Source organism: Petromyzon marinus, unplaced genomic scaffold (assembly GCF_048934315.1).
Source record: "Petromyzon marinus isolate PM22_M1 ecotype Great Lakes invasive population unplaced genomic scaffold, UKy_Petmar_22M1.pri1.0 PM_G_Scaffold_145, whole genome shotgun sequence".
Lineage (NCBI taxonomy): Eukaryota > Metazoa > Chordata > Hyperoartia > Petromyzontiformes > Petromyzontidae > Petromyzon > Petromyzon marinus.
The window spans coordinates 251,356-317,009 of record NW_027422701.1 but is presented as its reverse complement, the minus strand read 5'-3'; the positions used below and the strand labels follow the sequence as shown (position 1 = coordinate 317,009).

The window sequence follows — 65,654 nt, the reverse complement described above, 5'->3', positions numbered from 1 at the left end:
CAAGCAACTTCCCACGGGGTTCCAAGCAACTTCCCACGGGGTTCCAAGCAACTTCCCACGGGGTCCCAAGCAAGTTCCCACGGGGTTCCAAGCAACTTCCCAGGGGGTTCTAAGCAAGTTCCCACGGGGTTCCAAGCAACTTCCCACGGGGTTCCAAGCAACTTCCCACGGGGTTCCAAGCAACTTCCCACGGGGCCCCAAGCAAGTTCCCACGGGGTCCCAAGCAACTTCCCGCGGGGCTCCCTCCACAGCCGACTGCTGCCCCGTGCTGCCTCCTCGTGGCCGGCCGTGGGATCAGCCAATCACGGCCGGCCACGAGGAGCCCCGCAGCCACCCCCAGCCCCGGCGCTGTTCCCCGACTCCTCCTGTGACCCCCTGACCCCGTGACCCCTCCGCTCCACCCTGCGGCGACCCCTCGACTCCGGCTACGACCCCGCTTACGTCACGGGCTCTCTCTCCCCCTGATGTATCCCTGTGGGACGTGACGTCATCCCGCCCCCCCGGGCGCGTATGACGGCACCAGACGTGACGTCATACGCGCCCCGGAGGCGAGCGTGACGTCATGTCCGCGACCACTCCTCTATATTGTGTACACGACTGCACGGTGTGTGTACAACTTCGTGTCCACAACAGCGCTCTTATTACTTTGTCTTTCTCTATTAATATTTATATATAACTTATCTTTATTTTGTTCCTCTCTCCTCACGCGCTGATGGCAGCGCTACTGCTACTGCTGCTACTGCTGCTAGAGCCGCAATGGTGCAAGGGGCAATCTGCAGCTATGAGGAGGAGGCCCGGGGAGAGGATGATGATGAGGAGGCGTTCGCGATGAGTGAAGTTTTGCAGACGCAGAGTCTCGGAGGGAGGAATGAGGGAAAGGAAAATGAGAAACGGCGTCGCCAAACCTGAGCACCGCCAGCAGTAGCAGCCACCACCACCACCATCAGCAGTAGCCACCACCACCACCACCACCCGCTATCAGCAGTAGCAGCCCTCACCACCACCACCACCCACTAGCAGCAGTAGTGTTGTATATATAGGTGTTATGAAAATTGATGAAAATAATGAAAATTAAATGAAATTTGAGATTTGCATAATTTATCTGAAATTATGTTAATCAGTGTAATTATGCGCATAAATTATGCTGATTCGAGAGATAATCGTATTAATTTATGCAAGTAGGCGTGGATATGATAATGCAGGTCGTTATGGATTATCAGGTCGAGCCTCGGTGACGAGGATTGTTATGAATTGGAATAACGCAATTAATCATATGCAGTGACGCAGGCGTTGTGAGCGTGAATGAGAGAGAGTCGATTCGACTCTGCTCTTTAATTCCGTATTATCGATAAGGATACGATTACTCTCGATTTAACATGAATTATGTGTGTTATGGATTATGTGTGGTGATAGTGTGCTTATGATAGGTCCCCAGGATTCAGATCTCATACGCAGAACAATATTATGCAGAATTTCAGGAAGAATCACACACAAACCTTCTGCTTTGATCAATTTTATTTTCTAGCTAACTTTAATTTTTGGATAATATGAAAACTCAATCTCGGGATGTTGGAATTTCAACACAGCGTTAACATGATACCATCACGATTGCGTTGTTTCACCTCAATAGCGGCACCTGTGGTTAATTCCCGACGCGTAATGCAATCGATCGGTTGTTGAGAGAGAGATTAAAAACATGCGAACTATTCTATCAAAACCTTAACCTTATAATATGCAAACTCGTATTCTTGAATGATTACACAACACGGCACTCGGTCTTTGATTCGTATCCAATCCTTAACACATTCTGATATGCGAAATTATTATGCTTGAAATCGTCAGCACAGTACCACGGCGATGTTCGTTCATTGATTCATCAATGATTATGCAATTAAAGCGTTCGACTGAAATAATTCTGATTGCCTCATCAACGTAACTCAATGGGTGGCGATGTTTTTCGTTATCAGCTAATAGTTGACGCAGTTATCATGAGTCTTGTATGTTTAATGGGAGGGTTGTTGATTTCTTGCGTTGAGCAAACGCCTAGGTTGATTTCCTTGTCAAAAAAAAAATGTTTGTTCGTTGTGTAGCGGTGGGGGAGTGAGGAGGGAGTGTGGGGGAGGGGCATACGAACGACTGCCAGTTTCTGTCCACCGCTGGCTGGATGAGCCAGCACGACGCTCGCCGTCGTCGCGCCGATGGGTGTTGAGTGCGGGGCCGCTTCCCTCTCAGCCCTGGTGACGCGAAGTTGCGCGCTGTAGCACGCTGGTGGCACGCTGTTGGCACGCGCTGGTGCTGGTGGCACGCTGGTGGCGCGCTGTTGGCACGCGCTGGTGCTGATGCTGGTGCTGATGGCACGCTGGTGGCGCGCGCTCCCTCTCCTTGAAGATGCGCGAACGCGCTTGGTCACTGGTTTGCTGAAGTTGTTGGCGGCTGCTCGTGCTTTTCCGCTGCTGGTTGAGCCACGTTGCACGTGCTTTCTTTGTGGAGATGCTCGAGCGCTCTCAGCGCTGATTCGCTGATACTTTGTTGGCGGCTGGCCAAGCTTTTTCTTCAGTTGAGTGAGTGGCCGTGCTGGTTCGCTGACAGCAGGTTTCCTCCACTGCTGTATGACTCACTTTTGTTGATACATCGCGACTCAGCGATCCTCGTTACTCAGCGAGGCTCAGAGCCAGCCGCTCCATGCGACTGCTCGTCCTGTGGACGTCTTGACTCGCTGATCTGTCTTGACTCTTGACTTAACGTCACTGACTTTTGAAAATGCGGCTGACCGTTATATTCAAAGACAATTCTCTCTGCGCAGTGGAAAAGGGGGGGGGGGCGGGGTCTGTGTGTGTGAGTTCGTGTGTGTGTACAGATGGTTCCTGCGATAATGATCTGTTTGCCCTGGCGTGAAATTCCTCTCTCGCGCTCTTCGGGAGAGACAAAGGTGGTCGGGAGTACCTATCTCTTTATACTTTCGACTTTATATTTCTCAAATACCATTTGGTCCCATGTTCGCCAAGACTCGTGTTTGTAACTACGTCCTCGCGACACCCCTCTCGGGTTACAGAGGTTCACATTGATATGATGGAGTTATTAGAAAGAAAAATAATTTTCATCCTGAGTTTAAGAGGTCCGTTTCCAGATTGTTGGAATCCATATCCCTTGGTTCTGTAAGGTTCTATAATGGAATATCGTTTAAGGTTAACACGTTATTATTGTTATATTGCAATTTTCTTTAAAACTTTGTTTGCCTGGTTGCCGTGTGTGGGGTGGGGTGTGTCTCCTCATCAAACCCGGCTGGCTTTTCCAGATGGCCCCTTGTGATAAGGTGTTATTCCTGCTTCTCCGCGCTGTGAGAGAGACAAAGGTGGTCGGGGTTGCTTGGGATATTGTTTAAACTCTTTCGTAAGTTTGCCCGTTCGCCTCATTCCTTCTCGATAACCTTTGATGTGACTCGGTATTTTGTCTCCAAGCTTTGTTTTAACAGTAAAAGTATTAAAGGTAAAAATCATTTGATAGCGAATTATTGGATAATAATTCACTGATGTATCTGGCGGCCTGGTCTTGATTGGAGTGAGCGCGAGGACCGCTAACTTTAGCTTATTCTTGTTATTGCATTTTAAATTTGAACCGTTGTTTTAATGACAAAGGAAAAAATATATATATGGTTTAACCCGTGGGCATCCTCGTTTCTGGCTTGCAGAGGGCTTCCCTCTGCGTGACCTCCCTTAGGGCACATCAAACTCTTGTTCATCTGGAGATCTTCGCAGATAGCTGCTAACATCCTCGCCTCGAGAGTTTTATTATTTCTTTATTTTTTAATGGTCTGTTTATGATCGCCATCTGGTTTTTCGTGTGCCTGGCTTACGGGTTTTATTTTTTTGTTTGTTAAAAAAAATATTATATATGACACAAATATTATTAATATCAATTTTGGAAAAGGCTCATATACAACAGTAGCAGCCACCACCACCCGCTATCAGCAGCAGCCACCACCATCAGCAGTAGCAGCCACCACCACCACCACCCACTATCAGCAGCAGCCACCACCACCACCCACTAGCAGCAGCCCTCACCACCACCTCCACCCACTAGCAGCAGCAGCCACCACCACCCACTATCAGCAGTAGCAGCCCTCACCACCACCACCACCACCCACTATCAGCAGTAGCCACCACCACCACCCGCTATCAGCAGCCCTCACCACCACCACCACCACCACCCACTAGTAGCAGCCCTCACCACCACCACCACCCACTATCAGCAGTAGCCACCACCACCCGCTATCAGCAGCCCTCACCACCACCACCACCCGCTATCAGCAGCCTTCACCACAACCACCATCACCCGCTATCAGCAGCCCTCACCACCACCACCACCCGCTATCAGCAGCCCTCACCACCACCACCCGCTATCAGCAGCCTTCACCACCACCACCACCCGCTAGCAGCAGCCCTCACCACCACCATCACCCGCTATCAGCAGCCTTCACCACCACCACCCGCTAGCAGCAGCCCTCACCACCACCACCCGCTAGCAGCAGCAGCCACCACCACCACCACCCACTATCAGTAGTAGCAGCCCTCACCACCACCACCACCACCTATTATCAGCAGTAGCAGCCCTCACCACCACCACCACCACCTCTTATCAGCAGCAGCCACCACCACCCGCTAGCAGCAGCAGCCACCTCCACCACCCGCTATCAGCAGTAGCAGCAGCCACCACCACCACCACCACCACCCACTATCAGCAGCCACCACCACCCGCTATCAGCAGTAGCAGCAGCCCCAGGTTAATGTCGCTCTATGTAGCTTGAGTCGCCCACACCCCTTGTCAGCATGCGAGCTCGCATGCTGACACGGGGTGTGTATGCGTCTGCGGGTTATATGCGGGAAAATACGGTGCTCATATTACGGGAATACACACGCTTCTCTTTTACGCATATAGACCTGAGGGCTAAGGTAGTTTACCTCAGTTAATTTTTTTTATTAAATATCATGAGTTTAATAAAAAAAAATAAACGTATTTACTGTCCGGATCTGCGCACCTTCTTCATACGTAAATGGAATTGTAAATCACGAGGCGGGTAGAACTCGTAACAGCCTTTATTATAAATCACTGTGGAACGTCAATCTCAGTGGAGTGCTAATACAACTCACATGATAACCACCACCATCATAACCACCACCACCATCATGACCACCACCATCATAACCACCACCACCACCACCATCATAACCACCACCACCACCATCATAACCACCACCACCATCATCATAACCACCATAACCACCACCATCATAACCACCACCATCATAACCACCACCACCATCATAACCACCACCACCATCATGACCACCACCACCATCATAACCACCACCACCATCATAATCACCACCACCATAACCACCACCATCATAACCACCACCACCATCATGACCACCACCACCATAACCACCACCACCATCATAACCACCACCACCATAACCACCACCATCATAACCACCACCACCATCATAACCACCACCATAACTCTCACCACCATGATAACCACCACCACCATCATAACCACCACCATCATAACCACCACCATCATAACCACCACCACCATAACCACCACCATAACCACCACCACCATCATAACCACCATCACCATCATAACCACCACCACCATCATGACCACCACCACAATCATAATCACCACCACCATCATAACCACCACCACCATCATGACCACCACCACCATCATAACCACCACCACCATAACCACCACCATCATAACCACCACCATCATAACCACCACCACCATAACCACCACCATAACCACCATCATGACCACCACCACCATCATAACCACCACCACCATCATAACCACCACCACCATCATAACCACCACCATCATAACCACCACCACCATAACCACCACCATCACCATAACCAACACCACCATCATAACCACCACCACCATCATGACCACCACCACCATCATAACCACCACCACCATAACCACCACCACCATCATAACCACCACCATAACCACCACCATCATAACTACCATCACTATAACCACCAACATCACCATAACCACCATCATAACCACCACCACCATCATGACCACCACCACCATCATAACCACCACCACCATAACCACCACCATAACCACCACCACCATCATAACCACCACCATAACCACCACCATCATAACCACCACCATAACCACCACCATCATAACCACCACCACCATAACCACCATCATAACCACCACCACCACCATAACCACCACCACCATCATAACCACCACCACCATAACCACCACCACCATCATAACCACCACCACCATAACCACCACCATCATAACCACCACCATAACCACCACCATCATAACCACCATCATAACCACCACCATAACCACCACCACAATCACCACCACCATAACCACCACCATCATAACCACCACCATAACCACCACCACCATAACCACCACCATCACCACCACCACCACCATAACCACTACCACCATAACAACCACCACCACCGAGCTGTGCCGAGCGGTTCACTTGTGCGGCGATGTTGAAGGAGCGGTCGAGTGCGGCGACGTCGTTACAGACGAGGGCCTATTTCAGGACGGCTCGTAGAAGCAGCAGCAGCGGCGGCGGCGGCCGTGGTCGTCCCCGTCGCCACAATCACCAACACCGTCGTCACCGTCGCCACAATCACCAACACCGTCGTCACCGTCGCCGCCGCCACCGCCACCAGGGATGCGTGGGCACCGACGGTGCGAGCGGCGGCGCTTGAGAGCTCCGCAACCGGCGGGATGCCGGCGGGGGGTGGCCGGGCGGCGGGGCCAACCGGCGGGGAACCACCAGGAGCTCCCCCCCCCGCTCGTTTGAGGCCGGGTCGACCTAGGGGAGGCCCGGGTGCCGTTCAGATAATCCCCGTCACTGTTACAGCGACGGATGAACTTCGACCTTTGAATTGATGCCGTGGTGCAGGAACGGTGCAGGAGGGGGGAGGAGAATGGGGAAGGAGGAGGGTGGGGGTGGTGGTGCAGGTGATGGGGGTTGGACGAGGTGGAGTAGATGGAGGTGCAGGAGGTGGGGTGGATGGAGGTGGAGTAGATGGAGGTAGAGTGGATGGAGGTGCAGGAGGTGGAGTGGATGGAGGTGGAGTGGATGGAGGTGGAGTAGATGCAGGTGGAGTGGATGGAGGTGGAGTCGATAGAGGTGCAGGAGGTGGAGTAGATGCAGGTGGAGTAGATGGAGGTGGAGTAGATGGAGTAGATGCAGGTGGAGTAGATTCAGGTGGAGTAGATGGAGGTGGAGTAGATGGAGGTGGAGTAGATGGAGGTGCAGTAGATGGAGGTGGAGTAGATGGAGGTGGAGTGGATGGAGGTGGAGTGGATGGAGGTGGAGTAGATGGAGGTGGAGTAGATGGAGGTGCAGGAGGTGGAGTAGATCGAGGTGGAGTAGATGGAGGTGCAGGAGGTGGAGTAGATGGAGGTGGAGTAGATGGAGGTGGAGTAGATGGAGGTGGAGTGGATGGAGGTGGAGTAGATGGAGGTGGAGTAGATGGAGGTGGAGTAGATGCAGGTGGAGTAGATGGAGGTGGAGTGGATGCAGGTGGAGTAGATGGAGGTGGAGTAGATGCAGGTGGAGTAGATGGAGGTGGAGTGGATGGAGGTGGAGTAGATGGAGGTGGAGTAGATGCAGGTGGAGTAGATGGAGGTGGAGTGGATGGAGGTGGAGTAGATGGAAGTGGAGTAGATGCAGGTGGAGCGGATGGAGGTGGAGTAGATGGAGGTGGAGTTAATGGAGGTGGAGTAGATGGAGGTGGAGTGGATGGAGGTGGAGTAGATGGAGGTGGAGTAGATGCAGGTGGAGTAGATGGAGGTGGAGTGGATGGAGGTGGAGTAGATGGAGGTGGAGTAGATGCAGGTGGAGTAGATGCAGGTGGAGTGGATGGAGGTGGAGTAGATGGAGGTGCAGGAGGTGGAGTAGATGCAGGTGGAGTAGATGGAGGTGGAGTAGGTGCAGGTGGAGTTGATGCAGGTGGAGTAGATGGAGGTGGAGTAGATGCAAGTGGAGTAGATGGACGTGGAGCGGATGGAGGTGGAGCGGATGGAGGTTCTGGTGTCTGTACGCCGGTCACCTTGGCGGTGCTGGCTCCCACGTGGGGGTTGGCAGAGCGCGTGTGGATCTCGCGCTTCTCCTGCTGCTGCTGCTGCCGCTGCCTGTAAATGTGGAGGCGGAGGTTTGGCCGCTGCTCTAACGACGGCACTACACGCACCTCTATGAGTCTCCATGAGTCTCTATGCGTCTCTATGTATCTCTATGAGTCTCTATGTATCTCTATGAGTCTCTCTGTATCTCTGAGTCTCTATGTATCTCTGAGTCTCTATGTATCTCTGAGTCTCTATGTATCTTTACGAGTACGTATCTCTATGAGTCTCTCTGTATCTCTATGCATCTCTATGTGTCTCTTATGTATCTCTATGAGTCTCTATGTATCTCTATGCGTCTCGATGTATCTCTACGAGTCTCTATGTATCTCTACGAGTCTCTATGCGTCTCTATGTATCTCTATGTATCTCTATGAGTCTCTCTGTATCTCTGAGTCTCTCTGTATCTCTGAGTCTCTATGTATCTCTACGAGTCTCTATGTAACTCTATTAGTCTCTCTATCTCTGAGTCTCTATGTATCTCTATGAGTCTCTATGTATCTCTATGAGTATGTATCTCTATGCGTCTCTATGTATCTCCATGAGTCTGTAAGTATATCTATGAGTCTATGTGTCTCTATGTATCTCCATGAGTCTATGTGTCTCTATGAGTCTCTATGCATCTCTATGTACCATAGAGACTCAGCGATACCTAGAGACTCATGGAGATACATAGAGACTCATGGAGATACATAGAGACTCATGGAGATACAGAGACTCCACACGACCACGGGGATTATCTATGCAACCTCCTGTAGACCAAGTGAGGTAGTCAACATCTCATAGCCACCGTGATGAGACACGTAGACTCCAAATATGCAGCAGCAGACATCGTCAGGATTGGTATCAAACCCACGACCTCCTGTACACCAGGCGAGGTAGTCAACATCTCATAGCCACCGTGATGATGATGACAGACGTAGACTCTAAATATACAGCAGCAGGCATCATCAGGATTGGTATCAAACCCACGACCTCCTGTACACCAGGCGAGGTAGTCAACATCTCATAGCCACCGTGGGTCCCATGAGTGTGAGGCGAGTCAAGAGCTGCAAGGCTGAACTTGTCCGTTCATCGACGTGGGATGGATGACGCCTCGCTTGGACGCTCTGTGGACGCTCACCATTCACCGCTCGACGCTCACCGCTCTCCGCAGACTCGCAGAGCGAGTCGATGCCAATTACCGGTTCATTGCGGCCGTGGCGGTGGTGACGGTGGTGGCCGTGGCGACGGTGACGCCGGTGGCCGTGGCAGGGGTGATGGCGTCCGTGGCGACGGCGTTCCTGGCTTCGGTGACGTGCGTCGTCCACGCCGCTTCCTGCTCCAGCCGTCGCCACTTGGCTCGTCGATTTTGGAACCAACCCTTGACGAGGACCGCAATAACAAAATCATCCAGCGGTGTGCGTGGTGTCTGTGTGTGTCTACGTGTGTCTGTCTACGTGTGTGTGTGTGTCTACGTGTGTCTGTGTGTGTCTACGTGTGTCTGTGTGTGTCTGCGTGTGTCTGTCTGTGTCTGTGTGTCTACGTGTGTCCGGCAAAACAACCCCTTACCTCCTCGCGGTGCCGGACGGGCAACTCTGTCGTGGACAGTGCTGTGGGGGGAGGTCCAATTTTGATTGGCTCGTCCCCTCATGGCATATGTGTCCACCACAGGGGCTAAACGGGGGCTCTGGATGGGTGCGAGGGGCTGGTAACCCCTCCACCTTCAATTAATTACCACTAAACCACGAGTTAAACTGAAATATGTAACTAATAAGCTTGTGCCGGAGGCCCCGGGGGGCCAGGCGTCTATGACGTCTCCTGACCAAACCCCAATTGGCGGAGCCAGGAGATTGAATATCTACCCTCGGGGCTCCTCCAGAAACAACGAAAAGCCACTACGGGTGGCCACGTGGAATGTTCGAATGCTCACTGCGGAGGAGAGGCTGCCACTCCTCTGTCGGGAGCTGGACCGGTACCGCCTGGATCTATGTGGCATTCAGGAGGTCCGGTGGACCGGCTCTGGCTCCTGCCACCATGAGGGGTGGACAGTCCTCTACTCGGGGCAGGAGACTGCCAAACAACAGGGAGTGGCTCTTCTTTTGAACAAAAGAATGAAGGGGGCGTGGGAGCGTGGCGGTGAGGTGTGGGAAGCTGTAAGCCCCAGGCTACTTTGGGCTCGCCTTCCCATCAACCGGAGGTGAGGAATGGTGGTCGTGGTTACTTATGCCCCCACCGAAGATGAACATCCGTGGAGGGATGCAGGCAAAGCCGATGAGTCAGATGCCTTAAATGACCTGTCACAGGTGCTGGCTAAAGTGGCCCCTCGGGATAGAGTCATCATGCTGGGTGACTTCAATGCCCGAGTTGGTCATGATACTGGCACCTGGTCTGGAGTGATTGGAAGGCATGGGCCAGATCAGCTCAATAACAACGGTAGGAGGCTGCTAGATTTTTGTGCAGCCCATGGACTTGTAATTACCAACACGCTGTTCCGGCATCGGCGCATCCACACAACATCATGGATGCATGCCGGGTCCAAGCAAGAACATCTGCTGGACTACATAGTGACGGACCAGCGGATGCGAGCCCATGTCCTTGACACCAGGACCTACCGTGGAGCTGATCTGCCCTCTGACCATCGACTAGTCATCTGTAAGATGCGCCTGCCATTCTTCCACTCCGGTGGTGGGTGTACACCCAGGACCGCATTCCAACCTAATGTGGCCTGGTCTCAGTTATCTGATGAAAGTTGCAAGCGAGAATTTCATCATCGCTTGCGGCTGGGATTGACATCGTCCCCGACTCCTCCTGATGTCGAGGGTAAATGGGCGAGGTTTAGGAGTGTGACTCATGCAGCTGCAATGGCTGCTTTGGGTACGCGGTCCAGACCTCCCCAGAGACCCTGGCTGACAGAGGAGGTGTTCAGGATGGTTGAGAAAAAGCGACAGGCCCACTGTCATCGGCTACAGAATCCCACGTCAGAGAATGAGGAGGCTTACCGCAGCCTTCGCTCGGAGGTTCGGAGAGCCGTGAGGCGCTGCAAGGATGGGTGGTGGTTGCGGGTTGCTGAGGAGATGGAGTCTGCCTCAGTGGCCCGTGATCACAAATCTCTATTTAACTCCATCAAAAAAGTAACCTGCAGCGCCACACCTATTACCATCATTAGGGGAAAAAACGGTGATCCAATCTCCGACCCCCAGGAACAGGTTTGCAGATTTGCTGAGCATTTCTGTGAGGTCCTGGGGGACGGAAAATCCCTCAGCCAGGAAAACATCGTGGCACAAAGTGAGGATGACCCTGCTGAGGCTGCGGTGCCTCAAATATTGGAAGAAGTCACCCCCTGTAAGTGGCTGGCTGAGGTGCCATCTGTTGAGGAAGTACTGAAGGCAATCCGGAGTCTGAGACCAGGAAAGGCAGTGGGCAGAGATGATCTCCCAAGCGAAATGCTGAGGGAGGGTGGCGTTTGTGCACAGACTGCCCTATATGACATCATAACAACGGTCTGGACCACTGGATGGGTTCCACAGGATTGGAAGGATGCCCTGGTGGTCCCCCTTTTTAAGAAGGGGGGACCGCACAGACTGTAACTACAGGGGCATCTCACTCCTCAGTGTGCCGGGAAAGGTCCTGGCAAGGATTATTCAGCATCGCCTTGCCAGTTACGCTGAGGAGAGGCTTGCGGAGCCCCAATGCGGTTTCAGGAAAGGGTGGTCCTGCACAGATGCCATATTTTCTGTCCGTCTGCTACAGCAGAGGTGTAGGGAATTCCAACAAGACCTACATCTCTGTTTTATTGACCTGGTCAAGGCCTATGATACCATCAGTAGGCCTGGGCTCTGGGTTGTTCTTCGTGCTTTTGGAGTACCTGACCCTCTGCTCACGATCATTAAGGACCTTCATGATGGTGAGCGGGCCCGGGTAAAACTACGTGGCCGGGAGTCAGAGCCATTCCCTGTACACCTTGGGGTGCGACAGGGATGTCCTCTGGCTCCCACATTGTTTAACATCTATTTTGACCACGTAGTTCGTGAAGCCTTCAATAGCTGTACCGGGAGAATCTCCATATGGTACAGATATAATGGGAGGCTGATCGATGCCCGGGTGCGGTCAAGGGATGGCTCCCTATTGCTCAACCACGTTATGTATGCTGATGATTTGGTAATAGCTGCTCATTCAGAGGAGGAGTTGGAGACGCTGCTGCTGAGACTGGAGCGTGCCACTAAGAGGTGGGGCCTTACCATCAGCCCCACCAAAACTAAGCACCTGCCTGGGTATTTTGTACCATCGGACACTCCACCCCCACAACTCCCAATCGGTGATGGGGCAGTTGTGGAGAGAGTGGAGAGTTTCCCATACCTGGGCAGTGTGCTTATGACTGGCTCAAGGTTAACAGCAGAGGTCTCACTCCGAATCAGTCGAGCGGCAATATCTTTTCATCGGTTGCGTAACGCTGTGTGGAAGCTACCTGGTCTGTCGCTCCGCACTAAGCTTCAGGTCTTCTCGGCCACGGTCATTCCCTCCCTTCTCTACGCTTGCGAAACATGGACCCCCCTAATGGAACATCTTCGCCGGTTAAAAACATTTAGGCTGGCCTGCCTACGATCCATCCTGGGTTTAACCAGACTGGATTGTGTGAGGAGCTCACAAATCCTTGAAAGATCTGGGCAAGGTCCCATCGGTGAGCTCCTCCGGCGGGCAAGGCTGCAATGGCTGGGTCATGTAGCCCGCATGCCCAGCCACCGCATGCCGAAACAGCTTTTGTTCGGCCGGATTGAGGGGGCTAAGCGGGTGCGGCACGGGCTAGAGAAGAGATGGAGTGATGTGATACAGGAGGACGTGGAACTGAGTGGACTTGCCGATGACTGGTACCAGCGGTGTCAAGATCGGCCTCTGTGGAGGAGGCGCGTGAAGGACGCTACTGGGCAGTTGGAGGTAGTCGCCCTCCAACAACAACGGAGGGCGGAGGAGCGACGCTCACAACAACGAGCGGAGTGCCGGGTGGCTAAAGCACAGCAGGTTGGCACAGTAGGGGGCACAGGTGGTGCATCAGCCAGTCATCTCAGTCAGTCGACCCGTGGCACCTGGGTCTGCCCCGTGACCTCCTGCCAGCGGGCGTTCGACACTTCACGTGGCCTCAGGGTGCACAAGCATCGTGGTGACGTCACCGGCACTTAGTGGCGAATGGCGGTTGTTGTTGTCTACGTGTGTCTACGTGTCTGTGTGTGTCTGTGTGTCTACATGTCTGTGTGTGTCTACGTGTGTCTGTGTGTCTGTGTGTGTCTGTGTGTGTCTACGTGTCTGTGTGTCTGTGTTTGTATGTGTCTACGTGTGTCTCCGTGTGTCTGTGTGTCTACGTGTAGATGGAGGTGGAGTAGATGGAGGTGGAGTGGATGGAGGTGGAGTGGATGGAGGTGGAGCAGATGGAGGTGGAGTAGATGGAGGTGCAGGAGGTGGAGTAGATGGAGGTGGAGTAGATGGAGGTGGAGTAGATGGAGTAGATGCAGGTGGAGTAGATGCAGGTGGAGTAGATGGAGGTGGAGCGGATGGAGGTGGAGCGGATGGAGGTGGAGTAGATGGAGTAGATGGAGGTAGAGCGGATGGAGGTGGAGTAGATGCAGGTGGAGTAGATGCAGGTGGAGCGGATGGAGGTGGAGTAGATGGAGGTGGAGTAGATGGAGGTGCAGGAGGTGGAGTAGATGCAGTAGATGCAGGTGGAGTGGATGCAGGTGGAGTAGATAGAGGTGGAGTAGATGCAGGTGGAGTAGATGGAGGTGGAGCGGATGGAGGTTCTGGTGTCTGTACGCCGGTCACCTTGGCGGTGCTGGCTCCCACGTGGGGGTTGGAGGAGCGCGTGTGGATCTCGCGCTTCACCTGCTGCTGCTGCTGCCGCTGCCTGTAAATGTGGAGGCGGAGGTTTGGCCGCTGCTCTAACGACGGCACTACACGCACCTCTATGAGTCTCCGTGAGTCTCTATGCGTCTCTATGTATCTCTATGAGTCTCTATGTATCTCTATGAGTCTCTTTGTATCTCTATGAGTCTCTCTGTATCTCTATGTATCTCTATGAGTCTCTCTGTATCTCTATGAGTCTCTATGTATCTCTATGAGTCTCTCTGTATCTGAGTCTCTATGTATCTTTACGAGTCTCTCTGCATCTCTATGTATCTCTATGCGTCTCGATGTATCTCTATGAGTCTCTATCTATCTCTATGCGTCTCGATGTATCTCTACGAGTCTCTATGTATCTCTATGAGTCTCTATGCATCTCTATGTATCTCTATGAGTCTCTCTGTATCTCTGAGTCTCTCTGTATCTCTGAGTCTCTATGTATCTCTACGAGTCTCTATGTATCTCTATGAGTCTCTCTGTATCTCTATGTATCTCTACGAGTCTCTATGTATCGCTATGAGTATGTATCTCTATGTGTCTCTATGTATCTCCATGAGTCTGTAAGTATATCTATGAGTCTATGTGTCTCTATGCGTCTCTATGTATCTCCATGAGTCTATGTGTCTCTATGAGTCTCTATGCATCTCTATGTACTATAGAGACTCATAGAGATACCTAGAGACTCATGGAGATACATAGAGACTCATAGAGATACATAGAGACTCATAGAGATACATAGAGACTCATGGAGATACAGAGACTCCACGCGACCATGGGGATTATCTATGCAACCTCCTGTAGACCAAGTGAGGTAGTCAATATCTCATAACCACCGTGATGAGACACGCAGACTCCAAATATGCAGCAGCAGACATCGTCAGGGTTGGTATCAAACCCACGACCTCCTGTACACCAGGCGAGGTAGTCAACATCTCATAGCCACCGTGATGATGATGACAGACGCAGACTCTAAATATACAGCAGCAGACATCGTCAGGATTGGTATCAAACCCACGACCTCCTGTACACCAGGCGAGGTAGTCAACATCTCATAGCCACCGTGGTGATGACAGACGCAGACTCTAAATATACAGCAGCAGGCATCGTCAGGGTTGGTATCAAACCCACGACCTCCTGTAGACCAAGCGAGGTAGTCAACATATCATAGCCACCGTGATGATGATGATGACAGACGCAGACTCTAAATATACAGCAGCAGGCATCGTCAGGATTGGTATCAAACCCACGACCTCCTGTACACCAGGCGAGGTAGTCAACATCTCATAGCCACCGTGATGATGATGATGACAGACGCAGACTCTAAATATACAGCAGCAGGCATCGTCAGGATTGGTATCAAACCCACGACCTCCTGTACACCAGGCGAGGTAGTCAACATCTCATAGCCACCGTGATGATGATGACAGACGCCGACTCCAAATATACAGCAGCAGACATCGTCAGGATTGGTATTAAACCCACGACATCCTGTACACCAGGCGAGGTAGTCAACATCTCATAGCCACCGTGATGATGACAGACGCAGACTCTAAATATACAGCAGCAGGCATCATCAGGGTTGGTATCAAACCCACGACCTCCTGTACACCAGGCGAGGTAGTCAACATCTCATAGCCACCGTGATGATGACAGACGCAGACTCTAAATATACAGCAGCAGGCATCATCAGGGTTGGTATCAAACCCACGACCTCCTGTACACCAGGCGAGGTAGTCAACATCTCATAGCCACCGTGGGTCCCATGAGTGTGAGGCGAGTCAAGAGCTGCAAGGCTGAACTTGTCCGTTCATCGACGTGGGATGGATGACGCCTCGCTTGGACGCTCTGTGGACGCTCACCATTCACCGCTCGACGCTCACCGCTCTCCGCAGACCCGCAGAGCGAGCCGATGCCAATTACCGGTTCATTGCGGCCGTGGCGGTGGTGACGGTGGTGGTGGTGGCCGTGGCGACGGTGACGCTGGTGGCCGTGGCGGGGGTGATGGCGTCCGTGGCGACGGCGTTCCTGGCTTCGGTGACGTGCGTCGTCCACGCCGCTTCCTGCTCCAGCCGTCGCCACTTGGCTCGTCGGTTTTGGAACCAATTCTTGACGAGAACCGCAATAACAAAATCATCCAGCGGTGTGCGTGGTGTCTGTGTGTGTCTACGTGTGTCTGTGTGTGTCTGCGTGTGTCTGTGTGTCTACGTGTGTCTCCGTGTGTCTACGTGTCTGTGTGTGTCTACGTGTCTCCGTGTCTACGTGTGTCTGTCTACGTGTGTCTGTGTGTTTGTGTGTCTACGTGTCTCCGTGTGTCTGTGTCTACGTGTGTCTGTGTGTGTCTACGTGTGTCTGTGTGTGTCTGCGTGTGTCTGTCTGTGTCTGTGTGTCTACGTGTGTCTACGTGTGTCTGTGTGTCTGTGTGTCTACATATGTCTGTGTGTCTACGTGTGTCTGTGTGTGTCTGTATGTGTCTGTGTGTGTGTGTCTACGTGTGTCTGTGTCTGTAGTGTAGCGGTTAGCGCGCTGCGCTATGAAGCTGGCGACCCGGGTTCGATTCCCAACACCAGTGACGATTATCTGAACCGGTCCCGGGCCTCCCCTAGGTCGACTCAGCCTCAAATGAGTACCTGGAACGGTGTGTAAACATCGCCACTAGGGAGACAAAGGCGGTCAGGCGTGGTGCTGGCCACCCACCCCCTCGTGTACTGTTCCGGCCTTCATAGGTGCTCGCTAACAGCACTTGCCCCTACAGTCTGTTAAGGCTATATGGGGGATCTTTGTGTGTGTCTACGTGTGTCTTCGTGTGTCTGTGTCTACGTGTCTGTGTCTACGTGTTTGTCTACGTGTGTCTGTGTGTGTCTACGTGTGTCTGTGTGTGCGATGGTCTAGCAACCAGACATGACCACCGTCTCCAGTAAGATCGGTCACTAAAGCCAACGACTACTTCTGCTCCTCCCACCCTAGCGTTGAGGTTACCACCACGTGGTTGGTGGGGGGGGGGACTTACCTTGACCTTCCACACCGAGATGTTGGTGGCAAGAGCGAGCATGAGCTGTCGATGTGGGTCCGGGTAGGGCTCGTCCACGAATGCCTCCTCCAGCCGGGCAAGCTGAGCTGCGCTCCGTCAGGGGTTTAGACCGTTAAAATCTCTTCCCGTCCGGGACATCGTAAAAAAAAAAATTACGCGGGAGATTTGGTTTAGAGCGCAGGGGCGAGAGTCTCGGTCGCCCGTCGAGTTTGTCAGTGGCCGACGACGAGCAAGATGGGGGGGGACGGGGGGTGCGGAGGTTGGGAAGGGGTGGTGGGGGAGGGTGGTGATAGGGAGAGGGGTGAGGCGAGGTGGATGGTGGGGGAGGGTGGTGAGGGTGGGTGGTGGAATCAATTGAATACATTGTGAATTGTCCTCGCCAATTCAGCATCAGAATATCCATACTTCAGCAACGGGAGGGGGAATCCGAAGAGCTGTGAAGCTCTTAGTGCATCACAGATGTCCAGTAGTAGGGGCCATGGGGTAAGAACGTTACAACAGAGACAAATATCCCCCGCCGTGTCGCCTGTGGCAGACTTAGGGGCGAGTGCTGGTAGTGGCGAGCAGCGGCACCCATGAAGGGCGGCACGACACAGCAGAGGGTGGATTGCTCACACCACCACGCCTTAGTCTCCCCGGCGGCAACGTTCGCTACATACCGCCACACCAGGTACGCATTTGAGGCTGAATCGACCTAGGGGACGCCCGTTGACCGGTTCAGACAATCGTCACGCCGCACCAGGTACGCATTTGAGGCTGAATCGACCTAGGGGACGCCCGTTGACCGGTTCAGACGATCATCACCCGGTGGCATTGGTGGCCGTGAGCGGGAATCAAAACCCCGGCTCGCCGTGTCGCTAGTGCAGCGAAGCGCCGAACCGTTACCATGCCACAACAACTACGGCGACGAGGCAGCGACACGCAAACAGGACGGGAGGGCAGCGTGTGTGGCACGGGTGGCCACGTCGCTCAGCGGTAGCAACGTCACGCCAACGACGGGGTCGGGGAATCGGAATCTTTAAGCCGCGGCGGGAGGAATCCAAAGGGCCGCAAAGTGCTTCGCGCGTCACGGATGTCCAGCTTTTTAAGTGATGAAATTAAATATTTTTTTTGCATTTATATATATACCGGGGACTACCTCTACTTACGAATGAGTCAGGTTCCAGAGATCTGTGTTCGTAAGTCGATTTATCCAACTTTACTCCTCTAGATTTGTACGGCATGTACATCTACATCTGCGGAACGTGAAGAACCAGTGGCATCTACATCTGCAGAACGTGAAGAACCAACATATTTAATTTCATCACAGTACTACTATACATGACACTACTATACACACTACGCTACTATATACTACATTACTATATACACTACACTACGATACACACTACACTACTATATACAACACTACTATACATATTACAATACTATATACACTACTATACACACTACACTACCATAGACACTATACTACTATACACACGACGCTACTATATACTACATTACTATTTACACTACACTAATATATACACATTACTATACATATTACAATACTATAAACACTACTATTCACACTACACGACTATACACACTACACTATACAGGGACTTACCTCTACTTACGAACGAGTTAGGTTCCAGAGGGTCTGTATTCGTAGATGTAGATGCCACTGGTTGTTCACGTTATGCAGCTGTAGATGTCACTGGTTCTTCACGTTCTGCAGATGTAGATGCCACTGGTTGTAGGAAACATGATGCCTTGAATAAAGGTGTCAGTTTTTGTGCCAGTTAAAAGGGTAAAACCTATTCCTATATCTTGCTACTGGCAAAGGAGGTCTCATAATGTAAATGCTCACCCCGAGCCCTCAATACTCTGATAGTGCGCTGTTTCTGAGTTGTACGCCTTTTGGCGTCTTCTGGTCCAACACCAATAGAGACTAGGCTCTAAGAAAAGCTGTCTCGGGTGTGGACCAATCAAATTCAAGGACAGTGCATATTATTATCAGAGTTGTCTTTTTTGTTTGCATTTTGACTGCTTGTGTTGTGGTTATTGCAAACATGATGCCTTGAATAAAGGTGTCAGTTTTTGTGCCAGTTAAAAGGGTAAAACCTATTTCTATATCTTGTTACTGGCAAAGGAGGTCTCATGCCACTGGTTGTTCACATTCTGCAGATGTAGATGTCACTGGTTCTTCACGTTCTGCAGATGTAGATGCCATTGGTTCTTCACGTTCTGCAGATGTAGATACCACTGGTTCTTAACGTTCTGCAGATGTAGATGCCACTGGTTCTTTGTGTTCTGCAGATGTAGATGCGAATGGTTCTTCATATTCTACATATGTAGATGCCAATGGTTCTTCATATTCTATAGATGTAGATGCAACTGGTTCTTCACGTTCTGCAGATGTAGATGCCACTGTTTCTTCACGTTCTGCAGATGTAGATGCCACTGATTCTTCACGTTCTGCAGATGTAGATGCCACTGGTTCTTCATGTTCTACAGATGTAGATGCCACTGGTTCTTCATGTTCTGCAGATGTAGATGCCATTGGTTCTTCACGTTCTGCAGATGTAGATGCCACTGGTTCTTCACGTTCTGCAGATGTAGATGCTACTGGTTTTTCACGTTCTAGAGATGTAGATGCCACTGTTTCTTCACGTTCTGCAGATGTAGATGCCACTGGTTCTTCACGTTCTGCAGATGTAGATGCCAATGGTTCTTCACGTTCTGCAGATGTAGATGCCACTGGTTCTTCACGTTCTGCAGATGTACATGCCACTGGTTCTTCATGTTCTGTAGATGTAGATGCCACTGGTTCTTCACGTTCTGCAGGTGTAGATGCCACTGGTTGTTCACGTTCTGCAGATGTAGATGTCACTGGTTCTTCACGTTCTGCAGATGTAGATGTCACTGGTTATTCACGTTCTGCAGATGTAGATGCCACTGGTTCGTCACGTTCTGCAGATGTAGATGCCACTGGTTCTTCACGTTCTGAGATGTAGATGTCACTGGTTCTTCACGTTCTGCAGATGTAGCTGCCACTGGTTATTCACGTTCTGCAGATGTAGATGCCACTGGTTCTTCACGTTCTGCAGATGCAACTGGTTCTTCAAGTTCTGCAGATGTAGATGCCACTGGTTCTTCACGTTCTGCAGATGTAGATGTCACTGGTTCTTTACGTTCTGCAGATGTAGATGCCACTGGTTCTTCACATTCTGCAGGTCTAGATGCCACTGGTCTTCACATTCTACACATGTAGATGCCACTGGTTCTTCACGTTCTGCAGATGTAGATGCCACTGGTTCTTCATGTTCTGTAGATGTAGATACCACTGGTTCTTCACGTTCTACAGATGTAGATGCCACTGGTTCTTCATGTTCTGCAGATGTAGATGCCACTGGTTCTTCACGTTCTGCAGATGTAGATGCCACTGGTTCTTCACGTTCTACATATGTAGATGCCACTGATTCTTCACTTTCTGCAGATGTAGATGCCACTGGTTATTCACGTTCTTCAAATGTAGATGCTACTGGTTCTTCATGTTCTGCAGATGTAGATGCCTCTGGTTCTACATGTTCTGCAGATGTAGATGCCACTGGTTATTCACATTCTGCAGATGTAGATACCACTGGTTCTTCACGTTCTGCAGGTGTAGATGCCATTGGTTCTTCATGTTCAGCAGGTGTAGATGCCACTGGTTCTTCACGTTCTGTGCCACTGGTTCTTCACGTTCTGCAGGTGTAGATGCCACTGGTTCTACATGTTCTACAGATGTAGATGCCACTGGTTCTTCATGTTCTGCAGATGTAGATGCCACTGGTTCTTCACGTTCTACATATGTAGATGCCACTGTTTATTCACTTTCTACAGATGTAGATGCCACTGGTTCTTCACGTTCTTCAGATGTAGGTGGCACTGGTTATTCACGTTCTACAGATTAGATGGCACTCACTCTACATTTTCTGTAGATGTAGATCCCACTGGTTCTACATGTTCTGTAGATGTAGATGCCACTGATTCTTCACGTTCTACAGATGTAGATGCCACTGGATCTTCACGTTTTGTAGATGTAGATGCCACTGGTCTTCGTGTTCTACAGATGTAGATGCCACTGGTTCATCACGTTCTGCAGATGTAGATGCCACTGGTTTTTCATGTTCTGCAGCTGTAGATGCCACTGCTTATTCACGTTCTACTGATGTGGATGCCACTGGTTCTTTACGTTCGGCAGATGTAGATGCCAATGGTTCTTCACGTTCTGCAGATGTAGATGCCACTGGTTCTTCATATTCTATAGATGTAGATGCCACTGGTTCTTCACGTTCTGCAGATGTAGATGCCACTGGTTCTTCATATTCTATAGATGTAGATGCCACTGGTTCTTCACATTCTGCAGATGTAAATGCCACTGGTTCTTCACGTTCTGCAGATGTAGATGCCACTGGTTCTTCACGTTCTGCAGATGTAGATGCCACTGGTTCTTCACGTTCTGCAGATGTAGATGCCACTGGTTCGTCACGTTCTGCAGATGTAGATGCCACTGGTTCTTCATATTCTACAGATGTAGATGCCACTGGTTCTTCACGTTCTGCAGATGTAGATGCCACTGCTTCTTCATAGTCTACAGATGTAGATGCCACTGGTTCTTCACGTTCTGCAGATGTAGATGCCACTGATCCTACATGTTCTGCAGCTGTAGATGCCACTGGTTCTTCACGTTCTGCAGATGTAGATGCCACTGGTTCATCACGTTCTGCAGATGTAGATGCCACTGGTTCTTCACGTTCTGCATATGTAGATGCCACTGGTTCTTCACGTTCTGCAGATGTAGATGCCACTGGTTTTTCATGTTCTGCAGCTGTAGATGCCACTGGTTATTCACGTTCTACTGATGTGGATGCCACTGGTTCTTAACGTTCAGCAGATGTAGATTCCAATGGTTCTTCACGTTCTGCAGATGTAGGTACCAATGGTTCTTCATGTTCTGCAAATGTAGATGCCACTGTTTCTTCATTTTCTATATATGTAGATGCCACTGGTTTTACATGTTCTACAGATGTAGATGTCACTGGTTATTCACGTTCAACAGATGTACAGTGAGGGAAAAAAGTATTTGATCCCCTGCTGATTTTGTACCTTTGCCCACTAACAAAGAAATGATCAGTCTATAATTTTAATGGTAGGGTTATTTGAACAGTGAGAGACAGAATAACAAAAAACTCCGAAAAACGCACGTCAAAAATGTTATAAATTGATTTGTATTTTAATGAGGGAAATAAGTATTTGACCCCTCTGCAAAACATGATTTAGTACTTGGCAAAACCCTTGTTGGCAATCACAGAGGTCAGACGTTTCTTGTAGTTGGCCACCACGTTTGCACACATCTCAGGAGGGATTTTGTCCCACTCCTCTTTGCAGATCTTCTCCAAGTCATTAAGGTTTCGAGGCTGACGTTTGGAAACTCGAACCTTCAGCTCCCTCCACAGATTTCCTATGGGATTAAGGTCTGGAGACTGGGTAGGCCACTCCAGGACCTTAATGTGCTTCTTCTTGAGCCACTCCTTTGTTGCCTTGGCCGTGTGTTTTGGGTCATTGTCATGCTGGAATACCAATCCACGACCCATTTTCAATGCTCTGGCTGAGGGAACGAGGTTCTCACCGAAGATTTGACGGTACATGGCCCCGTCCATCGTTCCTTTGATGTGGTGAAGTTGTCCTGTCCCCTTAGCAGAAAAACACCCCCAAAGCATAATGTTTCCACCTCCATGTTTGACGGTGGGGATGGTGTTCTTGGGGTCATAGGCAGCATTCCTCCTCCTCCAAACACGGCGAGTTGAGTTGATGCCAAAGAGCTCCATTTTGGTCTCATCTGACCACAACACTTTCACCCAGTTGTCCTCTGAATGATTCAGATGTTCATTGGCAAACTTTCTTGAGCAGGGGGACCTTGCGGGTGCTGCAGGATTTCAGTCCTTCACGACATAGTGTGTTACCAATTGTTTTCTTAGTGACTATGGTCCCAGCTGCCTTGAGATCATTGACAATATCCTCCTGTGTAGTTCTGGGATGATTCCTCACCGTTCTCATGATCATTGCAACTCCACGAGGTGAGATCTTGCATGGAGCCCCAGGCCGAGGGAGATTGACAGATCTTTTGTGTTTCTTCAATTTGCGAATAATCACACCAACTGTTGTCACCTTCTCACCAAGCTGCTTGGCAATGGTCTTGTAGCCCATTCCAGCCTTGTGTAGGTCTGCAATCGTGTCCCTGACATCCTTGGAGAGCTCTTTGGTCTTGGCCATGGTGGAGAGTTTGGAATCTGATTGATTGATTGCTTCTGTGGACAGGTGTGCTCCAAATCTCAGCTCGTTACCTGTATAAAAGACACCTGGGAGCCAGAAATCTTTCTGCTTGAGAGGGGGTCAAATACTTATTTCCCTCATTAAAATGCAAATCAATTTCTAACATTTTTGACATGCGTTTTTCTGCATTTTGTTGTTGTTATTCTGTCTCTCACTGTTCAAATAAACCTAGCATTAAAATTATAGACTGATCATTTCTTTGTCAGTGGGCAAACGTACAAAATCAGCAGGGGATCAAATACTTTTTTTCCCTCGCTGTAGATGCCACCACCACCATCTGTTGCGCGCCGGTTGAACTTACGACTCTCGGTACGAGCAGCTGCAAGTGGACATACAGACCAGGTTTGTTCGCATCTCTGAAAGTTCGTAAGTCGAATGTTCATAAGTAAGGAAGTCCCTGTAGTAATGTTCGTACATAGAGTACATGCTGTGATGTCCGTAGGTAGGGGAATCCATGTCGTAGCGCTCTTAAGTATGGGAATCTCTGAAGTAATGTTCGTAAGTAGGGGCATCTCTATAGTAATGCTTGTAAACAGGGGCGTCTTGCGGTAATGTAAGGGAATCCCTGCAGCAGTGATAGTAAATAGAAGAATCCCTCTGGCGATGCTCATAAGAGAGTATCTGCGGTAATGATTGTAAGTAGGGGAGTCCTCGCAGTAACGTTCATAAGTAGGGGATTATCTGAAGTGATGTTTGTAAGTAGAGGAGTTCCCTGCCTTGGTGATTGGCTTCACTTCTCCTCCATCTTGCACCGCGAGTCAAACGGAAACCGCCAAAACAACCGATGCCGTCGCTGCGGCCGCTACCGTCACCGTGTACACATACGCCGAGTGAAGACGCTCCTGGCTCGCTGTTTCCTCTCCTTGGGCGGCTCCGCGGCCTCGGCTGCAACCTCCCCAGAGCCTCGGCGGGGACTGTCATCCGCAGGCCGCCTTCCGGCGTGCGTCCCCGGCTGGCTCGGGGGCGCGGGGGGGAGACCGGCCGGCACCGGCGGCGGCGGGCCCCGCGCCGCCCGGCACGACTCCTCCCAAAGCCGCCGGCGCTGCCGGCCGGCATCGGGCGAGCGCCACGAGCGGGAGGCGGCGGCGGCCTCCGCGTCGTCGAATTGTGAGAGAGCGCACCCCGCCGGGCCGACGGGAAGAAACGCGCCCCACGGGTTCCGCACGATTTGACGGACGCCGCCGACGAGAGGCCGCGCCGGCTCCGAGCTCGCGCCAGGGTGGACCGGCGGAGCTCCGCCTCGGCTCGCGAGCTCCGCGGTGGAGGCCCGGCCGGCGTCCCGTCGCGGCCCCCCAAGGTTCCGCCGAGGGGGAGGTCGGCCCGCCACTCGCGTCCCCGCGCCCGAGGCGGCGGCCGCGAGACGACAAGCGCCGCCGACCCCGGCCCCGACCCCGGCCTCCTCCTCGGCGTGGGCCTCCCCCCCGCGGAAAGAGGTGCCCCGCCGAGCGTCCTCAAACGGCTCGCCCGGAGCGCCGGGGCCGCAGGGAGACGCGGCAGCGACCTCCCCGGGGCTATCGTCGTCGTCCCCGCCGCCGCCACGCCAGGCGTTTTCTATCAGCTTGAAAATAATGAGATCCGACTCTGTCCAGGAGGAGCCCCCTCGGGTCGCGTCGTCGATGGCCTCCGAGTGGAGACCTCCGAGTGTCGACGACGTCGAAGTGGAGGCGGTGGAGGAGGTCACGGCGGAGGCGACGTCAAAGATCCGTTCCCAGGGGTCCCCTCCGTCGGAACACGGCAAAGCCTCGTCTCCAATCGACTCCATGGGAGAGCACTTGTAGCCTACGTCCTCCACCTCGTCTAACTCATCACACGGGACACGCTCCCCCACCTCGTCTAACTCATCACACGGGACACGCTCCCCCACCTCGTCTAACTCATCACACGGGACACGCTCCCCCACCTTGTCAAACTCATCCCACAAGACACGCTCCCCCACCTTGTCAAACTCATCCCACAGGATACGCTGCACTTCATCTTCCACCTCGTCTAACTCATCCCACGGGACACGCTCCCCCACCTCGTCTAATTCATCACATGGGACACGCTCCCCCACCTCGTCTAACTCATCACACGGGACACGCTCCCCCACCTTGTCTAACTCATCACACAGGACACGCTCCTCCACCGTGTCAAACTCATCCCACGGGACACGCTCCCCCACCTTGTCAAACTCATCCCACAGGATACGCTGCACTTCATCTTCCACCTCGTCTAACTCATCCCACGGGACACGCTCCCCCACCTCGTCTAACTCATCACATGGGACAGGCTCCCCCACCTTGTCAAACGCATCCCACAGGACACGTTCCCCCACCTCGTCTAACTCATCACACAGGACACGCTGCACCTCATCGTCCAGCTTGTCGAACTCATCCCACGAGGCACACTCCAGCTTGTCTAACTCATCCCACGGGTCACGTTCCACCTGCTGTCCCTCCTCCTTTTCCTCCGCCTCTTCCTCCTCCACCTCCTCCTCTTTCTCCTCCACCACCACACAAAGCCCTTCCAAGGTAACGCTCCGCTGGGCTAAGTGGAGCTGGGTGTGAGCGCCGCCGCCGACGTGGTGAGTCTCCACGTCGTCTGGGAGATCCATTGCTTCAACATTCACGGCATTCTCTTTCCTGGGGGGGGGGGGGTTTGTTTAAAATAAAATATAAGAGTTATTATCATACTCTTGGTAAAGTCATGTAGGTAAAAAATAAAACAACAAAAATCACGACGTTTCGGCCACAACACAAGCAGCCTTCATCAGGTGAAGGGACCAGACTTTCTCGAGGACAGCGCTGGAGTGAAACACAGCCACGCTCAGACCGTGACCTTTAAGCTGCGTGAGAGTAATTAAGGTGCCTTGTCATTATCTGTATCGTTATATCTTTATCACGATTATCCGTATTATCAGTATCTGTATCATTGTCATTATCTGTATCGTTATAATATCTTTATCACAATTATCCGTATTATCAGTATCCGTATCATTGTCATTATCTGTATCGTTATAATATTTTTATCACGATTGTCTGTATTATCAGTATCCGTATCATTGTCATTATCTATATCGTTATATCTTTATCACGATTGTCCGTATTATCAGTATCCGTATCAATGTCATTATCTGTATCGTTATAATATCTTTATCACGATTATCCGTATTATCAGTATCCATATCATTGTCATTATCTGTTTCGTTATAATATATTTATCACGATCATCCGTATTATCAGTATCCGTATCATTGCTATCATCATTACGATTATCATAAATTGTTAAAATTATCCTTGTTATCCTTATTGTTCATTATTGTTAATGTTATCATTGTTACCATTATTGTTCTTAATCTGTCATGATAATTATCATTATTAAACGAGGTCATTGCATATTCTTGGGTCTTTCGGTAAAGTCACTTAGATAGGTTCAAAGAAAATAACAAAAAACATTTTGTGTTAAAAAAAGATTTTTGTTATTTCAAAATCAGTGAAGTTGTTAACAACACCTTAGGTGGGTAAACAAATTAAAGATTCAAGATGAATCTTGGAAAACATAAACCAAATAATGATTATTAGAGTTAAGCCAAGGGTCACCCAGAGGAGATGGAGCGAGATGGGTTGATCACGGGACTGAGAGAAAATGATTCCATAGAGGAAGCCTATCGGCCGCCTTTTCTCCCAGCCACATGCGGTAGCAATAAAACGACAAAGGGAGAGAACACGACTCCCACCGAGATAGACAAAGGCGACACCCGACCGCGAAGGAAGGAGCCAGGCCTTGATGAGACATCTCATCACCACAATAAAATATAACAAACACACATACATCAGACGAAATAGGACAAAACTCAGCAACAAGAATAAGTCTTCTTTGGTTCTTTCGGTAAAGTCACGTAGAATGAGAATAAAATAATAAATAAATAAAATAAAATAACACAATAAAATTCTCACGACGTTTCGGCCACAACACAAGTGGCCTTCATCAGGTGAAGGGACGAGACTGTCTCGAGGACAGCGCTGGAGCGAACACAGCCAAGCTCAGACCGTGACCTTTAAGCTGTGTGAGAAGAAACAGAGCGCCTTGACAAAGGAATTAGCATTTGGTATTACCTTAGAGTCGCGGCATCTCTTCAGAAAGGTGAGAGACTCGATTAGTTGAGCCTTCTTATCCCGGAGTCTGTTGAATGATCTTAAGGTTATGTGGAATCCCTCCCCGTAGAGGCGGTTAAATTTCGATTTAAAGCCGCGACTCTAAGGTAATACCAAATGCTAATTCCTTTGTCAAGGCGCTCTGTTTCTTCTCACACAGCTTAAAGGTCGCGGTCTGAGCTTGGCTGTGTTCGCTCCAGCGCTGTCCTCCAGACAGTCTCGTCCCTTCACCTGATGAAGGCCACTTGTGTTGTGGCCGAAACGTCGTGAAAATTTTATTGTGTTATTTTATGTTATTAATTTATTATTTTATTCTCATTCTACGTGACTTTACCGAAAGAACCAAAGAAGATGAATCCTTGCAGTCACGAAAGCTTTAAAGAATAAGTTGACATTATAGGAATCTACACACTCGCTACGATAAAAAAACAGACTACAATCTACATAGTGGGTATTACTTCTCGTACATAATACTGATACTAACGTTATTCACCTTAAATTACACTACATCTTGCCATTCACGTGACTTTACAAAAACCAAAGAAATTAATTCCAGCAGTCAAGAAGCTTAACCGAAACTAAGTTATACCTCTAAAACTGAGGACACCAAAAAATTACTCTAGTATAACAGCACGGGTCCGCGGATACAGACGGGGGGACGAAATAAAAAAAAACCCTAAGAAATATGTGGTGATTACAATGTTAAATCACAAATCTTGGGAAACATTAACCAAATAATAATTATGCAGTATTAAACCGAGGGTTATCCAGAAAATATGAGGCGAAATAGGTCACACACTGTATCCCATAGGAAAAGACCCTCCCAACCGTCTTTGTCTTCCCGCAGCACGGCATAGCAAAGAATGTAATGCCCAGAGCGAGGGAAATTACTCTTGTATTGCAGGGGGGCATCTGTGTTCCACAGATGAAAAGATGGCTTGGGGAGAGACACAGATGGCTTAATAAATGACACACACACGGACACACATACAACTCCCCCCCCCCCCACAACACAGAGCGAGATCATAGGAAGTTCCGGTCCTTTGTGAGAAGGCGAGTAGAGAAAAATTTTGGCATAAAAAGAGAGACACGGGCCATACATTGCAACACAGCTACCAGCGGCAGAAGACGGCGATCATCAGCTACCGAAGATGACCAGCTACCGAAGATAACAGCCAGCCATCGACGCAGGAGATCACCGCCGACGCAGAAGAAGACTCCGCAACTCATCCAGGATGGTGAGGCTCGCCGAGTAGCGACATGCTACGCCGTGCGAATTCAGCGCCGTCCGAAGAAGTATCGCTCGAAAATCATTCTGCTCTGGGCGTCGACTCACAAGAGCCACTGCAGTTCGAGCTAAGCTGACGAGAATTCCAGCGTCATCCATCGACGAACGAAAGCATCGTTCGTCGCCAGAGAGCCGGAGCCGGCGCGCAGCAAGCAAGGGTGTCAGCTGCCAGCGGATGAGCTGTGGGTGCTACCTGACGACGGGATCATCGCGTCGTGCCGACTCTTCCGACTGGCTGCGGACCGAACTCCGGCCGCCCGTGTGAGAGAAGGAGAACCCAGCTATCCGTACGACACGCACGCCGCCACGCATTGCAACGCATCACCTGGCATCTGCTTGACGCAAATAATTGATCAACAACACATCCCCACTCAACCCATACCATGCTCACTCAACATATATACACGAATCATTACTAAGAAGACTCATGATAAGTGCGTCAAGTATCAACTGATAACGAAGAACACGGTTGCCATTGGGTTACGGGGAAACGGTCGTGTAGAAGTATTTTTAGTAGTTATGTTTCTTTTTGATTTGCATAAATATTATCAACGAATTCATTGATGAAAACTAAACGTTTAAAAACATAAGTTACGAATTCACACACTCACAGGGAGAACACTGCGTTGAAATCTTCCTTTGATCACAGAATCTGGCCCGTGAATGTATTGAAACCTCAGCCAATTAATGAGTATTTGCTGAAGCAGGCCTACTGCTGCACACCATGGTTTCAACATTTCGTTAACTTACGTAATCTTGCACATGGATTCATTGCCGTATACGTTTTGCCTTCGGGATAAGTTTCTTTATTGCCTTCGTGTGAATGTCGTTGCATGAATTTTTTAAGGACTTTTATTCCTTTTGATTTAAAGCTTTCGTGACTGCAGTAATTCATATTCTTAGCTCTTTCGGTAAAGTCACGTTGAAGGGAAACAATAAAATAATAAAATATATATAAAACAATAAAAATTCTCACGACGTTTGTGTTATGGTCGAAACGTCGTGAGAATTTTTATTGTTTTATATATTTTTTATTATTTTATTGTTGCCCTTCAACGTGACTTTACCGAAAGAGCTAAGAAGGACTTTTATTCCTATTTGCCGTATATGCTCGTGTTACTCTGATGAAGCAATCGTTTGTTCCGGTACCTAGTAAACAAACGTGATCATTGAGGGTTAAATGTATGAATCCATGAAGCCTTAGCCAATTGATGAGTATTTGCTGAAGCAGGCGTACTGCCACACACCCTTGTTCCAAGACATTTCGCAATTACGTAATCTTGCTCATGAATTAATTACCGTGTACTTTGCCTTCAGGACATGTTTCTTTATTGCCTTCGTATGAATATCGTTGCACGAATTTTTAAGGAGTTTTGTTCCCTATCGCCGTATATGGTCGTGTTACTTTGAGGAAGTAATCAATTGTTCTGGTACCCAGTTAACAAACGTGATTATTGAGGGTTAAATGTATGGATCAATGAGGGGAACATCTCGTGGAGTACTGTATTGACAATTTCAAGCATAAGAATTCGCATATTAGAGTGTTAAAGTTTTGTTTAGAAATTAAAATTGCTTAACACAGCAGTGTTTGAGTGTTTCTTTCCTAAGTTAATTCTTAATTATAAGAACTGTATCCTGCGGTGAGATTTGAATTTGGAGACCTGAGATAGCACACTAATACATAATCAGTAAATGTTAAAGCGAGAATAATTGTATCATAGTGATCGATAATACGAACCTAGACAACAAAGCCGAGCTCAATCTGGCATACTTACAGCACACCTGCATAACTTCATACAATTAATTGTATGCCGATTGATGATACGACCCTGGGCAACGAAGCTAAGCCTAATTATCATAACTGTATACATTAGCATAATAGCATGCGTTCGCATAAATTAATACGGCACATCTCCACTTAGCATAATTTATGCACATAATTGAAACATTAACATAACTTTGGATAATTACGCATAAAATTAAATTAAATTTTATTTACATCAACATTTTCATACAATAATCCTCAAATTAGTAAAAAATGCACTTACAGTTTAAGGGTTGACTGAAGATTTGCCATCTAACGATCTCTGTATAATTAAATTATTAAACACCTTAGGTGGGTAAGTAAATTAAAGATTAAACCTTTAGGCCTAAGGCTTGAGGCCTACTAACCTGTTACTAGGCGAAGCCTTCGGCGTGAGAATCCTCTAATTAGTTAAAAATGCACTTACAGATTAAGGGGTGACTGAAGATTTGCCATCTCACGATCTCTGTAAAATTTAATTATTAAACACCTTAGGTGGGTAAGCAAATTAAAGATTTAACCTTTAGGCCTAAGGCTTGAGGCCTACTAACCTGTTACTAGGCGAAGCCTGAATCTTCAATTACGTTTAACTTATAGGTTAAGGATGTTTCATGAGAACATTTATTACCGGAGGAAATCCGATAATCTATGAAGCTCTTCACCCCCAGCACATACACAAAGACACATTTAAACGATTCTTACTTTTTTGGGTGACGATATTCCCCCACGTGCTAAGAGACTCTCTCGCTCCTCCCAAGGCTCTCAGCTCAACGTCGCCGTTCCCAAGACGCCGATTCTGCCGAGTCGAGCAGAGAACTTTAAACTCCTTCACCACGTCCGAGGGGATCAATAACCAACAACCCCCTCAACGTAAAACTTGTTTACAAAACATCGGGCGGTCACCCGTTGGTCAACCCATGTTGAATGGAGGTGGTGGGGGAGTGGGGGTGTAACCCCGTTACAATCATCCTTGTCAGTAATATTATGATTGTCATTGCTATTTTCATTGTTGTTACAATTATTATAACTATTTTTTATTGCACTTAAAGGTGACTGCCAACCTACCATGGAAGATATCTGAACGTGTCTGTCTCTCTCTCTCTCACGCAGATGACAGACACAACGCAGATGATCGCCACTGAACGCTGCCACCGACGTGAGCCGCAGCCACCGCCCGATGTCAACCACCACCCCCGGGTTGAAGTCTTCAAGTGGTTGTGCCCGTGGCCATGGCAACGGGGGCTGCTGGAGGCTCCACGAGGCTTGGAGGTCGTCGTCATGGAGATTTACAAACTCGTCATCATCATCGTCGTCGTCATGGAGATTAACACTCGTCATCATCATCATGGAGATTTACAAACTCGTCATCATCATCGTCGTCGTGGAGATTAACAAACTCATCATCATCGTCGTCATGGAGATTTACAAACTCGTCATCATCATCATCATCGTCGTCATGGAGATTAACAAACTCGTCATCATCATCGTCGTCATGGAGATTAACAAACTCGTCATCATCATCGTCGTCATGGAGATTGACAAACTCATCATCATCGTCATCATGGAGATTTACAAACTCATCATCATCATCGTCGTCATGGAGATTAACAAACTCATCATCATCATCATCGTCGTCATGGAGATTGACAAACTCATGATCGCCGTCGTCATGGAGATTAACAAACTCGTCATCATCATCATCGTCGTCATGGAGATTGACAAACTCATCATCGTCGTCGTCATGGAGATTAACAAACTCGTCATCATCATCATCGTCATGGAGATTAACAAACTCGTCATCATTATCATGGAGATTGACAAACTCATCGTCGTCATGGAGATTTACAAACTCATCATCATCATTATCGTCGTCATGGAGATTAACAAACTCATCGTCATCGTCATGGAGATTGACAAACTCATCATCATCATCGTCTTTATGGAGATTTACAAACTCGTCATCATCATCATCGTCGTCATGGAGATTAACAAACTCGTCATCATCATCGTCGTCATGGAGATTGACAAACTCATCATCATCGTCATCATGGAGATTTACAAACTCATCATCATCATCGTCGTCATGGAGATTAACAAACTCATCATCATCATCATCGTCGTCATGGAGATTGACAAACTCATGATCGCCGTCGTCATGGAGATTAACAAACTCGTCATCATCATCATCGTCGTCATGGAGATTGACAAACTCATCATCGTCGTCGTCATGGAGATTAACAAACTCGTCATCATCATCATCGTCATGGAGATTAACAAACTCGTCATCATTATCATGGAGATTGACAAACTCATCGTCGTCATGGAGATTTACAAACTCGTCATCATCATTATCGTCGTCATGGAGATTAACAAACTCATCGTCATCGTCATGGAGATTGACAAACTCATCATCATCATCGTCTTTATGGAGATTTACAAACTCGTCATCATCATCGTCGTCATGGAGATTGACAAACTCATCGTCATCATCATCATCATGGAGATTTACAAACTCATCATCGTCATGGAGATTTACAAACTCAGCATCATTATCATGGAGATTTACAAACTCATCGTCATGGAGATTTACAAACTCATCATCATCGTCGTCTTTATGGAGATTTACAAACTCATCGTCATCGTCATGGAGATTTACAAACTCATCATCATCATCGTCTTTATGGAGATTTACAAACTCGTCATCATCATCGTCGTCATGGAGATTGACAAACTCATCGTCATCATCATCATCATGGAGATTTACAAACTCATCATCGTCATGGAGATTTACAAACTCATCATCATCGTCGTCATGGAGATTTACAAACTCATCATCATCGTCGTCATGGAGATTTACAAACTCATCATCATCGTCATCATGGAGATTGACAAACTCGTCATCGTCATCGTCATGGAGATTTACAAACTCGTCATCATCATCATCGTCATGGAGATTAACAAACTCGTCATCATTATCATGGAGATTTACAAACTCATCGTCATCATGGAGATTTACAAACTCGTCATCATCATCGTCGTCATGGAGATTTACAAACTCAACATCATCATTGTCATGGAGATTTACAAACTCGTCATCATCATCGTCGTTATGGAGATTTACAAACTCATCATCATCGTCGTTATGGAGATTGACAAACTCGTCATCATCATCGTCGTTATGGAGATTGACAAACTCGTCATCATCATTGTCGTCATGGAGATTGACAAACTCGTCATCATCATCGTCGTCATGGAGATTGACAACCTCATCATCATCATCGTCGTCGTCATGGAGATTGATAAACTCATATTCTTAGCTCTTTCGGTAAAGTCACGTTGAAGGGAAACAAAAAAATAATAAAGTATATATTATATATATTTTATTATTGAAGGGAAACAATAAAATAATAATATATATAAAACAATAAAAATTATCACGTTTCGACCATAACACAAACGATCGTCATCAGGTGTGTCGGTTTGCATTAATTTATTTATTTTAAACGGTGCATTTATTTATATTAAAAAAACGTCAGCGCCACGCGCAGCGATTTGGCAGTTTATTTAGAAGGACTAGTCCATCTATGTTCTGAAAAGAGGAGGGGGGAGACGAAAAATTAATGTATGCTGTCTGAAAGCCACTGTAAGCGTGAACAATCAATTAAGACCTGAAATGGTTAATCAAATCTTTCCAATGATTGCTAAGCCAGAATCTATCTTCTCGGTTGAAATTGTCTCTGTGCTTGTATATGTGGATAGCCTCATGAACGAATCTCTCATGGTAGCCAGATGGCTTACAAAGAACCTGTCTTGGAAAAGTCAATGTCATGTGAGCCTACTGAATTATAACAATGATCTGCCACGGCCGAGGTGTTGGTCCAACCGTGTTTAAGGTCTGCTTTGTGTTCACGAATGCGGTCCGAGACATGGCGTTTGGTTTCTCCAATGTAACTACTACCACAGAGGCAACTTGGTTTGTAGACACCAGGGTACTGTATGTCCGGAATCACATCTTTTACAGATGGAACCAGATCACGGATTTTATGTAATGTGTTGAAACGGACCTGGATCTTGTGTTTATTCAAGATTTTGGAGATCTTTTTTGTGATCCCCGCAATGTAGGGTAAAGTGATGGTTTTGAAAGGCTCCTCAAGAAGGTCCTTCTTCATGGTTTGAGTGATAGCTTTGCGGATTGTATAGTCGGGGTAACCATTAGCCTTAAGAGCTTGGTGTACGTGCTTGAGTTCACTGCCTATGTGTTCCTGGTCGGATATGCATTGGGCTCTATGATACTCTTGATGAGATAATTCTTCTGTGATGGATGGTGGTGGGAATCCGGTTTCAGATAAGCATCCGTATGGGTAGCTTTCCTGTAGACAGAGTGGCTCATTGAACCATCAGGTCTCTTTTTAATTAGGACATCCAAAAAAGGTAGCTTGCCATCTTTTTCGACTTCCATGGTAAATCTGATGGCTGGGTGTATGGAATTGATGTGGTCGAAGAATTGGTCTAGAGCAGGCCGGCCATGTGGCCAGATGACAAAGGTGTCATCCACGTACCTCTTCCATAAGGTTGGGTGCAGAGTGACAGTCTGGATGGCGTCAGTCTCAAATTTCTCCATGAAAATGTTAGCTATAACCGGAGATAGGGGGGAGCCCATTGGGGTGCCCTCAGTTTGTTTGTAGAAAGTTCCATTCCAAGTGAAGTATGTATTGGTTAAACAGTGTCTCACCAGGGTGGGTACCTCAGTGTTTAGTCCTTGATGAACCAAGTCTTCAATGATTGCGATGGTGTCAGGTACAGGAACCTTGGTGAATAAGGAAACTACATCAAAACTGACAAGCAGGTCGTCTGGGGACAGGGAAATACCCTTGATTGTCGATACCAGGTGAGTAGAATTTTGTACCGCAGAGGTCGTTTTTCCAGTGAAAGGACGCAGGATTTCAGACATCGTGATAATTTTTTATTGTTTTATATATTTTTTATTATTTTATTGTTTCCCTTAAATGTGACTTTACCGAAAGAGCTAAGAATATAAACATGTAGCTGTGATAACCAAACACATCTCCTGCAAAGAACTTAAAATTATGCTCGTGACAGATTCTATTAATCTTAATCATGGCATCCTGACGGCACCCGGTCAGGCATATCTGCACGGTCAGAAACAAAAACCAAGACAAATGTTCAATTACAGTACATCTAGCATATGATACAAGAACCATCTTGGTTGGGTAAGTCATACCAAATGTAATTTCTATATTCTTTGGGTCTTTCGGTAAAGCCACGTAGATAGAAAAAATAATGAAAATAAAAACAATATCACGTTTCCATCGCAACACAAGCGATCGTCTTGTGTTGCGAGTAAATTCCTTTTATTATACATGTAACATTTAGGAATTAGTTGTATAATAAAAAATGTCAAAAAAGAGATGTTAAAAACATATTATACGCACGTTTACTATAACATTATCTTCAAGTCTGCTTATAAAACAGCTTTCGTTATAAAAGTGGAAGGTTTTAATCAACAGTGTATACATGCTGCTGCCATCCTGTGGCTTACATTAACATGGATGCATGTTCTATACTAAACACACTTCTTATTCCTCCTATTCTTACCTGATATTATATTTGGTAAATGAAATTGGCCTCCGAGGCATTTACAGCGCTAATTATCTGAATATTTCTCAATTTATTGATGCAATGCACACGTAACAAGAGGATTACAGCTGTAAAACATTAAGATAGCATGGCTAGCGATAAAGCATCTCCCCAGCAATATTCTCCATCAATAAAACAAATTACGAGTTTGGTTGTTTAAACATTGCTTTTCAAGTTTATTAGGCTAATGGGGATTTAATCTTACCTTTTTGGGTAAGATCTTACCTTTTTGGGTAAGATCAAGTTTATCAGACCGTTGTCTTATATTTGTACATCACTTTATTAATTCACCACTGGATGAGGGCTTTCCACCATGTAAGTTGTGAGGATTATGGTGAGAGCAGGAGCATTAAGATGATAGAGCTGCCCACCATGAAGCATAACAGCAGCCTGCACTAAGCCGGTTTGTATGGTGGTCACCGATCGACGCACGATCCAGACTCAACCGTGCTGAGCTTCCGAGATCGCGTGAGATCGGACACATTCCTGGTGACTTGGTTAATTAACATTTAACCCAGTTGCACTCGATTTTTTGGGGGGATTTTTTAATGCTTTGTTTTACGTAACCCCCCACCCCCCCTTCTCTACTTTTCTAGAAGGATTTTTTTTTCAATTTTTTTGTTTTTTCTTCACGGCGCGCTCGTCAGTAAGGCCCCCCCCGTGCCTTGAGGCCCCCCCGTGCCTTGAGCCCCCCCCCCCGTGCCACGAGGCCCCCCCGTGCCTCGAGGCCCCCTCGTGCCTCAGGGCCCCCCCGTGCCTCGAGGCCCCCCCGTGCCTCGAGGCCCCCCCGTGCCTTGAACCGCAGCGCCTCCATCAGCTCGGAGCCGCGGAGCGTCCTGGCCGAGCGGGGATCGCACCGCAGCGTGGCGCGCAGCGCCAGCCACGCCGGGGCCTGGACGAGGCGGTGCGGACGCGGCCGGCGGCTTGAGTGGAGGAGGCTCATGGCGATGGGGGAGCGGTGCCGCCCCTGCTTGCCGCTGCTGCTTGCTGCCGCCGTGATCGCCGTGAGGGTAAGAACGGCGAAGCATAGTTCATAGTTCATAGTTTTATTTATGTTGGTATTGTCCTGTGAGCCATTCGGCTCTTGAATCGGGTGCAACCGCAACAAACAAAAAACATGAACAAGAAAACATCTTAAAGTGACTTTGTGACTGTGCAAACAGAAAAATCCAGGAAAAAAAACATCAAAATATTCCTGAAATTGCACCGTACACCAACGCTGTGTGCAAAAATCCCAGTGGGATGCAAGTCAAATAACAACAACAACAACCACAAGACAACTAAGATTAAGGCCATCAGTCTAACTCCGTACTACAATAAACAAAAACATGGCCAAAACAAAAAAAACGTTTTCGAAATCACCAAAATAAAAGCCATGAATGCAATGTGGCTCCCTCCACTTGCCGGATTTCAGCCCCCTCACGCCTCGCTCCTCGCCTCACCTCCTCTCTCTCCTTGCCTCACCTCCTCTCTCTCGCCTCACCTCCTCTCTCTCGCCTCACCTCCTCTCTCGCTTCACCTCCTCTCTATCGCCTCACCTCCTCTTTCTCGCCTCACCTCCTCTTCCTCGCCTCACCTCCTCTCCCTCGCCTCACCTCCTCTCGCTCGCCTCACCTCCTCTCTCTCGCCTCACCTCCTCTCTCTCGCCTCACCTCCTCTCTCTCGCCTCAACTCCGCACCTCAAATCACTTTCTTCTCGTCACCTCACATCACCAAACTCCCCACCCCCACACAAGTAGGCACGTGACTGCCCCTCCCCCCCATCACGAGACCCGCCCACCCCCACCCGTAGGCACGTGACTGCCCCTCCCCCCATCACGAGACCCGCCGTCCCTTGGTGTGGACCAATCAGTTTCAAGGACAATGCATATATTATCATAGTATGTTTTTTGTTTGCATTTTGTCTGCAGGTATTGTGGTTAATGCAGACATGAATCCTTGTAAAAAGGTTTCAGTTTTGTTGCCAGAAAAAAGGGGAAAAACCCTATTATTATATTTTGGTACTGGCAAAGGAGGTCTAAGGATGTAGATGCTCTACACACATGTTGAGCGCTCGGTTTACCGAACTGTTTAATCTCATCCACGCTCTGCATGCGCTAACCACAACAACTCCCTCTTTGCTTCTTTCTTCTTCCCTCGCTTGGAGAAGTCTCGTGGTATCAACGGCTGCCGCCACGATGACATCTTGTGTTTTGACACGATTGTGATTGGAGGGCGATGTTTAAGTGCTTACTCTTTTTTTTACATCTCAGGTGGCATGCGGTGAGAAATCCTACGGTGATTCCAAAAGTCGCATGTTTTTTTCTCCAAGCTCCACTAGGTGAGACAAATCGGTGCTTTAAACAACGGGCCCCAAACATCAGTGCAGTATTATCGTATTTAACGTTCTTATACAGTACCTGCCCCAGCGGTAGTGGGTTTTTTCCCTCGCTTGTTGTAAAGGTCCCGGGGTTAGAATCTAGCGGACTGCCCTGGATATTACTGCCGGGCAATGAACTGCTAAGTACGACACGCCGTCTGCTTCGAAGAGGATGCTAAAAGAGCCCGTGGCATTGTTTTAAGATGAGTTGGCCATTGCTTGCCGGAGTCAAATTTGCAAATGACAGTCCTGCACTATTGTACGCCGTATATTGAAAGGTTGAATTTCCTACGGGGGTAAGAAGTGAAACACTTTGTGACGGTGCTGTCGTACGAGTGCGTAACAGGGAGTTCATTGAGTCTTCAAACAGTGATTGTACTCGGTTGTCAAGAAATTGCCATCCGCCACAGTCGGTTCGTGACCTTGTGCAATGTGTGTCAATAGTGAGGAAGGGAATCAAGGCATAGTTTATACATTCCAAATGTTAGGATTTATCGTATTCTAGATCGGGTTATTGTCCTTCTTTCTATCGTCGTGAAGCATGTTTAAAGAATCCGTCCGCGTTGGTGTCCTATAAAAAAAATATTTAGGAAATTGCACGTGAGAGAAAATGGATCAGAACAACCCGCCCTCCCATATTAAACATGAGCAACCCTCACAAGTCCAGTCATGAAGCTGGGTGTAATTACCAGCGAAGCATCACAGTATGCAATTTGTAAATGTTGAGCATTTATCAATGGTATGGGTTTCTTGGGTTAGATCGCAAAAATGTAAATGTGTCGTTAAACCCGCCACCACCCGACACAGCCAACTAGTAAGGTTTGTCACGTAAACAGAACGTGCCAATTCGTTACTAGTACAGCACGCCGGTGTGTTGCAGAGCAAATCCACAACATTAACAATCTGAGTACGACGTTTCGCCAGTGTTCGCGACCAGCATCATCAGGCGACAGCCAGATTTGTTCTGTCCTCCTGTCTCCACAAATCTGGCTATCGCCTGATGATGCTGGTTGTAATTACTGGCGAAACGTCGTACTCAGTTTGTAAATGTTATGGGTTTACTCCACAACACACCCGGTGTGCTGTGCAGGTAACGAGTTGGCATGTTCTGTTCAGATGTCATAGTTTTCATAGTTTCATAATTTCATTATTTGGTATAGCCCTGTGAGCCATTCGGCTCTTGAATCGGGTGCAACCGCAACAAACAAAAAACATGAACAAGAAAACATCTTGAAGTGACTTTGTGCATGTGCAAACAGAAAATCCAGGAAAAAACATCAAAATATTCCTGAAATAGCACTGCACACCAACGCTGTGTGCAAAAATCCCAGTGGGATGCAAGTCAAACAAAAACAAGAAAACTTAGATTAGGGCATCAGTCTAACTCCGTACTACAATAAACAAAAACATTACCAAACCCAAAAACTTTTAGAAATCACCAAAATAAAGCCATAAATGCAATGTAACAGTGATCATAGGAACTGTGACCGAATTTTTAACAATAAACTACATAAATAACATGTAACACCAAACCCTAGAGCCACAGCTATGTCGGGTGGTGGCGGGTTTAACCACACATTTATATTTGCGCGATATAACCCCCCCTCCAAAAAAACCTTACTAGTACAGCACGTTGATGTAACGGAGAGCAAATCCACAACATTTTTAATCTGAGCACGACGTTTCGCCAGTGATTACAACCAGCATCATCAGGCGGACGGCCAGATTTTTTGACCGATGTTTTCCTGGGTTAATAAGTATAGTGACTATAGTCTATATGGTGAATAATATGGCCTACTGTGAGGGTTTTTTAAAATTGACGCACTAATTGTAATGCTGGTCGTTGTTGTTCGACATTTTAGCGTACAACAAACGGAGGACGCTGAGGATGCTATGAAGAACTTTCTGAAAATATTTAGAGGGATTTTCTGAGTTGGTAAATTGATTTTGAAACGTCTGACCGAGGTGTTCTAGCAAAATTGCGTCACTTATATTCTTTACGGATGGTCTTCATCATAACAGCAATTTCCTTGCCTGCAACACACCTTGTATAAGTTAATGTTTTTTTTTATAATGTAGTTTATCTAATAAAAACATTTCACGGTTGGTGTTGCATATCTAATCCTCTGATCGTATTACCAGTTTCAGTAAATGGTCAAGAGATGTAATGTTCCACAGTTCTGAAAATAAAGTCAAAGTTTCAAAATACTTTTGAGCGCCGAACAACGCCTCTGAAAGGTTTTTAGCCAGCGGAAGGACAAAGAAAATCCTTCTGTGATAGCGGAGGCGGCGGGGAGGGGGGACTGTGGACACAGCTCCTGTATGGGATGGAGAGTTTCTCCAGCGACCTAGGGCAGGGGTCGGGAACCTTTTTGGCTGAGAGAGCCATGAAAGCCACATATTTTAAAATAAATTTCCGTGAGAGCCATATAATATTTTTTTAACACTGAATACAACTAAAGAAATGTCAGCTAAGATTTATTTGCGAGCCAGATGCAGTCATCAAAAGAGCCACATCTGGCTCGCGAGCCATAGGTTGCCGACCCCTGACCTAGGGGAAGAGGAGACGAGGCCACATGGTGGGAGACTGTGACGCAGATCTGAGAGAGGTCGCTGTTGTGCAGCAGCAGCGGTAGCAGCTGCGGGGATTGACGGGAGGGTAGAACGCGTTGGAACCTGTGCCAGGCTAGGTGCAGGAGGTCACGGGACAGACCCAGCAGGTGACATTAGTTGACTCACCGAGATGACTGGCAGATGCACCACTGTGCCAGGCTAGGTGCAGGAGGTCATGGGACAGGGCCAGCAAGTCACATTAGTTGACTCACCGAGATGACTGGCAGATGCACCACTGTGCCAGGCTAGGTGCAGGAGGTCACGGGACAGGCCCAGCAGGTGGCATTAGTTGACTGACCGAGATGACTGGCAGATGCACCACTGTGCCAGGCTAGGTGCAGGAGGTCACGGGATAGACCCAGCAGGTGACATTAGTTGACTCACCGAGATGACTGGCAGATGCACCACTGTGCCAGACTAGGTGCAGGAGGTCACGGGACAGACCCAGCAGGTGACATTAGTTGATTCTTTAGCACCCATGCAGAACTGCCATAAAGTGGTGGTGACGTGACCACAGCGCTTGTGCCAGGTTAGGTGCACTTAAAGTGCACACTTTGAGGCCACGTGAAGTATCGAAGGCTCTCTGCGAGCCGGTCACGGGACAGACTGACCGAGATGACTGGCTGTTTCACCACCTGTGCTCCCCATTGTGCCAACTCGCTGTATTTTATCCGCCCAGTGCAACGCTCGTTGTTGTGAGCGTCGCTTCTCCAACCACTGCTGTTGTTGGGAGGGCGACTGCCTCTACTGCCCAGTAGCGTTCTTCAGGAAACTCCTCCACAGAGGCCAAGCTTGGCACCGCTAGTCGGCAAGTCCACTCAGCTCCAAATACTCCTGTGCCGCATCAGTCCATTCCTTCTCATAGTTTCATAGTTTCATTTATATGGTATAGCCCTGTGAGCCATTCGGCTCTTGAATCGGGTGCAATGCAAACAAACAAAAAAACATGAACAAGAAAACATCTTAAAGTGACTTTGTGCATGTGCAAACAGAAAATCCAGGAAAAAAACATCAAAATATTCCTGAAATAGCACCGTACACCAACGCTGTATGCAAAAATCCCATTGGGATGCAAGTCAAACAACAACAAGAAAACTAAGATTAAGGCCATCAATTCTAGATTTAAAGCTTTCGTGACTGCAAGGATCCATACTCTTTGGTTCTATTCGGTAAAGTCACGTAGGTAAATTGTTGTTTTATTATTTACCTACGTGACTTTACCGAATAGAACCAAAGAGTATTAAGGCCATCAGTCTAACTCCGTACTACAATAAACAAAAACATGGTCAAACCAAAAAACTTTTAGAAATCACCAAAATAAAGCCATAAATGCAATGTAACAGTGATCATAGGAACTGTGACCGAATTTTTAACAATAAACTACATAAACAACCATGTAACACCAAACCCTAGAGCCACAGCTGGCTGCATGAGTTACTCCACAAACAACAGGAGCATCGGTCGGAGTATCAAATTTTTCAATGCACCTTTAAGATCAGCATGCTAAATCACAAAACAGATAATACTTTGCAGCGGTCATCCGGAGCGAAACATTTTATTTTATTTTAGGCCACTGAATAGCAGTGGCAAGCTAGGGGTGTACAACTCCTCTAGAGCAGTTTTGAGTTAATATCTCATAGGTAGCGATTCAAGTTGCAGTTTATTGGCAATAGCATTCCAGACCCTGGGGGCATCAATAGCAAAGGCCCTTCCTCCGGGTTTTTGTACGGGCAATAGGGAATGTGAAGCCGGTAGATGAGCAAAGACCCGAGGTCAACATTTGTTCAAATGTGTTCTTTGAAACAGAGAGGAGATCCAGCAGCAGGCAGTCTGCGGGTTGTTTGGTTCTCCAGCTCATGGTGCGAACCCCTCGCCCACAACAGGGGGGGAAGAGAGGGGAATGAGAAGGGAGGAACCGGAAGTGAGGGGGGGCGGGGTCTGAAGTGAGGGGCGAGGGGGGGGCGGAGGTGAGGGAGGTGACGGGGGAGAGGAGGGCCGGAAGCGAGGGGGGGAGGGTGGGAAGGGCGGAAGCGAGGGGGGAGGGGCATAAGTGAGGGGAGGGCCCGGGGGGAGGGTCCAAAGAGAGGACGAAAGAGGGGCCGGATGTGGAGGGGGGCCGGATGTGGGGGAGGGGCGGATGTGGAGGGGGGCCGGATGTGGGGGAGGGGCGGATGTGGAGGGGGTGAAGTGAGGGGGAAGGGCTGGAAGTGAGGGGGAGGGGCTGGAAGGTGGCGTCCTAGCCAGGTGCTGTCCCTGTCTCTCATCTCTCTGTGTCATCTCCCAGCTGCTCGGGACGTCTCCTGGGCTCCCGGGCGCTCCAACAGAGGTCTGACTCCACCACTCCACCACCCTCCTCCTCCTTCCCTCTCTCTCTGCGCTGTCTCCCACGCAGCCGCTGCCGTCTTTGTCTCCCCTTGCTGCTGTGGCCACGGCCCCGAGATCTGTGTCAGTGTGTGTCTGTGTGTGTGTGTCTGTGTTTGTGTGTGTGTCTGTGTCTGTCTGTGTGTCTGTGTGTGTGTCTGTGTGTGTGTCTGTGTGTGTGTCTGTGTTTGTGTCAGTGTGTGTGTCTGTGTGTCTGTGTCTGTGTGTGTCTGTCTGTGTGTGTCTGTGTGTGTGTGTCTGTGTGTGTATCTGTGTGTGTGTGTCTGTGTGTGTGTCTGTGTGTGTGTCTGTGTTTGTGTCAGTGTGTGTGTCTGTGTGTGTCTGTGTGTGTCTGTGTGTGTGTCTGTCTGTGTGTGTCTGTGTGTGTGTCTGTGTGTGTATCTGTGTGTGTGTGTGTCTGTGTGTGTGTCTGTGTGTGTGTCTGTGTTTGTGTCAGTGTGTGTGTCTGTGTGTCTGTGTGTGTCTGTGTGTGTCTGTGTGTGTCTGTGTGTGTGTGTCTGTGTGTGTGTCTGTGTGTGTCTGTCTGTGTGTGTCTGTGTGTGTGTCTGTGTGTGTATCTGTGTGTGTGTGTCTGTGTGTGTGTCTGTGTGTGTGTCTGTGTTTGTGTCAGTGTGTGTGTCTGTGTGTCTGTGTGTGTCTGTCTGTGTGTGTCTGTGTGTGTGTGTCTGTGTGTGTATCTGTGTGTGTGTGTCTGTGTGTGTGTCTGTGTGTGTGTCTGTGTTTGTGTCAGTGTGTGTGTCTGTGTGTCTGTGTGTGTGTCTGTGTGTGTCTGTGTGTGTGTGTGTCTGTGTGTGTGTCTGTGTTTGTGTCAGTGTGTGTGTCTGTGTGTCTGTGTGTGTCTGTGTGTGTGTCTGTGTGTGTCTGTCTGTGTGTGTCTGTGTGTGTGTGTCTGTGTGTGTATCTGTGTGTGTGTGTCTGTGTGTGTGTCTGTGTGTGTGTCTGTGTTTGTGTCAGTGTGTGTGTGTCTGTGTGTCTGTGTGTGTCTGTGTGTGTGTCTGTGTGTGTCTGTCTGTGTGTGTCTGTGTGTGTTTGTGTCAGTGTGTGTGTCTGTGTGTGTGTCTGTGTGTGTGTCTGTGTGTGTCTGTCTGTGTGTGTCTGTGTGTGTGTGTGTCTGTGTGTGTATCTGTGTGTGTGTGTCTGTGTGTGTCTGTGTGTGTGTCTGTGTTTGTGTCAGTGTGTGTGTCTGTGTGTCTGTGTGTGTCTGTGTGTGTGTCTGTGTGTGTCTGTCTGTGTGTGTCTGTGTGTGTGTGTCTGTGTGTGTATCTGTGTGTGTGTGTCTGTGTGTGTGTCTGTGTGTGTGTCTGTGTTTGTGTCAGTGTGTGTGTGTCTGTGTGTCTGTGTGTGTCTGTGTGTGTGTCTGTGTGTGTCTGTCTGTGTGTGTCTGTGTGTGTTTGTGTCAGTGTGTGTGTCTGTGTGTGTGTCTGTGTGTGTGTCTGTGTGTGTCTGTCTGTGTGTGTCTGTGTGTGTGTGTGTCTGTGTGTGTATCTGTGTGTGTGTGTCTGTGTGTGTCTGTGTGTGTGTCTGTGTTTGTGTCAGTGTGTGTGTCTGTGTGTCTGTGTGTGTCTGTGTGTGTGTCTGTGTGTGTCTGTCTGTGTGTGTCTGTGTGTGTGTGTGTGTTTGTGTCAGTGTGTGTGTCTGTGTGTGTGTCTGTGTGTGTGTCTGTGTGTGTGTGTCTGTGTGTGTCTGTCTGTGTGTGTCTGTGTGTGTGTGTGTCTGTGTGTGTTTGTGTCAGTGTGTGTCTGTGTGTGTGTCTGTGTGTTTGTGTCTGTGTGTGTGTCTGTGTGTGTGTTTGTGTCAGTGTGTGTGTGTCTGTGTGTGTGTCTGTGTGTGTCTGTGTGTGTGTGTCTGTGTGTTTGTGTCTGTGTGTGTGTTTGTGTCAGTGTGTGTGTCTGTCTGTGTCTGTGTGTGTGTGTCTGTGTGTGTGTCTGTGTGTGTCTGTGTGTGTGTGTCTGTGTGTGTGTGTCTGTCTCTGTGTGTGTCTGTGTGTGTATGTGTGTGTGTGTCTGTGTGTGTGTCTGTGTGTGTGTCTGTGTTTGTCAGTGTGTGTGTCTGTGTGTGTGTGTATGTGTGTCTGTGTGTGTGTGTGTGTATGTGTGTGTGTGTCTGTGTGTGTGCTGTGTGTGTGTCTGTGTGTGTGTCTGTGTGTCTGTGTGTGTGTCTGTGTGTGTGTGTGTGTCTGTGTGTGTGTGTCTGTCAAAACAACCCCCTACCTCCTCGCGGGGCCGGACGGGCAACTCTGTCGTGGACAGTGCTGTGGGGGGAGATCCAATTTTGATTGGCTCCTCCCCTCATGGCATATGTGTCCACCACAGGGGCTAAACGGGGGCTCTGGACGGGTGCGAGGGGCTGGTAAGCCCTGCATCTTCAATTAATTACCACGAAACCACGAATTAAACTGAAATATGTAACTAATAAGCTTGTGCCGGAGGCCCCGGGGGGCCAGGCGTCTATGACGTCTCCTGGCCAAACCCCATTTGGCGGAGCCAGGAGATTGCATACCTACCCTCGGGGCTACTCCAGAAACAACGAAAAGCCACTACGGGTGGCCACGTGGAATGTTCGAACGCTCACTGCAGAGGAGAGGCTGCCACTCCTCTGTCGGGAGCTGGACCGGTACCGGCTGGATCTATGCGGCATTCAGGAGGTCCGGTGGTGGGTGTACACCCAGGACCCCATTCCAACATAAAGTGGCCTGGTCTCAGTTATCTGATGAAAGTTGCAAGCAAGAATTTCATCATCGCTTGCGGCTGGGATTGGCATCGTCCCCGACTCCTCCTGATGTCGAGGGTAAATGGGCGAGGTTTAGGACTGTGACTCATGCAGCTGCAATGGCTGCTTTGGGTACGCGGTCCAGACCTCCCCAGAGACCCTGGCTGACAGAGGAGGTGTTCAGGATGGTTCAGAAAAAGCGACAGGCCCACTGTCATCGGCTACAGAATCCCACGTCAGAGAATGAGGAGGCTTACCGCAGCCTTCGCTCGGAGGTTCGGAGAGCCGTGAGGCGCTGCTAGGATGGGTGGTGGTCGCGGGTTGCTGAGGAGATGGAGTCTGCCTCAGTGGCCCGTGATCACAAATCTCTATTTAACTCCATCAAAAAAGTAACCTGCAGCGCCACACCTATTACCATCATTAGGGGAAAAAACGGTGATCCAATCTCCGACCCCCAGGAACAGGTTCGCAGATTTGCTGAGCATTTCTGTGAGGTCCTGGGGGAGGGAAAATCCCTCAGCCAGGAAAACATCGTGGCACAAAGTGAGGATGACCCTGCTGAGGCTGCGGTGCCTCAAATATTGGAAGAAGTCACCCCCTGTGAGTGGCTGGCTGAGGTGCCATCTGCTGAGGAAGTATTGAAGGCGATCCGGAGTCTGAGACCAGGAAAAGCAGCGGGAAGAGATGATCTCCCAAGCGAAATGCTGAGGGAGGGTGGCGTTTGTGCACAGACTGCCCTATATGACATCATAACAACAGTCTGGACCACTGGACGGGTTCCGCAGGATTGGAAGGATGCCCTGGTGGTCCCCCTTTTTAAGAAGGGGGACCGCACTGACTGTAACAACTACAGGGGCATCTCACTCCTCAGTGTGCCGGGAAAGGTCCTGGCAAGGATTATTCAGCATCGCCTTGCCAGGCACGCTGAGGAGAGGCTTGCGGAGCCCCAATGCGGTTTCAGGAAAGGGCGGTCCTGCACAGATGCCATATTTTCTGTCCGTCTGCTACAGCAGAGGTGTAGGGAATTCCAACAAGACCTACATCTCTGCTTTATTGACCTGGTCAAGGCCTATGATACCATCAGTAGGCCTGGGCTCTGGGTCGTTCTTCGTGCTTTTGGAGTACCTGACGCTCTGCTCACGATCATTAAGGACCTTCATGATGGTGAGCGGGCCCGGGTAAAACTACGTGGCCGGGAGTCAGAGCCATTCCTTGTACACCTTGGGGTGCGACAGGGATGTCCTCTGGCTCCCACATTATTTAACATCTATTTTGACCACGTAGTTCGTGAAGCCTTCAATAGCTGTACCGGGGGAATCTCCATATGGTACAGATATAATGGGAGGCTGATCGATGCCCGGGTGCGGTCAAGGGATGGCTCCCTATTGCTCAACCACGTTATGTATGCTGATGATTTGGTAATAGCTGCTCAGTCAGAGGAGGAGTTGGAGACGCTGCAGCTGAGACTGGAGCGTGCCACTAAGAGGTGGGGCCTTACCATCAGCCCCACCAAAACTAAGCACCTGCCTGGGTATTTTGTACCATCGGACACTCCACCCCCACAACTCCCAATCGGTGATGGGGCAGTTGTGGAGAGAGTGGAGAGTTTCCCATACCTGGGCAGTGTGCTTATGACTGGCTCCAGTTTAACAGCAGAGGTCTCACTCCGAATCAGTCGAGCGGCAATTTCTTTTCATCGGTTGCGTAACGCTGTGTGGAAGCTACCTGGTCTGTCGCTCCGCACTAAGCTTCAGGTCTTCTCGGCCATGGTCATTCCCTCCCTTCTCTACGCTTGCGAAACGTGGACCCCCCTAATGGAACATCTTCGCCGGTTAGAAACATTTAGGCTGGCCTGCCTACGATCCATCCTGGGTTTAACCAGACTGGATTGTGTGAGGAGCTCACAAATCCTTGAAAGATCTGGGCAGGGTCCCATCGGTGAGCTCCTCCGGCAGGCAAGGCTGCGATGGCTGGGTCATGTAGCCCGCATGCCCAGCCACCGCATGCCGAAACAGCTTTTGTTTGGCCGGATTGAGGGGGCTAAGCGGGCGCGGCACGGGCTAGAGAAGAGATGGAGTGATGTGGTACGGGAGGACGTGGAGCTGAGTGGACTTGCCAATGACTGGTACCAGCGGTGTCAAGATCGGCCTCTGTGGAGGAGGCTCGTGAAGGATGCTACTGGGCAGTTGGAGGCAGTCGCCCTCCAACAACAACGGAGGGCGGAGGAGCGACGCTCACAACAAAGAGCGGAGCGCCGGGTGGCTAAAGCACAGCAGGTTGGCACAGTAGGGGGCACAGGTGGTGCATCAGCCAGTCATCTCAGTCAGTCGACCCGTGGCACCTGGGTCTGCCCAGTGACCTCCTGCCAGTGGGCGTACGACACTTCACGTGGCCTCACGGTGCACATAGCCTGGCACAAGCGTCGTGGTGATGTCACCGCCACTTAGTGGTGAATGGCGGTTGTTGTTGTCTGTGTGTGTGTCTGTGTGTGTCTGTGTGTGTGTCTGTCTCTGTGTGTGTCTGTGTGTGTCTGTGTGTGTGTGTGTCTGTGTGTGTGTCTGTGTGTGTGTCTGTGTGTGTGTCTGTGTGTGTGTCTGTGTGTGTGTCCGGTGGACCGGTTCTGGCTCCTGCCACCATGAGGGGTGGACAGTCCTCTACTCGGGGCAGCAGACTGCCAAACAACAGGGTGTGGCTCTTCTTTTGAACAAAAGAATGAAGGGGGCGTGGGAGCGTGGCGGTGAGGTGTGGGAAGCTGTAAGCCCCAGGCTACTTTGGGCTCACCTTCCCATCAACCGGAGGCGAGGAATGGTGGTCGTGGTTACTTATGCCCCCACCGAAGATGAACATCCATGGAGGGATGCAGGCAAAGCCGATGAGTCAGATACCTTCTATGACCTCCTGTCACAGGTGCTGGCTAAATTGGCCCCTCGGAAAAGAGTCATCATGTTGGGGGACTTCAATGCCCGAGTTGGTCATGATGCTGGCACCTGGTCTGGAGTGATTGGAGGGCATGGGCCAGATCAGCTCAATAACAACGGTAGGAGGCTGCTAGATTTTGTGCAGCCCATGGGCTTGTAATTACCAACACGCTGTTCTGGCATCGGCACATCCACACAACATCATGGATGCATGCCGGGTCCACGCAAGAACATCTGCTGGACTACATAGTGACGGACCAGCGGATGCGAGCCCATGTCCTTGACACCAGGACCTACCGTGGAGCTGATCTGCCCTCTGACCAGCGACTTGTCATCTGTAAGATGCGCCTGCCATTCTTCCACTCCGGTGGTGGGTGTACACCCAGGACCCCATTCCAACCTAAAGTTTCCTGGTCTCAGTTATCTGATGAAAGTTGCAAGCGAGAATTTCATCATCGCTTGCGGCTAGGATTGGCATCGTCCCCGACTCCTCCTGATGTCGAGGGTAAATGGGCGAGGTTTAGGACTGTGACTCATGCAGCTGCAATGGCTGCTTTGGGTACGCGGTCCAGACCTCCCCAGAGACCCTGGCTGACAGAGGAGGTGTTCAGGATGGTTGAGAAAAAGCGACAGGCCCACTGTCATCGGCTACAGAATCCCACGCCAGAGAATGAGGAGGCTTACCGCAGCCTTCGCTCGGAGGTTCGGAGGGCCGTGAGGCGCTGCAAGGATGGGTGGTGGTCGCGGGTTGCTGAGGAGATAGATGCTGCCTCAGTGGCCCGTGATCACAAATCTCTATTTAACTCCATCAAAAAGTAACCTGCAGCGCCACACCTATTACAATCATTAGGGGAAAAAACGGTGATCCAATCTCCGACCCCCAGGAACAGGTTTGCAGATTTGCTGAGCATTTCTGTGAGGTCCTGGGGGAGGGAAAATCCCTCAGCCAGGAAAACATTGTGGCACAAAGTGAGGATGACCCTGCTGAGGCTGCGGTGCCTCAAATATTGGAAGAAGTCACCCCCTGTGAGTGGCTGGCTGAGGTGCCATCTGTTGAGGAAGTATTGAAGGCGATCAGGAGTCTGAGACCAGGAAAGGCAGCGGGCAGAGATGATCTCCCAAGCGAAATGCTGAGGGAGGGTGGCGTTTGTGCACAGACTGCCCTATATGACATCATAACAACAGTCTGGACCACTGGACGGGTTCCGCAGGATTGGAAGGATGCCCTGGTGGTCCCCCTTTTTATGAAGGGGGACCGCACAGACTGTAACAACTACAGGGGCATCTCACTCCTCAGTGTGCCGGGAAAGGTCCTGGCAAGGATTATTCAGCATCGCCTTGCCAGGCACGCTGAGGAGAGGCTTGCGGAGCCCCAATGCGTTTTCAGGAAAGGGCGGTCCTGCACAGATGCCATATTTTCTGTCCGTCTGCTACAGCAGAGGTGTAGGGAATTCCCACAAGACCTACATCTCTGCTTTATTGACCTGGTCAAGGCATATGATACCATCAATAGGCCAGGGCTCTGGGTTGTTCTTCGTGCTTTTGGAGTACCTGACCCTCTGCTCACGATCATTAAGGACCTTCATGATGGTGAGCGGGCCCAGGTAAAACTATGTGGTCGGGAGTCAGAGCCATTCCCTGTACACCTTGGGGTGCGACAGGGATGTCCTCTGGCTCCCACATTATTTAACATCTATTTTGACCACGTAGTTCGTGAAGCCTTCAATAGCTGTACCGGGGGAATCTCCATATGGTACAGATATAATGGGAGGCTGATCGATGCCCGGGTGCGGTCAACGGATGGCTCCCTATTGCTCAACCACGTTATGTATGCTGATGATTTGGTAATAGCTGCTCATTCAGAGGAGGAGTTGTCGAAGCTGCTGCTGAGACTGGAGCGTGCCACTAAGAGGTGGGGCCTTACCATCAGCCCCACCAAAACTAAGCACCTGCCTGGGTATTTTGTACCGTCGGACACTACACCCCCACAACTCCCAATCGGTGATGGGGCAGTTGTGGAGCGAGTGGAGAGTTTCCCATGCCTGGGCAGTGTGCTTATGACCAGCTCCAGTTTAACAGCAGAGGTCTCACTCCGAATCAGTCGAGCGGCAATATCTTTTCATCGGTTGCGTAACGCTGTGTGGAAGCTACCTGGTCTGTGGCTCCGCACTAAGCTTCAGGTCTTCTCGACCACAGTCATTCCCTCACTTCTCTACGCTTGCGAAACGTGGACCCCCCTAATGGAACATCTTCACCGGTTAGAAACATTTAGGCTGGCCTGCCTACGATCCATCCTGGGTTTAACCAGACTGGATTGTGTGAGGAGCTCACAAATCCTTGAAAGATCTGGGCAAGGTCCCATCGGTGAGCTCCTCCGGCAGGCACGGCTGCGTTGGCTGGGTCATGTAGCCCGCATGCCCAGCCACCGCATGTCGAAACAGCTTTTGTTCGGCCGGATCGAGGGGGCTAAACGGGCGCGGCATGGGCTAGAGAAGAGATGGAGTGATGTGGTACAGGAGGACGTGGAGCTGAGTGGACTTGCCGATGACTGGTACCAGCGGTGTCAAGATCGGCCTCTGTGGAGGAGGCTCGTGAAGGACGCTACTGGGCAGTTGGAGGCAGTCGCCCTCCAACAACAACGGAGGGCGGAGGAGCGACGCTCACAACAACGAGCGGAGCGCCGGGTGGCTAAAGCACAGCAGGTTGGCACAGTAGGGGGCACAGGTGGTGCATCAGCCAGTCATCTCAGTCAGTCGACCCGTGGCACCTGGGTCTGCCCCGTGACCTCCTGCTAGCGGGCGTTCGACACTTCACGTGGCCTCAGGGTGCACATAGCCTGGTACAAGCGTCGTGGTGACATCACCGCCACTTAGTGGCGAATGGCGGTTGTTGTTGTGTGCAAGCGGATGCCTAAACAGCTAGAGAAGAGATGGAGTACACAGCAGGCGTCAGGTTCGGGATCGAATCCACGACCTCCTGTATACCAGGCGAGGGAGTCAACATTTTATTGATTGGCTGTGTCGGGTGGAGGAGGGCCCGAACGCACACACACGCGCGCGTCCACAAGAGATCTTGATCCCAAAAAAAACAAATTACGAATCGTCTTCTCGGGCGGCATCTTTGCTCCCTTATACACCGCAATCGATTAGGGCGGCATCTTTGCTCCCTTATACACCGCAATTGATGATGCTATCCAGGACGGCACGGGACGGATGCGCGTTTGTTTTTTCTCGAGTGCCACCGAGAACTCGTCTCTCGGCAGCGCGCGAGGAACCAACGCAACTGCCGTGGCCTTCTTAGGAAATGCGTCCTCATGGACATGACCTCCGAACAAGTGACCGATTGACATTTTACAACGAAAATAGATGAACGCTGTTCGAACAGAGGGCAGTAGTGATAATAACGATGTGATTCAGTTCACCCGGGGGGGAATTCCTCGCCGAGTCTCAAGGCTCTTATTCAAGAAGGGGTTTGTGAGATTTTTGCACACAGAGTTGTAATAAGTTTTTTTCTTTTCTGGAAGATTTGCTGTTTTATCACAGGATGTTTCCGTTACGCGTCGTCGCTTTAAGATGTTTCTCTGTTCATATTTTGTTTGTTGCGGTTGCACCCGAACTCAAGAGCCGCATGACTCACAGGGCTATACACCTAATAAATGAAACTTGAAACTTGATTGGACTTGCCGATGGCCGCTACCAGCGCTGTAGATGTAGATGCCACTGGTTCTTCACGTTCTGCAGATGCAGATGCCATTGGTTCTTCACGTTCTGTAGACTTAGATGCCACTGGTTCTTCACGTTCTGTAGATGTAGATGCCACTGGTTCTTCACGTTCTGTCGATGTAGATGCCACAGGTTCTTCACTTTCTGTAGATGTAGATGCCACTGGTTCTTCACGTTCTGGAGATGTAGATGCCATTGGTTCTTCACGTTCTGTAGACGTAGATGCCACTCGTTCTTCACGTTCTGTAGATGTAGATGCCACTGGTTCTTCACGTTCTGTCGATGTAGATGCCACTGGTTCTTCACTTTCTGTAGATGTAGATGCCACTGGTTCTTCACGTTCTGCAGATGTAGATGCCATTGGTTCTTCACGTTCTGTCGATGTAGATGCCACTGGTTCTTCACGTTCTGCAGATGTAGATGCCACTGGTTCTTCATGTTCTGTCGATGTAGATGCCACTGGTTCTTCACGTTCTGCAGATGTAGATGCCACTGGTTCTTCACGTTCTGTAGATGTAGATGCCACTGGTTCTTCACGTTCTGCAGATGTAGATGCCACTGGTTCTTCACGTTCTACAGATGTAGATGCCACTGGTTCTTCACATTCTGCAGATGTAGATGCCACTGGTTCTTCACGTTTTGCAGATGTAGATGCCACCGGTTGTTCATGTTCTGCAGATGTAGATGCCACTGGTTCTTCACATTCTGCCAATGTAGATGCCACCACTGCCATTTATTGTGCGTGGAGGTTGAACTTACGACTCTCATTCCAAACGGGCAACTGGACAAACGGGATAGGTTTTTTTTTATTATCTCTAAAAGTCCTGAAGTTGAATGTTTGTAAGTAGAGTAGTGCCTGTACAAACACGGGTGAACGTTTCCCCGCAGCGGCGTCGCTGAATTAGACCGGCGGCCACGATGAGCTGGGGCTACCTCACGCATCTGCTGGAGGAGGTTCATCGGCACTCCACCTTCCTGAGCAAGCTGTGGATCACCACCTTCGTCATCTTTCGCGTCATTCTCACGACGGTCGCCGGCGAGTCCATCTACTACGACGAGCAGGGCCGCTTCTCGTGCAACACGGCGCAGCCCGGTTGCGAGAACGTCTGCTACGACAGCTTCGCCCCGCTCTCCCACGTCCGCTTCTGGGTGTTCCAGATCATCGCGGTCGCCACGCCCACCATCCTGTACCTCGGCTTCGCAGTGCATCGCATCACCAGGTACCGAGGTTCTCGGAGGGAGTTTTCACAGTGGGGGGGGGGGGGGGCTACGGTGGAAATTTGAATGGCTGCCCGGAGTTGGAAATGTTTTAATTTGTTTTTTAATTAGGTTGCGCCGTCGTTTTGGTCACGAGTTTGAACGGTGAAAGTGCCGGCAAGGTTTCCCCTTGACTTAGGAACGGAGTTCCGTTCCCGAGCCCCCCCGTCGGTACGTCCGAACGGCTAGTTCAGTTCGGGAGGGCGAATGTGCGCTGTGTTTAAACACGCACACGGTCAGCGTCGTAAAATATTCTGCGATTCAACAGCAAAAAGGAAGCATTGTTAAACTCTTCAACAATAAGAAATATAATACATTTGCATGCGATATTATAATTGCACATGTATAAAAGGCAAAGTTGTGAGTATGTGTCTGTTCAAAATGTTTAGCGTACTTCCCGACATGCAACAAACTTGAAATTTGCCATGTGGGTACTTTCCATACTGTACACCATGCAAACATAAAAATACACTTATTTTTTGGGGGGGGGGGGGGGGGTGGGGAAATGACGATGAAGTGTGGCGAGAATCGATATCTGGTGAGCTTTGTGGTATCGATTAAACGGGAATAGGCCGATTCTAAAGAAATCTACAACCTTCGATTCCTTTGCGCGATCTAAAGAGTCGAATCTTGGCGCGCGAGCGTACGTTTTTTTACGCCGCGTGTTGGGTTTCATTTTAGTTTTTACGAATGAGGCAATGATCAAAGTTTTTTTTTCCACTTGTATATGTTATGTTTTTAAGTTTTGAGAAGTGTTTCAATATATGTTTTCCCCCGGGCAACGCCGAGTGCTTCCCGCTTAGTAGTAAATAAAGCGTCAAATTTTAAAGGAAGGTAAATATTTTCACTTACCTCGAGTCCCGACGGTGGCTCGCTCGTAGCGAGGGGTGAAACTTCGACGCCGCCGCCGCTCTCTGTCGTGGTAGGATCGAGTACAAGCGAGACGAACAAACCAAGCGAGCCAAGCGAACCGGCGGCCCCGACCGCGTGATTGAATGCACGGAGAAAGAGGAGGAGGTGGAGGAGGAGGGTGAAGAAGACGGCGAGGGGAAGCAGCACAACGAGCGGTGGAGGATCAAGACGGACGGCCTGATGGTGGCCTACACCCTCCAGATGCTGGCCCGCACGCTGGCCGAGGTTGGCTTCCTGGTGGGGCAGTACCTGATGTACGGCGTGGAGGTGGCCCCGCGCTTCAAGTGCGTCCGTGACCCCTGCCCGAATAGCGTCGACTGCTTTGTGTCGCGCCCCACAGAGAAGACCGTCTTCCTTCTGGTCATGTACGCAGTCGCCGGTCTCAGCCTCCTGCTCGAACTGTCCGAAATTGCCTACCTGGGGCTGGGCACCATCCACGACTCGCTGAGCGGGAGGCACCGGCCACGGAGCAGGTGGGGGGCCTCGCCGGCGCGGTTGGCATTGCGTCACGTAAACTAAACGTGCCGGGTCGCTACCGGCTCGACACTCGCCGGCTGTGTGTCAGAGAGCGACCCCCAACTACGCCGACAATTCGAGTTTCCGTGATGTTTCGCCGATGATGACAACAGCAAAAAAACATCATGGGACCTCCCTTGCCAGTAACAAAATATAAGAATTGGTTTTACCCTTTCTAGTAATAAAACAGCTGTGTGAACATGATAACACCAAACGTAAACCTCTTGCAAGGAATCATCTCACTGCATTGGCCACGCACACGGTACTTGTAATGAACATGCAAACAGAAAAAAAACATGCTCTGGTAGTCTACGAGATGATGATGATGCATTGTCTTTGAAACTGATTGTTCCACACCAGAGACAGCTTTCTTTAGAGCCTCGTGTGTCTCACCCCGAGCTGTCAATGTCTTCGTAGTGGCATTGTCCTCTCATCTAACACTGTTTGAGACTAGGCTCTAAACAAAGCTGTCTCTTATTCTTGGTTCTTTCGGTAAAGTCACGTGGAAGGGAAATAATAACGGTTCCGTCAGCTTCCCAACCGCTATATATAGATGTTGTGTATAGTTTATAGTGTAGTGTATAATGTAGTGTATGTGTTGATATCTATGTATATAGATGTTGTGTATAGTTTATAGTGTAGTGTATAATGTAGTGTATGTGTTGATAGCTATGTATATAGATGTTGTGTGTAGTGTATAGTGTATAATGTAGTGTATGTTTTGATAGCTATGTATATAGATGTTGTGTGTATTGTATAGTGTAGTGTATAATGTAGTGTATGTGTTGATAGCTATGTATATAGATGTTGTGTATAGTTTATAGTGTAGTGTATAATGTAGTGTATGTGTTGATAGCTATGTATATAGATGGTGTGTATAGTTTATAGTGTAGTGTATAATGTAGTGTATGTGTTGATAGCTATATATATGCTGTGTGTAGTGTATAGTGTATGTGTTGATAGCTATGTATATAGATGTTGTGTGTGTAGTGTATACTGTATAGTGTAGTGTATGTGTTGATAGCTATGTATATAGCTGTTGTGGGTAGTTTATAGTGTAGTGTACAATGTAGTGTATGTGTTTATAGCTATGTATATAGATGTTGTGTTTGTAGTGTATAGTGTAGTGTATGTGTTGATAGCTATGTATATAGATGTTGTGTTTGTAATGTATAGTGTAGTGTATGTGTTGATAGCGATGTATATAGATGTGTGTAGTTTATAGTGTAGTGTATGTGTTGATAGCTATGTATATAGATGTTTGTAGTTTATAGTGTAGTGTATAGTGTAGTGTATGTGTTGATAGCTATGTATAGATGTTGTGTGAAGTGTATAGTGTAGTGTATGTGTTGATAGCTATGTATATAGATGTTGTGTATAGTTTATAGTGTAGTGTATAATGTAGTGTATGTGTTGATAGCTATATATATAGATGTTGTGTGTAGTGTATAGTGTAGTGTATGTGTTGATAGCTATGTATATAGATGTGTGTGTAGTGTAGTGTATGTGTTGATAGCTATGTATATAGCTGTTGTGTGTGTAGTGTATACTGTATAGTGTAGTGTATGTGTTGATAGCTATGTATATAGATGTTGTGTGTAGTTTATAGTGTAGTGTACAATGTAGTGTATGTGTTGATAGCTATGGATATAGATGTTGTGTTTGTAATGTATAGTGTAGTGTATGTGTTGATAGCGATGTATATAGATGTGTGTAGTTTATAGTGTAGTGTATGTGTTGATAGCTATGTATATAGATGTTTGTAGTTTATAGTGTAGTGTATGTGTTGATAGCTATGTATAGATGTTGTGTGTAGTGTATAGTGTAGTGTATGTGTTGATAGCTATGTATATAGATGTTGTGTATAGTTTATAGTGTAGTGTATAATGTAGTGTATGTGTTGATAGCTATATATATAGATGTTGTGTGTAGTGTAGTGTATGTGTTGATAGCTATGTATATAGATGTGTGTGTAGTGTAGTGTATGTATTGATAGCTATGTATATAGCTGTTGTGTGTGTAGTGTATACTGTATAGTGTAGTGTATGTGTTGATAGCTATGTATATAGATGTGTGTAGTTTATAGTGTAGTGTACAATGTAGTCTATGTGTTGATAGCTATGGATATAGATGTTGTGTTTGTAGTGTATAGTGTAGTGTACGTGTTGATAGCTATATATATGTTGTGTATATTTTATAGTGTAGTATATGTGTTGATAGCAATGTATATCGATGTTGTGTGTGTAGTGTATAGTGTAGTGTATGTGTTGATAGCTATGTATATAGATTTTGATTTAAAGCTTTCGTGACTGCAGTAATTCATATTCTTAGCTCTTTCGGTAAAGTCACGTTGAAGGGAAACAATAAAATAATAAAATATATATATAAAACAATAAAAATTCTCACGACGTTTCGACCATAACACAAACGGTCGTCATCAGGTGTGTCGGTTTGCATTAATTTTTTTATTTTTTTACAGTGTCTTTATTTATTTTAAGAAAAACGTCAGCGCCACGCGCAGCGATTTGGCAGTTTATTTAGAAGGACGAGTCCATCTATGTTCTGAAAAGAGGAGGGGGGAGACGAAAAATTAATGTATGCTGTCTGAAAGCCACTGTAAGCGTGAACAATCAATTAAGACCTGAAATGGTTAATCAAATCTTTCCAATGATTGCTAAGCCAGAATCCATCTTCTCGGTTGGAATTGTCTCTGTGCTTGTATATGTGGATAGCCTCATGAACGAATCTCTCATGGTAGCCAGATGGCTTACAAAGAACCTCTGTCTTGGAAAAGTCAATGTCATGTGAGCCTACTGAATTATAACAATGATCTGCCACGGCCGAGGTGTTGGTCGTACGGTGTTTAAGGTCTGCTTTGTGTTCACGGATGCGGTCCGAGACGTGGCGTTTGGTTTCTCCAATGTAACTACTACCACAGAGGCAACTTAGTTTGTAGACACCAGGGTACTGTATGTCCGGAATCACTTCTTTTACAGACGGAACCAGATCACGGATTTTATGTAATGTGTTGAAACGGACCTGGATCTTGTGTTTATTCAAGATTTTAGAGATCTTTTTTGTGATCGCCGCAATGTAGGGTAAAGTGATGGTTTTGAAAGGCTCCTCAAGAGGGTCCTTCATGGTTTGAGTGATAGCTTTGCGGATTGTATAGTCGGAGTAACCATTAGCCTTAAGAACTTGGTGTACGTGCTTGAGTTCACTGACTATGTGTTCCTGGTCGGATATGCATTGGGCTCTATGGTACAGAGTCTTGATGAGAGAATTCTTCTGTGATGGATGGTGGTGGGAATCCGGTTTTATTGTTTTATATATATTTTATTATTTTATTGTTTCCCTTCAACGTGACTTTACCGAAAGAGCTAAGAATATGTATATAGATGTTGTGTGCACTATACACTGCACTATACACTGCACTATACACTACACTATACACTGCACTATACACTGCACTATACACTACACTATACACTACAATACACTGCACTATACACTGCACTACACACTGCACTATCCACTGTACTATGCACTGCACTATACACTACACTATACACTGCACTATACACTACACTATACACTGCACTATTCACTACACTATACACTGCACTATACACTGCGCTATACACTACACTATACACTACACTATACACTACACTACACACTACAGTACACTATAAACTACACTATACACTACTATCCACTGCACTATACACTACACTATGCACTGCACTATACACTACACTATACACTACACTATACACTACACTACACACTACAGTACACTATACACTACACTATACACTACTATCCACTGCACTATACACTACATTATGCACTGCACTATACACTACACTATACACTACACTATACACTGCACTATACACTACACTATACACTGCACTATACACTACTATACACTACGCTATACACTACACTATACACTGCACTATACACTACATTATGCACTGCACTATACACTACACTATACACTACACTATACACTGCACTATACACTACACTATACACTATACACTGCACTATACACTACTATACACTTCGCTATACACTACACTATACACTACACTATACACTACTATACACTACACTATACACTGCACTTTATACTACTATACATTACACTATACACTGCACTTTATACTACACTATACACTGCACTATACATGCGATATAACCAAAAAACCCTCTATCAGGGAGAGTGTATATATATTTTTTGTTAATGAAAATACTCTTATTGAAATTCGACTCGTTTCTAGGGTGGCAGATGCTGTCGAGCCGGAGTCCACGGCGGGTCTCAGAGCGACGTCACCATCGGAATTGTGGCAGCTCCGTGACGAGTTGAAGGAGCTTCAGACGGAGCTGGGGGCGACGCCGTGGGCCCACCAGGAGCCCCCCGAGCAGGCCGCTGGCGGCGCCTCCCACGGCGTGGACGCGCCCCATGACCTGCACGTCTTGATTTAGCGGGATAGTTTTACTCTCGGGCGTAGGTTATCGCTCAAATCGCTTTTGCCATCCCACGTTCCATTTACTCGGCCCCCCAATGCCCCGCTGCCGTTTTGATCGTCTCGACTTTGGAGGTTTTCTTGACATTCTTCCGTCAAGATTCAATCGGAGGCGACCGTTTGCGCTTTTAAGATTCGAGCGGCAGAGCGCGGGCACCCCGCTAACGCGCTCGCGACAGCACGGGGGGCACGCCAGCACCCAGCCTCGTGGCTCGGGTGATACGGCGCTAGGTTTGTAACCCAGAGCATTTAGAGTTCAAATCTCCTTAGAACGCGTTTTGTGTGACATCGTGGCTTTCGCATTCGGCCAACGTATAAACGCACGAGTTGGGGGGAATGTTTGCGTGAGGGTTTGTAATCAATATGGAGGTGTGTTTTGATTAAAGAAACCCAAATATTTTTGTTACTTTAGCTTACTTCTTAATTTGCGTGAGTTTCTGTTGTCATTTTTTATTAAACTTCCTCACTCATCAGTGGACAAGAGGGCCCGAGTTTAGCGGGCACGTCGTTATTATACCGCAACAGCCTGCTCCGATTTATATTGACAAAACAAAAGGCGTTTAAGGTGTTGGCTATGCCAACAGTGGATAACCTGGAGTTCTGCATTAATTTTGTGCAGTGTTTGAAAGCTATTATTCATCATTAGACCTCCTTTGCCAGTACCAAAATGTAATGATAGAGTTTTTCCCCTTTTTTCTGGCAACAAAACTGAAACCTTTTTACGAGGATTCATGTCTGCATTAACCGCAATACCTGCAGTCAAAATGCAAACAAAAAACCTACTATGATAATATATGCATTGTCCTTGAAACTGATTGGTCCACACCAAGGGACGGCTTTCTTTTGAGCCTCGACCCAATTGGTGCTCGACCAGATGATGCCAAAAGGCGTACAGCTCAAAGACAATGCACTCATTATTTTGATAGTGCATTGTCTTTAGCAATCAGGTTAACTTTACATTTGGTTGACATTGTCGCGGCAGAAAAAAAAAACAGTCATGTTATCTACAAGGTCCCAATCAGATGTGGACATTTTATCTGTTAATGCTAAGTGTGATTGTAAGAGACATTTGTCTAAATTATCAAGTTCAAAACGGAGCAGTCTTATCCTCTCTGATATTAGCGATAGGCTAGCTTACGAGAAGTGACAGCGGCAGATGCGAGTCTAAATGTGATCGGTATTACCTTAGTTGATACATTCGTAATGAACTGCACAAGAGGTCAGAGATGAGCACGATGGTCAGAGCTACTTTAACTACAGCAGCTGCTGGACCTTACGATGTGCTCTGATGAGGATTCGTGTGAACATCGTGACCGCAGGAGGCGAATGATGACTGACCAGCACTCGGTTTGACCCCGTGGTAGACACAGTGCACCACGGGTGGATGACATAAGTGGTGGGGAACCACAAATAGCGTGGAGTGCTGACCATAGCTGCGTTGCACGTTGCTCGATGGACATTTTCGGAAAGGCGATGACAGATGAATCAATCTCTGTCCAATTTGCCGGTAATGGCACATGCTGCTAATCGTTTGCCCAGACAATTCTGTTGTGGGAGAACAGATGCAATATTAGATTTACGGTGACAAAAAAAGACGCACACATCGCCTATGTTTTGAAAACTAAGAAGTTAAACTTTTTTCAGTGCAAGCAGCAGTCATATTAAGACTTGCCATCATACTTATTGACAGCGACCAAGTCAACACTGGTGTCAGGGCAATGGTCTGATGAACCTGAATGCGTTTGGCAGCAGCTCACTGCGCAGCTCCTCTGTTGACTGAATAAATAGCCTTGGTGTGTGGACTCAAAAATAAAATTGGCATATTTCACCAAATCTGGATGTCGCCTGATGAAGCTAATTGTAATTACTGGCGAAACGTCACGGTACTCAGACTGTAAATGTTGTGGCTTGGCTCTCCAACACACCGGTGTGCTGTACTAGTATACTACACTATACACTACACTATACACTGCACTATACACTACACTATACACTACATTATACACTATACATTACTATACACTACACTATACACTACTATACACTACACTATGCACTATACTACTATGCATTACATTATACACTACTATGCAATACACTATACACTACACTAGACACTACACTATACACTACACTATACACTACTATACACTACACTATACACTACACTATACACTACTATACACTACACTATACACTACTATACACTACAATATACACTACACTATACACTACACTATACACTACTACACACTACACACTAGTGCTGTACTATACACGAATTGGCCACGTTCTGTTTACGTGACCACCCTTACTGGTTGGCTGTGTCGGGTGGTGGCGGGTTTAACGACACATTTGTATATTTACGCGTTCTAACCCCCAAAAACACCTCTGTTGTGGATGATATTGGTCGTGAAAGCCTCCTAAGCGTTAATTCAACTACATTCTTATTATTTGGTTCTTTCGGTAAAGTCACGTAGATAGAAAAAAAAATAAAGTGAAGAAAAAAAACTTTAATAGTTTCTATCTACGTGAATTTACCGAAAGAAACAAAAGAATGTGAATGTTTCTGCGGTCACAAAAGTTTCGAGTCAAAGGTTTACATTCTGTGTATATAATTGCAACGGACTGTTCTGTTCTGCAGGTAAATTGCCCGGCTGCGTTGAGGGCTCCGACAACATCGCCCAGAATGCAGCTTGAGCGCTGCTCTGCTCAGAGTGACCTCAGCACGCGGCTCGTGGCTGTTGGGGAAGCTGCCGCCGGGGACTGCCGGTGCGAGGGAATTCACGCGCGATACTCAGGCCGTCCACGAGGCGGCAGCCACGTAGCCCTGCGTCGGGATTCCCTCGTTCAGTTTCAGTTCCATTAATTTGGTGTATAACCCCCTGTGAGCCATTCGGCTCTTGAATCGGGTGCAACCGCAACAAACTAAAAAAACAAAAACACGAACGAGAAAAACATCTTAAAGTGACTTTGTGTGACTGTGCAAACAGAAAATCCAGGAAAAAAACATCAAAATGTTCCTTGAAAAAACACCGTACACCAACGCTGTGTGCAAAAATCCCAGTGGGATGCAAGTCACACTCGTCAAAATAAAGATCCCCCCCTGTACAGCCTTATAGGGATGTTGGAGAAAATACCCTTAGCTATAGCTGCATTGTTAACATACATTTCAATTGGCCTCACTTCTCAAAAAAATGTTGATCAGTGCCCATCTCTGTCACCAGCCCTGAGCTCGTGATGGAAATTCAACATTCACATTGTGTGAACAAGTCTGCCCGTAGGACAGACATTTAAAATTAATTTGGTTGAATGCAGATCTTGTACAGACAATATAACGTAGTGCCTTCTTACTCTGCCAATTATTTAACACAACATAGATAACTTTTTCGGTTTATTTAATTTTTTTGGCAATTATTTTTTTCTTTTCATTTGTATGGGCTTCAGAGTTCTACTGTCAACAACTTGTTTCTTGTGATTTTCTGTTTGTACTGGGGAATTTGTCATTTTATAGGAGCATTTAATTGGAAGTTACACTGGTACACACAGGCACATTGCGGGTTGATAGAGAGGAGCCTGTATCGGTTCAGATGTCACTCGCCACTGACGTTAAGCCGTCGCCGGGAATCGAGCTCATGTCCTCTGGAGTCGTAGCCACAGCTCTACTCAAAGCAGTGTAGTATACAGAAATCAACATTGTCACAATTCTAAATAAACTAATTGAGAGAAATGCAACACGACAGAGAAACACCACACCGATATATCGATGTTTTGTTGCCAGATTAAAGGGTAAAAAAAAAACAACTATCATATTGTGTTACTGGCAAATGAGGTTTCCAATGGTGTAAACACCACGCTGTTTAATTTAAAATTGTTAAATATTGCCCTTTCGAATTCAAATCGTCACACAAGTGTCTGACCCCTCCCCCCCTCCTCCCCTTGGGTGTGTGACGTCATTTAAGTTTTGCCCGGCGGTGACGGCGCTGGGACGCGGCTCCCGAGGCGGCTTCAGACTCCGCCGAGAGGCCGCGCGCCCGCACGGCCGACGCGGGCCCACGCTCTTGACGACGATGCCTACGCAGCCGGGAAGGCAGCAAAATCGGCAGCAGCCATGTGCCGGCTCGGCCGTGCTCACCCCGCACGAGAATGAGATCATCTTCAACGTGCTGGGCCGCAGGTGTCCGGTGAGTTGGTGATTAGGCCGGAGGCTTTACCCCTCTTTCCTAGCCCCTGCCGGCCGGCCGCCCTGGGACGAACCCCGGGCCGGGGACAGCGCCGGTCCGTGCTTAGTTGGTGCGTGGTTTGATTTGAACGATTTTAACTGAAAGGTGGCTTGTGTATTTAGTAATTGTTATGCTTTACATCGGCGTTGGTTGTGTGTCATTAAAAACGTCCGCTGGTTCTCTTTGCTAAGTATATATCAAATGTGAATACTAATTGTCTAACTATACATTTTCTCTGTGATAAGTCTGTTTTTGGTACTTCAACATTGTCATGCTTGTTGTCAAAGATACTATATAGTTTTTTTTTAATTCCTGGTGTAACTTTGCTTGGCTTGAGACTGCCAATATTTAAATGTGAGGCATAGTTGCTTTGCATGCAAATAACCACGCTAAAAAGTTGTAAAATACCAGCCACATAATCTTTATTCCAATATACAGTGAACAGGTTTGTTTATATCGGTGTTGACTCATTTGTTGTTGATCAGATGAGCCGTATGCTTGAACAGTAACTAAAATAACACTTTACGCTTGAAATTAAACTCGCCTAGAGGCACCATATAATGCAGGTGTCAGAAGGTACTGGATGAACTTTGAAACACAGCAATACATATATATTGTTTTCTATAGTATTGTGATAATGTAACCAAGTGGCATTCTTATGATTAAATGTCAAGATGAAAATACGGTGGGACAGGTAAAGGCTGTTATGTAATGATAGGATAAACGTGTACAACCCTAATTTAATACACTGCTGGATGAGGACCTTCTGAAACTGCGGGTCACTGAGTTTTTGTTTAACCTTTCACCTTGTTGCTCAGTGTTGGTTGGTGGAAGCATGGAGCAAAGATGGAAGAGCATAGACATTACAACATTGGGTTTTGCCAAAACTGCTAACTGCTGCCCACGCTGTCGTTACTACAGCCTATAACAACATGTGAGGGGGGGGTTGACTGTTGTTATACTTTCTCTAAGTTATTGTCTTCTTTGGTTCTTTCGGTAAAGTCACGTAGAATGAGAATAAAATAATAAATTGATAAAATAAAATAACAATAATATTCTCACGACGTTTCGGCCACAACACAAGCGGCCTTCATCAGGTGAAGGGACAAGACTGTCTGGTAGGAGAGCGCTGGAGTGAAAGAGCCACGTTCAGA

General features: G+C 48.1%; 2 protein-coding genes and 1 long non-coding RNA gene across 5 annotated transcripts; 2 read left to right on the top strand and 1 right to left on the bottom strand.

The window, feature by feature from the left end:
- Positions 1–5,077: 5,077 nt before the first annotated feature.
- Positions 5,078–31,837, bottom strand: LOC142910487 (uncharacterized). 3 transcript variants are annotated; one of them, XM_076060007.1, is made up of 9 exons: positions 31,759–31,837; positions 31,396–31,489; positions 24,294–26,089; positions 17,085–17,191; positions 15,998–16,182; positions 14,000–14,081; positions 9,391–9,569; positions 8,137–8,218; positions 5,078–6,890 (listed from the first exon to the last, which is right to left on the bottom strand). In XM_076060007.1, exons 3-9 carry the CDS (start codon positions 26,059–26,061, stop codon positions 6,717–6,719), a joined length of 2,577 nt encoding a protein of 858 aa, XP_075916122.1. In that variant the 5' UTR covers positions 26,062–26,089; positions 31,396–31,489; positions 31,759–31,837; the 3' UTR covers positions 5,078–6,716. The 3 variants fall into 3 exon arrangements, with proteins under 3 accessions (XP_075916122.1, XP_075916121.1, XP_075916123.1); XM_076060006.1 differs by lacking the exon at positions 31,759–31,837 and having other exon boundaries at positions 31,396–31,625; XM_076060008.1 differs by lacking the exons at positions 9,391–9,569; positions 14,000–14,081; positions 31,759–31,837 and having other exon boundaries at positions 31,396–31,690.
- Positions 31,838–37,105: 5,268 nt separating this feature from the next.
- LOC142910489 (uncharacterized) lies at positions 37,106–40,882 on the top strand. Its single transcript, XR_012932947.1, has 3 exons — positions 37,106–37,361; positions 38,604–38,671; positions 40,573–40,882. It is a non-coding gene; the product is annotated as an uncharacterized LOC142910489 (long non-coding RNA).
- Positions 40,883–43,542: 2,660 nt separating this feature from the next.
- On the top strand, positions 43,543–60,688 carry LOC142910485 (gap junction gamma-1 protein-like). The gene is made up of 4 exons (XM_076060005.1): positions 43,543–43,649; positions 53,943–54,274; positions 55,238–55,696; positions 60,032–60,688. Exons 2-4 carry the CDS (start codon positions 53,973–53,975, stop codon positions 60,234–60,236), a joined length of 966 nt encoding a protein of 321 aa, XP_075916120.1. The 5' UTR covers positions 43,543–43,649; positions 53,943–53,972; the 3' UTR covers positions 60,237–60,688.
- Positions 60,689–65,654: the final 4,966 nt, after the last annotated feature.

Bases quoted from the DNA above. Each gene is read 5' to 3' on its own strand.
- LOC142910485 (XM_076060005.1), top strand. From the start codon at position 53,973: ATGAGCTGGGGCTACCTCACGCATCTGCTGGAGGAGGTTCATCGGCAC. The intron at 54,275-55,237 runs GTACCGAGGTTC...CTGTCGTGGTAG, and splicing joins GCAGTGCATCGCATCACCAG to GATCGAGTACAAGCGAGACG. The intron at 55,697-60,031 runs GTGGGGGGCCTC...ACTCGTTTCTAG, and splicing joins AGGCACCGGCCACGGAGCAG to GGTGGCAGATGCTGTCGAGC.
- LOC142910487 (XM_076060007.1), bottom strand. From the start codon at position 26,061: ATGGATCTCCCAGACGACGTGGAGACTCACCACGTCGGCGGCGGCGCT. The intron at 17,192-24,293 runs GTATGTGTACAC...GACGGAGCGCAG, and splicing joins CAGGAGCGTCTTCACTCGGC to CTCAGCTTGCCCGGCTGGAG. The intron at 9,570-13,999 runs GTGACCGGCGTA...GTCCTCGTCAAG, and splicing joins TGGGAGCCAGCACCGCCAAG to GGTTGGTTCCAAAATCGACG.